This window comes from Protomyctophum parallelum (genome assembly GCF_964188405.1).
Source record: "Protomyctophum parallelum genome assembly, chromosome: 12".
Classification (NCBI taxonomy): domain Eukaryota; kingdom Metazoa; phylum Chordata; class Actinopteri; order Myctophiformes; family Myctophidae; genus Protomyctophum; species Protomyctophum parallelum.
Window position 1 is genome coordinate 5,252 of NC_139712.1, and position 72,089 is coordinate 77,340.

Consider the following 72,089-nt stretch of genomic DNA (forward strand, 5'->3'; position numbering starts at 1 on the left):
AGCTATTTGACTGAGAAAATGACTTTTTGGCCCTGTCGTCCCAAACCGCCCCAGGACTTCTCACGTGGCACAAAGTGGTCCCACTAAGAAGCAACTCAGTTTATAGGCATGTACGGGTGCTAGTTTTCAAGTTACAGCCCTCTCAAAAAAAAAGTGAAATCAAGCTATTTGACTGAGAAAATGACTTTTTGGCCCTGTCGTCCCAAACCGCCCCAGGACTTCTCACGTGGCACAAAGTGGTCCCACTAAGAAGCAACTCAGTTTATAGGCATGTACGGGTGCTAGTTTTCAAGTTACAGCCCTCTAAAAAAAAAGTGAAATCAAGCTATTTGACTGAGAAAATGACTTTTTGGCCCTGTCGTCCCAAACCGCCCCAGGACTTCTCACGTGGCACAAAGTGGTCCCACTAAGAAGCAACTCAGTTTATAGGCATGTACGGGTGCTAGTTTTCAAGTTACAGCCCTCTAAAAAAAAAAGTGAAATCAAGCTATTTGACTGAGAAAATGACTTTTTGGCCCTGTCGTCCCAAACCGCCCCAGGACTTCTCACGTGGCACAAAGTGGTCCCACTAAGAAGCAACTCAGTTTATAGGCATGTACGGGTGCTAGTTTTCAAGTTACAGCCCTCTAAAAAAAAAGTGAAATCAAGCTATTTGACTGAGAAAATGACTTTTTGGCCCTGTCGTCCCAAACCGCCCCAGGACTTCTCACGTGGCACAAAGTGGTCCCACTAAGAAGCAACTCAGTTTATAGGCATGTACGGGTGCTAGTTTTCAAGTTACAGCCCTCTAAAAAAAAAGTGAAATCAAGCTATTTGACTGAGAAAATGACTTTTTGGCCCTGTCGTCCCAAACCGCCCCAGGACTTCTCACGTGGCACAAAGTGGTCCCACTAAGAAGCAACTCAGTTTATAGGCATGTACGGGTGCTAGTTTTCAAGTTACAGCCCTCTCAAAAAAAAAGTGAAATCAAGCTATTTGACTGAGAAAATGACTTTTTGGCCCTGTCGTCCCAAACCGCCCCAGGACTTCTCACGTGGCACAAAGTGGTCCCACTAAGAAGCAACTCAGTTTATAGGCATGTACGGGTGCTAGTTTTCAAGTTACAGCCCTCTCAAAAAAAAAGTGAAATCAAGCTATTTGACTGAGAAAATGACTTTTTGGCCCTGTCGTCCCAAACCGCCCCAGGACTTCTCACGTGGCACAAAGTGGTCCCACTAAGAAGCAACTCAGTTTATAGGCATGTACGGGTGCTAGTTTTCAAGTTACAGCCCTCTAAAAAAAAAAGTGAAATCAAGCTATTTGACTGAGAAAATGACTTTTTGGCCCTGTCGTCCCAAACCGCCCCAGGACTTCTCACGTGGCACAAAGTGGTCCCACTAAGAAGCAACTCAGTTTATAGGCATGTACGGGTGCTAGTTTTCAAGTTACAGCCCTCTCAAAAAAAAAGTGAAATCAAGCTATTTGACTGAGAAAATGACTTTTTGGCCCTGTCGTCCCAAACCGCCCCAGGACTTCTCACGTGGCACAAAGTGGTCCCACTAAGAAGCAACTCAGTTTATAGGCATGTACGGGTGCTAGTTTTCAAGTTACAGCCCTCTCAAAAAAAAAGTGAAATCAAGCTATTTGACTGAGAAAATGACTTTTTGGCCCTGTCGTCCCAAACCGCCCCAGGACTTCTCACGTGGCACAAAGTGGTCCCACTAAGAAGCAACTCAGTTTATAGGCATGTACGGGTGCTAGTTTTCAAGTTACAGCCCTCTAAAAAAAAAGTGAAATCAAGCTATTTGACTGAGAAAATGACTTTTTGGCCCTGTCGTCCCAAACCGCCCCAGGACTTCTCACGTGGCACAAAGTGGTCCCACTAAGAAGCAACTCAGTTTATAGGCATGTACGGGTGCTAGTTTTCAAGTTACAGCCCTCTCAAAAAAAAAGTGAAATCAAGCTATTTGACTGAGAAAATGACTTTTTGGCCCTGTCGTCCCAAACCGCCCCAGGACTTCTCACGTGGCACAAAGTGGTCCCACTAAGAAGCAACTCAGTTTATAGGCATGTACGGGTGCTAGTTTTCAAGTTACAGCCCTCTCAAAAAAAAAGTGAAATCAAGCTATTTGACTGAGAAAATGACTTTTTGGCCCTGTCGTCCCAAACCGCCCCAGGACTTCTCACGTGGCACAAAGTGGTCCCACTAAGAAGCAACTCAGTTTATAGGCATGTACGGGTGCTAGTTTTCAAGTTACAGCCCTCTCAAAAAAAAGTGAAATCAAGCTATTTGACTGAGAAAATGACTTTTTGGCCCTGTCGTCCCAAACCGCCCCAGGACTTCTCACGTGGCACAAAGTGGTCCCACTAAGAAGCAACTCAGTTTATAGGCATGTACGGGTGCTAGTTTTCAAGTTACAGCCCTCTCAAAAAAAAAGTGAAATCAAGCTATTTGACTGAGAAAATGACTTTTTGGCCCTGTCGTCCCAAACCGCCCCAGGACTTCTCACGTGGCACAAAGTGGTCCCACTAAGAAGCAACTCAGTTTATAGGCATGTACGGGTGCTAGTTTTCAAGTTACAGCCCTCTAAAAAAAAAGTGAAATCAAGCTATTTGACTGAGAAAATGACTTTTTGGCCCTGTCGTCCCAAACCGCCCCAGGACTTCTCACGTGGCACAAAGTGGTCCCACTAAGAAGCAACTCAGTTTATAGGCATGTACGGGTGCTAGTTTTCAAGTTACAGCCCTCTAAAAAAAAAGTGAAATCAAGCTATTTGACTGAGAAAATGACTTTTTGGCCCTGTCGTCCCAAACCGCCCCAGGACTTCTCACGTGGCACAAAGTGGTCCCACTAAGAAGCAACTCAGTTTATAGGCATGTACGGGTGCTAGTTTTCAAGTTACAGCCCTCTCAAAAAAAAAGTGAAATCAAGCTATTTGACTGAGAAAATTACTTTTTGGCCCTGTCGTCCCAAACCGCCCAGGACTTCTCACGTGGCACAAAGTGGTCCCACTAAGAAGCAACTCAGTTTATAGGCATGTACGGGTGCTAGTTTTCAAGTTACAGCCCTCTCAAAAAAAAAGTGAAATCAAGCTATTTGACTGAGAAAATGACTTTTTGGCCCTGTCGTCCCAAACCGCCCCAGGACTTCTCACGTGGCACAAAGTGGTCCCACTAAGAAGCAACTCAGTTTATAGGCATGTACGGGTGCTAGTTTTCAAGTTACAGCCCTCTCAAAAAAAAAGTGAAATCAAGCTATTTGACTGAGAAAATGACTTTTTGGCCCTGTCGTCCCAAACCGCCCCAGGACTTCTCACGTGGCACAAAGTGGTCCCACTAAGAAGCAACTCAGTTTATAGGCATGTACGGGTGCTAGTTTTCAAGTTACAGCCCTCTCAAAAAAAAAGTGAAATCAAGCTATTTGACTGAGAAAATGACTTTTTGGCCCTGTCGTCCCAAACCGCCCCAGGACTTCTCACGTGGCACAAAGTGGTCCCACTAAGAAGCAACTCAGTTTATAGGCATGTACGGGTGCTAGTTTTCAAGTTACAGCCCTCTAAAAAAAAAGTGAAATCAAGCTATTTGACTGAGAAAATGACTTTTTGGCCCTGTCGTCCCAAACCGCCCCAGGACTTCTCACGTGGCACAAAGTGGTCCCACTAAGAAGCAACTCAGTTTATAGGCATGTACGGGTGCTAGTTTTCAAGTTACAGCCCTCTCAAAAAAAAGTGAAATCAAGCTATTTGACTGAGAAAATGACTTTTTGGCCCTGTCGTCCCAAACCGCCCCAGGACTTCTCACGTGGCACAAAGTGGTCCCACTAAGAAGCAACTCAGTTTATAGGCATGTACGGGTGCTAGTTTTCAAGTTACAGCCCTCTCAAAAAAAAAGTGAAATCAAGCTATTTGACTGAGAAAATGACTTTTTGGCCCTGTCGTCCCAAACCGCCCCAGGACTTCTCACGTGGCACAAAGTGGTCCCACTAAGAAGCAACTCAGTTTATAGGCATGTACGGGTGCTAGTTTTCAAGTTACAGCCCTCTAAAAAAAAAGTGAAATCAAGCTATTTGACTGAGAAAATGACTTTTTGGCCCTGTCGTCCCAAACCGCCCCAGGACTTCTCACGTGGCACAAAGTGGTCCCACTAAGAAGCAACTCAGTTTATAGGCATGTACGGGTGCTAGTTTTCAAGTTACAGCCCTCTAAAAAAAAAGTGAAATCAAGCTATTTGACTGAGAAAATGACTTTTTGGCCCTGTCGTCCCAAACCGCCCCAGGACTTCTCACGTGGCACAAAGTGGTCCCACTAAGAAGCAACTCAGTTTATAGGCATGTACGGGTGCTAGTTTTCAAGTTACAGCCCTCTCAAAAAAAAGTGAAATCAAGCTATTTGACTGAGAAAATGACTTTTTGGCCCTGTCGTCCCAAACCGCCCCAGGACTTCTCACGTGGCACAAAGTGGTCCCACTAAGAAGCAACTCAGTTTATAGGCATGTACGGGTGCTAGTTTTCAAGTTACAGCCCTCTAAAAAAAAAGTGAAATCAAGCTATTTGACTGAGAAAATGACTTTTTGGCCCTGTCGTCCCAAACCGCCCCAGGACTTCTCACGTGGCACAAAGTGGTCCCACTAAGAAGCAACTCAGTTTATAGGCATGTACGGGTGCTAGTTTTCAAGTTACAGCCCTCTCAAAAAAAAGTGAAATCAAGCTATTTGACTGAGAAAATGACTTTTTGGCCCTGTCGTCCCAAACCGCCCCAGGACTTCTCACGTGGCACAAAGTGGTCCCACTAAGAAGCAACTCAGTTTATAGGCATGTACGGGTGCTAGTTTTCAAGTTACAGCCCTCTCAAAAAAAAAGTGAAATCAAGCTATTTGACTGAGAAAATGACTTTTTGGCCCTGTCGTCCCAAACCGCCCCAGGACTTCTCACGTGGCACAAAGTGGTCCCACTAAGAAGCAACTCAGTTTATAGGCATGTACGGGTGCTAGTTTTCAAGTTACAGCCCTCTAAAAAAAAAGTGAAATCAAGCTATTTGACTGAGAAAATGACTTTTTGGCCCTGTCGTCCCAAACCGCCCCAGGACTTCTCACGTGGCACAAAGTGGTCCCACTAAGAAGCAACTCAGTTTATAGGCATGTACGGTTGCTAGTTTTCAAGTTACAGCCCTCTAAAAAAAAAGTGAAATCAAGCTATTTGACTGAGAAAGTGACTTTTGGCCCTGTCGTCCCAAACCGCCCCAGGACTTCTCACGTGGCACAAAGTGGTCCCACTAAGAAGCAACTCAGTTTATAGGCATGTACGGGTGCTAGTTTTCAAGTTACAGCCCTCTCAAAAAAAAAGTGAAATCAAGCTATTTGACTGAGAAAATTACTTTTTGGCCCTGTCGTCCCAAACCGCCCAGGACTTCTCACGTGGCACAAAGTGGTCCCACTAAGAAGCAACTCAGTTTATAGGCATGTACGGGTGCTAGTTTTCAAGTTACAGCCCTCTCAAAAAAAAAGTGAAATCAAGCTATTTGACTGAGAAAATTACTTTTTGGCCCTGTCGTCCCAAACCGCCCCAGGACTTCTCACGTGGCACAAAGTGGTCCCACTAAGAAGCAACTCAGTTTATAGGCATGTACGGGTGCTAGTTTTCAAGTTACAGCCCTCTAAAAAAAAAGTGAAATCAAGCTATTTGACTGAGAAAATGACTTTTTGGCCCTGTCGTCCCAAACCGCCCCAGGACTTCTCACGTGGCACAAAGTGGTCCCACTAAGAAGCAACTCAGTTTATAGGCATGTACGGGTGCTAGTTTTCAAGTTACAGCCCTCTCAAAAAAAAAGTGAAATCAAGCTATTTGACTGAGAAAATGACTTTTTGGCCCTGTCGTCCCAAACCGCCCCAGGACTTCTCACGTGGCACAAAGTGGTCCCACTAAGAAGCAACTCAGTTTATAGGCATGTACGGGTGCTAGTTTTCAAGTTACAGCCCTCTAAAAAAAAAAGTGAAATCAAGCTATTTGACTGAGAAAATGACTTTTTGGCCCTGTCGTCCCAAACCGGCCCAGGACTTCTCACGTGGCACAAAGTGGTCCCACTAAGAAGCAACTCAGTTTATAGGCATGTACGGGTGCTAGTTTTCAAGTTACAGCCCTCTCAAAAAAAAGTGAAATCAAGCTATTTGACTGAGAAAATGACTTTTTGGCCCTGTCGTCCCAAACCGCCCCAGGACTTCTCACGTGGCACAAAGTGGTCCCACTAAGAAGCAACTCAGTTTATAGGCATGTACGGGTGCTAGTTTTCAAGTTACAGCCCTCTCAAAAAAAAGTGAAATCAAGCTATTTGACTGAGAAAATGACTTTTTGGCCCTGTCGTCCCAAACCGCCCCAGGACTTCTCACGTGGCACAAAGTGGTCCCACTAAGAAGCAACTCAGTTTATAGGCATGTACGGTTGCTAGTTTTCAAGTTACAGCCCTCTAAAAAAAAAGTGAAATCAAGCTATTTGACTGAGAAAATGACTTTTTGGCCCTGTCGTCCCAAACCGCCCCAGGACTTCTCACGTGGCACAAAGTGGTCCCACTAAGAAGCAACTCAGTTTATAGGCATGTACGGGTGCTAGTTTTCAAGTTACAGCCCTCTAAAAAAAAAGTGAAATCAAGCTATTTGACTGAGAAAATGACTTTTTGGCCCTGTCGTCCCAAACCGCCCCAGGACTTCTCACGTGGCACAAAGTGGTCCCACTAAGAAGCAACTCAGTTTATAGGCATGTACGGGTGCTAGTTTTCAAGTTACAGCCCTCTCAAAAAAAAGTGAAATCAAGCTATTTGACTGAGAAAATGACTTTTTGGCCCTGTCGTCCCAAACCGCCCCAGGACTTCTCACGTGGCACAAAGTGGTCCCACTAAGAAGCAACTCAGTTTATAGGCATGTACGGGTGCTAGTTTTCAACTTACAGCCCTCTAAAAAAAAAAGTGAAATCAAGCTATTTGACTGAGAAAATGACTTTTTGGCCCTGTCGTCCCAAACCGCCCCAGGACTTCTCACGTGGCACAAAGTGGTCCCACTAAGAAGCAACTCAGTTTATAGGCATGTACGGGTGCTAGTTTTCAAGTTACAGCCCTCTCAAAGAAAAAGTGAAATCAAGCTATTTGACTGAGAAAGTGACTTTTTGGCTCTGTCGTCCCAAACCGCCCCAGGACTTCTCACGTGGCACAAAGTGGTCCCACTAAGAAGCAACTCAGTTTATAGGCATGTACGGGTGCTAGTTTTCAAGTTACAGCCCTCTCAAAAAAAAAGTGAAATCAAGCTATTTGACTGAGAAAATGACTTTTTGGCCCTGTCGTCCCAAACCGCCCCAGGACTTCTCACGTGGCACAAAGTGGTCCCACTAAGAAGCAACTCAGTTTATAGGCATGTACGGGTGCTAGTTTTCAAGTTACAGCCCTCTCAAAAAAAAGTGAAATCAAGCTATTTGACTGAGAAAGTGACTTTTTGGCCCTGTCGTCCCAAACCGCCCCAGGACTTCTCACGTGGCACAAAGTGGTCCCACTAAGAAGCAACTCAGTTTATAGGCATGTACGGGTGCTAGTTTTCAAGTTACAGCCCTCTAAAAAAAAAGTGAAATCAAGCTATTTGACTGAGAAAGTGACTTTTTGGCCCTGTCGTCCCAAACCGCCCCAGGACTTCTCACGTGGCACAAAGTGGTCCCACTAAGAAGCAACTCAATTTATAGGCATGTACGGGTGCTAGTTTTCAAGTTACAGCCCTCTCAAAAAAAAAGTGAAATCAAGCTATTTGACTGAGAAAATGACTTTTTGGCCCTGTCGTCCCAAACCGCCCCAGGACTTCTCACGTGGCACAAAGTGGTCCCACTAAGAAGCAACTCAGTTTATAGGCATGTACGGGTGCTAGTTTTCAAGTTACAGCCCTCTCAAAAAAAAAGTTAAATCAAGCTATTTGACTGAGAAAATGACTTTTTGGCCCTGTCGTCCCAAACCGCCCCAGGACTTCTCACGTGGCACAAAGTGGTCCCACTAAGAAGCAACTCAGTTTATAGGCATGTACGGGTGCTAGTTTTCAAGTTACAGCCCTCTAAAAAAAAAAGTGAAATCAAGCTATTTGACTGAGAAAATGACTTTTTGGCCCTGTCGTCCCAAACCGCCCCAGGACTTCTCACGTGGCACAAAGTGGTCCCACTAAGAAGCAACTCAGTTTATAGGCATGTACGGGTGCTAGTTTTCAAGTTACAGCCCTCTCAAAAAAAAAGTGAAATCAAGCTATTTGACTGAGAAAATGACTTTTTGGCCCTGTCGTCCCAAACCGCCCCAGGACTTCTCACGTGGCACAAAGTGGTCCCACTAAGAAGCAACTCAGTTTATAGGCATGTACGGGTGCTAGTTTTCAAGTTACAGCCCTCTCAAAAAAAAAGTGAAATCAAGCTATTTGACTGAGAAAATGACTTTTTGGCCCTGTCGTCCCAAACCGCCCCAGGACTTCTCACGTGGCACAAAGTGGTCCCACTAAGAAGCAACTCAGTTTATAGGCATGTACGGGTGCTAGTTTTCAAGTTACAGCCCTCTCAAAAAAAAAGTGAAATCAAGCTATTTGACTGAGAAAATGACTTTTTGGCCCTGTCGTCCCAAACCGCCCCAGGACTTCTCACGTGGCACAAAGTGGTCCCACTAAGAAGCAACTCAGTTTATAGGCATGTACGGGTGCTAGTTTTCAAGTTACAGCCCTCTCAAAAAAAAAGTGAAATCAAGCTATTTGACTGAGAAAATGACTTTTTGGCCCTGTCGTCCCAAACCGCCCCAGGACTTCTCACGTGGCACAAAGTGGTCCCACTAAGAAGCAACTCAGTTTATAGGCATGTACGGGTGCTAGTTTTCAAGTTACAGCCCTCTAAAAAAAAAGTGAAATCAAGCTATTTGACTGAGAAAATGACTTTTTGGCCCTGTCGTCCCAAACCGCCCCAGGACTTCTCACGTGGCACAAAGTGGTCCCACTAAGAAGCAACTCAGTTTATAGGCATGTACGGTTGCTAGTTTTCAAGTTACAGCCCTCTAAAAAAAAAAGTGAAATCAAGCTATTTGACTGAGAAAGTGACTTTTTGGCCCTGTCGTCCCAAACCGCCCCAGGACTTCTCACGTGGCACAAAGTGGTCCCACTAAGAAGCAACTCAGTTTATAGGCATGTACGGGTGCTAGTTTTCAAGTTACAGCCCTCTCAAAAAAAAAGTGAAATCAAGCTATTTGACTGAGAAAATTACTTTTTGGCCCTGTCGTCCCAAACCGCCCCAGGACTTCTCACGTGGCACAAAGTGGTCCCACTAAGAAGCAACTCAGTTTATAGGCATGTACGGGTGCTAGTTTTCAAGTTACAGCCCTCTCAAAAAAAAAGTGAAATCAAGCTATTTGACTGAGAAAATTACTTTTTGGCCCTGTCGTCCCAAACCGCCCCAGGACTTCTCACGTGGCACAAAGTGGTCCCACTAAGAAGCAACTCAGTTTATAGGCATGTACGGGTGCTAGTTTTCAAGTTACAGCCCTCTAAAAAAAAAAGTGAAATCAAGCTATTTGACTGAGAAAATGACTTTTTGGCCCTGTCGTCCCAAACCGCCCCAGGACTTCTCACGTGGCACAAAGTGGTCCCACTAAGAAGCAACTCAGTTTATAGGCATGTACGGGTGCTAGTTTTCAAGTTACAGCCCTCTCAAAAAAAAAGTGAAATCAAGCTATTTGACTGAGAAAATGACTTTTTGGCCCTGTCGTCCCAAACCGCCCCAGGACTTCTCACGTGGCACAAAGTGGTCCCACTAAGAAGCAACTCAGTTTATAGGCATGTACGGGTGCTAGTTTTCAAGTTACAGCCCTCTAAAAAAAAAGTGAAATCAAGCTATTTGACTGAGAAAATGACTTTTTGGCCCTGTCGTCCCAAACCGGCCCAGGACTTCTCACGTGGCACAAAGTTGTCCCACTAAGAAGCAACTCAGTTTATAGGCATGTACGGGTGCTAGTTTTCAAGTTACAGCCCTCTCAAAAAAAATGTGAAATCAAGCTATTTGACTGAGAAAATGACTTTTTGGCCCTGTCGTCCCAAACCGCCCCAGGACTTCTCACGTGGCACAAAGTGGTCCCACTAAGAAGCAACTCAGTTTATAGGCATGTACGGGTGCTAGTTTTCAAGTTACAGCCCTCTCAAAAAAAAGTGAAATCAAGCTATTTGACTGAGAAAATGACTTTTTGGCCCTGTCGTCCCAAACCGCCCCAGGACTTCTCACGTGGCACAAAGTGGTCCCACTAAGAAGCAACTCAGTTTATAGGCATGTACGGTTGCTAGTTTTCAAGTTACAGCCCTCTAAAAAAAAAAGTGAAATCAAGCTATTTGACTGAGAAAATGACTTTTTGGCCCTGTCGTCCCAAACCGCCCCAGGACTTCTCACGTGGCACAAAGTGGTCCCACTAAGAAGCAACTCAGTTTATAGGCATGTACGGTTGCTAGTTTTCAACTTACAGCCCTCTCAAAAAAAAAGTGAAATCAAGCTATTTGACTGAGAAAATGACTTTTTGGCCCTGTCGTCCCAAACCGCCCCAGGACTTCTCACGTGGCACAAAGTGGTCCCACTAAGAAGCAACTCAGTTTATAGGCATGTACGGGTGCTAGTTTTCAAGTTACAGCCCTCTCAAAGAAAAAGTGAAATCAAGCTATTTGACTGAGAAAGTGACTTTTTGGCTCTGTCGTCCCAAACCGCCCCAGGACTTCTCACGTGGCACAAAGTGGTCCCACTAAGAAGCAACTCAGTTTATAGGCATGTACGGGTGCTAGTTTTCAAGTTACAGCCCTCTCAAAAAAAAGTGAAATCAAGCTATTTGACTGAGAAAATGACTTTTTGGCCCTGTCGTCCCAAACCGCCCCAGGACTTCTCACGTGGCACAAAGTGGTCCCACTAAGAAGCAACTCAGTTTATAGGCATGTACGGGTGCTAGTTTTCAAGTTACAGCCCTCTCAAAAAAAAGTGAAATCAAGCTATTTGACTGAGAAAGTGACTTTTTGGCCCTGTCGTCCCAAACCGCCCCAGGACTTCTCACGTGGCACAAAGTGGTCCCACTAAGAAGCAACTCAGTTTATAGGCATGTACGGGTGCTAGTTTTCAAGTTACAGCCCTCTAAAAAAAAAGTGAAATCAAGCTATTTGACTGAGAAAGTGACTTTTTGGCCCTGTCGTCCCAAACCGCCCCAGGACTTCTCACGTGGCACAAAGTGGTCCCACTAAGAAGCAACTCAATTTATAGGCATGTACGGGTGCTAGTTTTCAAGTTACAGCCCTCTCAAAAAAAAACTGAAATCAAGCTATTTGACTGAGAAAGTGACTTTTTGGCCCTGTCGTCCCAAACCGCCCCAGGACTTCTCACGTGGCACAAAGTGGTCCCATTTACCAGTACTTCCACATTTACACTGTGCGCACTGAGAATTTGAAGGAGTACTGTGACTTTGTTGATTTTGAATACAGAAAGCTCCTTTCCCACAGCAAGACACGATGGCTGTCATTATTCCTTGGAATTGAGAGGCTGCTGCAGATGTTTCCAGCATTAAAGGGATACTTTCTGTCCCAGGAAAAGCCACCCGCAATGATCAAGAGGTTTTTTGAAAATTAATTTAGTGAGATTTACCTTTGGCACATGCACTCACTCATGTGTGTATTCCACTCACGCATTCAAGAAATGGAAAAGGAGAAGAATTCCATTGTGGAAGTGTGTAAAATCTTGCACAGTGTCCACACTATGCTTGAGGAACGCAAAAGAGAAACAACTTCATGTCCCTTAAAGTCCCGGATGCCACCCCATTGGCGGGAGGGTTGCCGGATGCCATCCCATTGGCGGGAGGGTTGCCGGATGCCATCCCATTGGCGGGAGGGGTGCCGGATGCCATCCCATTGGCGGGAGGGTTGCCGGATGCCATCCCATTGGCGGGAGGGGTCCCGGATGCCACCCCATTGGCGGGAGGGTTGCCGGATGCCATCCCATTGGCGGGAGGGTTGCCGGATGCCATCCCATTGGCGGGAGGGGTGCCGGATGCCATCCCATTGGCGGGAGGGGTCCCGGATGCCACCCCATTGGCGGGAGGGTTGCCGGATGCCATCCCATTGGCGGGAGGGTTGCCAGATGCCATCCCATTGGCGGGAGGGTTGCCGCATGCCATCCCATTGGTGGGAGGGTTGCCGGATGCCACCCCATTGGCGGGAGGGTTGCCGGATGCCATCCCATTGGCGGGAGGGTTGCCGGATGCCATCCCATTGGCGGGAGGGGTGCCGGATGCCACCCCATTGGCGGGAGGGTTGCCGGATGCCATCCCATTGGCGGGAGGGTTGCCGGATGCCATCCCATTGGCGGGAGGGGTGCCGGATGCCATCCCATTGGCGGGAGGGGTGCCGGATGCCATCCCATTGGCGGGAGGGTTGCCGCGTGCCATCCCATTGGCGGGAGGGGTCCCGGATGCCACCCCATTGGCGGGAGGGTTGCCGGATGCCATCCCATTGGCGGGAGGGTTGCCGGATGCCATCCCATTGGCGGGAGGGGTGCCGGATGCCATCCCATTGGCGGGAGGGGTGCCGGATGCCATCCCATTGGCGGGAGGGGTCCCGTATGCCATCCCATTGCCCGGAGGGGTCCCGGATGCCACCCCATTGGCGGGAGGGTTGCCGGATGCCATCCCATTGGCGGGAGGGGTCCCGGATGCCACCCCATTGGCGGGAGGGTTGCCGGATGCCATCCCATTGGCGGGAGGGTTGCCGGATGCCATCCCATTGGCGGGAGGGTTGCCGGATGCCATCCCATTGGCGCTCAAAGATATACAGTACTGTGGCATCGCTACAGATGGGAGTAACCATGGTGCAGTGAAAATATTCCCAATCATAATCCAGTATTTTGACTGGAAGAAAGGTGGTGTACAATCAACATTGCTTGAGGTCAAAGACACACCTAATGAGACAGCCGAAACCATTGCAAACTACTTGATTGAAACATTGAGAAAAAACAATTTGTCAGACAAATGTATTGCATTTGCTGGTGACAATTGCAACACAAATTTCGGAGGAATCAGTCGTGATGAAGGGGGGAAAAATGTGTTTGCAAATTTGAAGAAGTTGCTGCAGAACAAGACTCTGGTCGGTGTGGGTTGCCCAGCACACATATTGAACAATTGTGTCCATCATGGTGCAGACACACTTGATGTTGAAGTTGAGAATATCATGTTCAAGATTTACCAGTACTTCCACATTTACACTGTGCGCACTGAGAATTTGAAGGAGTACTGTGACTTTGTTGATATTGAATACAGAAAGCTCCTTTCCCACAGCAAGACACGATGGCTGTCATTATTCCTTGGAATTGAGAGGTTGCTGCAGATGTTTCCAGCATTAAAGGGATACTTTCTGTCCCAGGAAAAGCCACCCGCAATGATCAAGAGGTTTTTTGAAAATTAATTTAGTGAGATTTACCTTTGGCACATGCACTCACTCATGTGTGTATTCCACTCACGCATTCAAGAAATGGAAAAGGAGAAGAATTCCATTGTGGAAGTGTGTAACATCTTGCACAGTGTCCACACTATGCTTGAGGAACGCAAAAGATAAACAACTTCATGTCCCTTAAAGTCTCGGATGCCACCCCATTGGCGGGAGGGTTGCCGGATGCCATCCCATTGGCGGGAGGGTTGCCGGATGCCATCCCATTGGCGGGAGGGTTGCCGGATGCCATCCCATTGGCGGGAGGGTTGCCGCATGCCATCCCATTGGCGGGAGGGTTGCCGGATGCCATCCCATTGGCGGGAGGGTTGCCGGATGCCATCCCATTGGCGGGAGGGTTGCCGCATGCCATCCCATTGGCGGGAGGGTTGCCGCATGCCATCCCATTGGTGGGAGGGTTGCCGCATGCCATCCCATTGGCGGGAGGGGTCCCGGATGCCATCCCATTGCCGGGAGGGGTCCCGGATGCCACCCCATTGGCGGGAGGGTTGCCGGATGCCATCCCATTGGCGGGAGGGTTGCCGGATGCCATCCCATTGGCGGGAGGGGTGCCGGATGCCATCCCATTGGCGGGAGGGGTCCCGGATGCCACCCCATTGGCGGGAGGGTTGCCGGATGCCATCCCATTGGCGGGAGGGTTGCCGGATGCCATCCCATTGGCGGGAGGGGTGCCGGATGCCATCCCATTGGCGGGAGGGGTGCCGGATGCCATCCCATTGGCGGGAGGGTTGCCGCGTGCCATCCCATTGGCGGGAGGGGTCCCGGATGCCACCCCATTGGCGGGAGGGTTGCCGGATGCCATCCCATTGGCGGGAGGGTTGCCGGATGCCATCCCATTGGCGGGAGGGGTGCCGGATGCCATCCCATTGGCGGGAGGGTTGCCGGATGCCATCCCATTGGCGGGAGGGGTGCCGGATGCCATCCCATTGGCGGGAGGGGTCCCGGATGCCACCCCATTGGCGGGAGGGTTGCCGGATGCCATCCCATTGGCGGGAGGGTTGCCGGATGCCATCCCATTGGCGGGAGGGTTGCCGGATGCCATCCCATTGGCGCTCAAAGATATACAGTACTGTGGCATCGCTACAGATGGGAGTAACCATGGTGCAGTGAAAATATTCCCAATCATAATCCAGTATTTTGACTGGAAGAAAGGTGGTGTACAATCAACATTGCTTGAGGTCAAAGACACACCTAATGAGACAGCCGAAACCATTGCAAACTACTTGATTGAAACATTGAGAAAAAACAATTTGTCAGACAAATGTATTGCATTTGCTGGTGACAATTGCAACACAAATTTCGGAGGAATCAGTCGTGATGAAGGGGGGAAAAATGTGTTTGCAAATTTGAAGAAGTTGCTGCAGAACAAGACTCTGGTCGGTGTGGGTTGCCCAGCACACATATTGAACAATTGTGTCCATCATGGTGCAGACACACTTGATGTTGAAGTTGAGAATATCATGTTCAAGATTTACCAGTACTTCCACATTTACACTGTGCGCACTGAGAATTTGAAGGAGTACTGTGACTTTGTTGATATTGAATACAGAAAGCTCCTTTCCCACAGCAAGACACGATGGCTGTCATTATTCCCTGGAATTGAGAGGCTGCTGCAGATGTTTCCAGCATTAAAGGGATACTTTCTGTCCCAGGAAAAGCCACCCGCAATGATCAAGAGGTTTTTTGAAAATTAATTTAGTGAGATTTACCTTTGGCACATGCACTCACTCATGTGTGTATTCCACTCACGCATTCAAGAAATGGAAAAGGAGAAGAATTCCATTGTGGAAGTGTGTAACATCTTGCACAGTGTCCACACTATGCTTGAGGAACGCAAAAGAGAAACAACTTCATGTCCCTTAAAGTCCCGGATGCCACCCCATTGGCGGGAGGGTTGCCGGATGCCATCCCATTGGCGGGAGGGTTGCCGGATGCCATCCCATTGGCGGGAGGGGTGCCGGATGCCATCCCATTGGCGGGAGGGGTCCCGGATGCCACCCCATTGGCGGGAGGGTTGCCGGATGCCATCCCATTGGCGGGAGGGTTGCCGGATGCCATCCCATTGGCGGGAGGGGTGCCGGATGCCATCCCATTGGCGGGAGGGGTGCCGGATGCCATCCCATTGGTGGGAGGGGTCCCGGATGCCACCCCATTGGCGGGAGGGTTGCCGGATGCCATCCCATTGGCGGGAGGGTTGCCGGATGCCATACCATTGGCGGGAGGGTTGCCGGATGCCATCCCATTGGCGGGAGGGGTGCCGGATGCCATCCCATTGGCGGGAGGGTTGCCGGATGCCATCCCATTGGCGGGAGGGGTGCCGGATGCCATCCCATTGGCGGGAGGGGTCCCGGATGCCACCCCATTGGCGGGAGGGTTGCCGGATGCCATCCCATTGGCGGGAGGGTTGCCGGATGCCATCCCATTGGCGGGAGGGTTGCCGGATGCCATCCCATTGGCGCTCAAAGATATACAGTACTGTGGCATCGCTACAGATGGGAGTAACCATGGTGCAGTGAAAATATTCCCAATCATAATCCAGTATTTTGACTGGAAGAAAGGTGGTGTACAATCAACATTGCTTTGAGGTCAAAGACACACCTAATGAGACAGCCGAAACCATTGCAAACTACTTGATTGAAACATTGAGAAAAAACAATTTGTCAGACAAATGTATTGCATTTGCTGGTGACAATTGCAACACAAATTTCGGAGGAATCAGTCGTGATGAAGGGGGGAAAAATGTGTTTGCAAATTTGAAGAAGTTGCTGCAGAACAAGACTCTGGTCGGTGTGGGTTGCCCAGCACACATATTGAACAATTGTGTCCATCATGGTGCAGACACACTTGATGTTGAAGTTGAGAATATCATGTTCAAGATTTACCAGTACTTCCACATTTACACTGTGCGCACTGAGAATTTGAAGGAGTACTGTGACTTTGTTGATATTGAATACAGAAAGCTCCTTTCCCACAGCAAGACACGATGGCTGTCATTATTCCTTGGAATTGAGAGGCTGCTGCAGATGTTTCCAGCATTAAAGGGATACTTTCTGTCCCAGGAAAAGCCACCCGCAATGATCAAGAGGTTTTTTGAAAATTAATTTAGTGAGATTTACCTTTGGCACATGCACTCACTCATGTGTGTATTCCACTCACGCGTTCAAGAAATGGAAAAGGAGAAGAATTCCATTGTGGAAGTGTTAGTCCAGTACCTGCCTGTAGACCCTATCGCAATTTGGTGTTGGGGGAATTTCTCACTTGAACTAAGTCAATGGGTCCCTAGACATGAAAGATCAATGAGGTGCTTGTCCGCCATAGTGCCACGAATGGCGCAATGGCCACATCAAAAATGGCCGCCATCGGCTATGATGAAAATCCAACCTTTTTGTTTTTTAGTGTTTAAGCACATGTAATACATTCATTTTGACTAATTGTGGTGTGTGGAATTCATTTCTGATATTGTTTTGATGATTTGGGGTGATTTTGACCTTGAAAGGTCATAGTCAAGGTCATTTTGCTATTCCACAGACCTTGGCCATAACTTGTCCATTTTTAGGAGTAAGAACAGGAACAATAAGTCTATTTCAACTAAATCTGACTCTTAAAATTAATTTCTGATATTGTTTTGACCATTAGGGATCATCCTGTCATTGAATTATTGATGTTAATGTCATTTTTCAATAATTCGATTATGATTCTTTAGTCGCTTTTACTATATATTTTCATGATTTGTTTTCTTTACATAAACAAAATACATGGGCATGAGAAAAACAACAACAGCACCATATGTGCTGTGTGAATAAGCCCATTGTACAAAATACTCTGTCCATGGCCCAAATGAGCCAATTCATTGCTATGGCAACCCCATAGTGGAGGTAAGTCAATATATCATAAGAATCGTTCACTTGATGGTACAAGCACCAAATTTGGTACACAAGTGCTTCGGAACCTACTCTCTCAGAAAAGTACGTTGTCCACTTGAAAAAACTAAATGGCCACCATTTTTCAAGATGGCCGCCAAATGAAAAGGGCCTTTTGTGGCAGTTCTGGACAACCGTGGGTCCGACCAACTCGAGACCGGGCACTGCACTCCCTGTGTGTGTGTGGAACGTGTGTGTCGAATTCGGTGAAGTCGGTGGGGCAAACGGTTCTCGGGTTACGTGGATTACAGATGTACAGACACACACAGACTTGAATATATGTCAATGGGCAATGCCCATTGGGGTTTTTTTTAGATGATGGGTAAGAAGAGAGAGATGTGATGTCAGGTGGTGTGGGCTAAGAAGTGGTCAGGGCTAAGATAAAGTATATGAGATGTACAGTAAGTGCAAAGAGAGATGGTGAGGGAGGGAGAAAATGATTTGTACCAATTGACCAAACAGTAGACAGTAGTGTATCACATTAAGGTGAGTATAGAGATGGAAATGTTCTAGCAAGTGAAGCCAGTGTATTGAGAATATGGGACATATGTGTCAGGAGTTATTTGTGACAGAAGGCTACCAGTGAGAGGGAAGATGTATACGATGGTAGTGAGACCAGCCATGCCGTACGGTTGGAAACGGTGGCACTGATGAAAAGGAGGCACAGCTGGAGGTGGCAGAATTAAGGATGCTATGGTTCTCATTAGGAGTGAAAAGGAAGGACATTATCAGAAATTACTGAATTAGAGGATCAGCCCAGGTTAGAAGGTTTGGGGATAAAGCAAGAGAGGTGAGGTTGAGATGGTTTAGACATGTGAAAAGGAGGGATGAGGGTACATTGGGAGAAGGATGCTGAAGATGTAGCTGCCAGGTAAGAGGATGGCCAAAGACAAGGTTTAAGGATGCTGTGAGAGATGACATGAAGGTGGCAGGTCACAGAGGAAGATGTAGAAAACAAAACCAAAAGGGGTCCTCCCCTTTTCCCTGTGCGTGCACACACACACACACACACACACACACACACACACACACACACACACACACACACACACACACACACACACACACACACGGTACTCTACAGTACACTACAGTATGTTACAGTACAGTATGGTAAAGTACAGTAACGTGCGGTACGGCATGGTACAGTATGATACCATAAGGTATGTTACATTACAGTATGATGCCGTACAGTACATTAAGGTACAGTATGATACCATACAGTAAGGTACAGTATGGTACAGTATGGTAAAATGCAGTACGGTACAGTACAGTACAGTATTGTACAGTATGATACCATACAGTAAGGTACAGTATGGTACAGTATGGTACCATGCAGTACGGTACAGTACAGTACAGTACAGTATTGTACAGTATGATACCATACAGTAAGGTACGGTACGGTATGGTATCATACTGTACCTTACTGTACTGTACGGCATCATACTGTACTGTACCATACCTTATGGTATCATACTGTACCATGCCGTACCGCACGTTACTGTACTTTACAATACTGTACTGTAACATACTGTAGTGTACTGTACAGTACCGTGTGTGTGTGTGTGCACGCACAGGGAAAAGGGGAGGACCCCTTTTGGTTTTGTTTTCTACATCTTCCTCTGTGACCTGCCACCTTCATGTCATCTCTCACAGCATCCTTAAACCTCGTCTTTGGCCATCCTCTTACCTGGCAGCTACATCTTCAGCATCCTTCTCCCAATGTACCCTCATCCCTCCTTTTCACATGTCTAAACCATCTCAACCTCACCTCTCTTGCTTTATCCCCAAACCTTCTAACCTGGGCTGATCCTCTAATTTAGTCATTTCTGATCAAGTCCTTCCTTTTCACTCCTAATGAGAAGCATAGCATCCTTAATTCTGCCACCTCCAGCTGTGCCTCCTTTTCATCAGTGCCACCGTTTCCAACCATATGGCAAATAACTCCTGACACATATGTCCCATATTCTCAATACACTGGCTTCACTTGCTAGAACATTTCCATATCTATACTCACCTTAACCTGTTACACTACTGTCTACTGTTTGGTCAATTGGTACAAATAATTTTCTCCCTCCCTCACCATCTCTCTTTGCACTTACTGTACATCTCATATACTTTATCTTAGCCCTGACCACTTCTTAGCCCACACCACCTGACATCACATCTCTCTCTTCTTACCCATCATCTAAAAAAAACCCCAATGGGCATTGCCCATTGACATATATTCAAGTCTGTGTGTGTCTGTACATCTGTAATCCATGTAACCCGAGAACCGTTTGCCCCACTGACTTCACCGAATTCGACACACACGTTCCACACACACACAGGGAGTGCAGTGCCCGGTCTCGAGTTGGTCGGACCCACGGTTGTCCAGAACTGCCACAAAAGGCCCTTTTCATTTGGCGGCCATCTTGAAAAATGGTGGCCATTTAGTTTTTTCAAGTGGACAACGTACTTTTCTGAGAGAGTAGGTTCTGAAGCACTTGTGTACCAAATTTGGTGCTTGTACCATCAAGTGAACGATTCTTATGATATATTGACTTACCTCCACTATGGGGTTGCCATAGCAATGAATTGGCTCATTTGGGCCATGGACAGAGTCTTTTGTACAATGGGCTTATTCACACAGCACATATGGTGCTGTTGTTGTTTTTCTCATGCCCATGTATTTTGTTTATGTAAAGAAAACAAATCATGAAAATATATAGTAAAAGCGACTAAAGAATCATAATCGAATTATTGAAAAATGACATTAACATCAATAATTCAATGACAGGATGATCCCTAATGGTCAAAACAATATCAGAAATTAATTTTAAGAGTCAGATTTAGTTGAAATAGACTTATTGTTCCTGTTCTTACTCCTAAAAATGGACAAGTTATGGCCAAGGTCTGTGGAATAGCAAAATGACCTTGACTATGACCTTTTAAGGTCAAAATCACCCCAAATCATCAAAACAATATCAGAAATGAATTCCACACACCACAATTAGTCAAAATGGATGTATTACATGTGCTTAAACACTAAAAAACAAAAAGGTTGGATTTTCATCATAGCCGATGGCGGCCATTTTTGATGTGGCCATTGCGCCATTCGTGGCACTATGGCGGACAAGCACCTCATTGATCTTTCATGTCTAGGGACCCATTGACTTAGTTCAAGTGAGAAATTCCCCCAACACCAAATTGCGATAGGGTCTACAGGCAGGTACTGGACTATGTGTAACATCTTGCACAGTGTCCACACTATGCTTGAGGAACGCAAAAGATAAACAACTTCATGTCCCTTAAAGTCTCGGATGCCACCCCATTGGCGGGAGGGTTGCCGGATGCCATCCCATTGGCGGGAGGGTTGCCGGATGCCATCCCATTGGCGGGAGGGGTGCCGGATGCCATCCCATTGGCGGGAGGGTTGCCGGATGCCATCCCATTGGCGGGAGGGGTCCCGGATGCCACCCCATTGGCGGGAGGGTTGCCGGATGCCATCCCATTGGCGGGAGGGTTGCCGGATGCCATCCCATTGGCGGGAGGGGTGCCGGATGCCATCCCATTGGCGGGAGGGGTCCCGGATGCCACCCCATTGGCGGGAGGGTTGCCGGATGCCATCCCATTGGCGGGAGGGTTGCCAGATGCCATCCCATTGGCGGGAGGGTTGCCGCATGCCATCCCATTGGCGGGAGGGTTGCCGCATGCCATCCCATTGGTGGGAGGGTTGCCGCATGCCATCCCATTGGCGGGAGGGGTCCCGGATGCCATCCCATTGCCGGGAGGGGTCCCGGATGCCACCCCATTGGCGGGAGGGTTGCCGGATGCCATCCCATTGGCGGGAGGGTTGCCGGATGCCATCCCATTGGCGGGAGGGGTGCCGGATGCCATCCCATTGGCGGGAGGGGTCCCGGATGCCACCCCATTGGCGGGAGGGTTGCCGGATGCCATCCCATTGGCGGGAGGGTTGCCGGATGCCATCCCATTGGCGGGAGGGGTGCCGGATGCCATCCCATTGGCGGGAGGGGTGCCGGATGCCATCCCATTGGCGGGAGGGTTGCCGCGTGCCATCCCATTGGCGGGAGGGGTCCCGGATGCCACCCCATTGGCGGGAGGGTTGCCGGATGCCATCCCATTGGCGGGAGGGTTGCCGGATGCCATCCCATAGGCGGGAGGGGTGCCGGATGCCATCCCATTGGCGGGAGGGGTGCCGGATGCCATCCCATTGGCGGGAGGGGTCCCGTATGCCATCCCATTGCCCGGAGGGGTCCCGGATGCCACCCCATTGGCGGGAGGGTTGCCGGATGCCATCCCATTGGCGGGAGGGTTGCCGGATGCCATCCCATTGGCGGGAGGGGTGCCGGATGCCATCCCATTGGCGCGAGGAGTCCCGGATGCCACCCCATTGGCGGGAGGGTTGCCGGATGCCATCCCATTGGCGGGAGGGTTGCCGGATGCCATCCCATTGGCGGGAGGGTTGCCGGATGCCATCCCATTGGCGCTCAAAGATATACAGTACTGTGGCATCGCTACAGATGGGAGTAACCATGGTGCAGTGAAAATATTCCCAATCATAATCCAGTATTTTGACTGGAAGAAAGGTGGTGTACAATCAACATTGCTTGAGGTCAAAGACACACCTAATGAGACAGCCGAAACCATTGCAAACTACTTGATTTAAACATTGAGAAAAAACAATTTGTCAGACAAATGTATTGCATTTGCTGGTGACAATTGCAACACAAATTTCGGAGGAATCAGTCGTGATGAAGGGGGGAAAAATGTGTTTGCAAATTTGAAGAAGTTGCTGCAGAACAAGACTCTGGTCGGTGTGGGTTGCCCAGCACACATATTGAACAATTGTGTCCATCATGGTGCAGACACACTTGATGTTGAAGTTGAGAATATCATGTTCAAGATTTACCAGTACTTCCACATTTACACTGTGCGCACTGAGAATTTGAAGGAGTACTGTGACTTTGTTGATATTGAATACAGAAAGCTCCTTTCCCACAGCAAGACACGATGGCTGTCATTATTCCCTGGAATTGAGAGGCTGCTGCAGATGTTTCCAGCATTAAAGGGATACTTTCTGTCCCAGGAAAAGCCACCCGCAATGATCAAGAGGTTTTTTGAAAATTAATTTAGTGAGATTTACCTTTGGCACATGCACTCACTCATGTGTGTATTCCACTCACGCATTCAAGAAATGGAAAAGGAGAAGAATTCCATTGTGGAAGTGTGTAACATCTTGCACAGTGTCCACACTATGCTTGAGGAACGCAAAAGATAAACAACTTCATGTCCCTTAAAGTCTCGGATGCCATCCCATTGGCGGGAGGGGTGCCGGATGCCATCCCATTGGCGGGAGGGGTCCCGGATGCCACCCCATTGGCGGGAGGGTTGCCGGATGCCATCCCATTGGCGGGAGGGTTGCCAGATGCCATCCCATTGGCGGGAGGGTTGCCGCATGCCATCCCATTGGCGGGAGGGTTGCCGCATGCCATCCCATTGGTGGGAGGGTTGCCGCATGCCATCCCATTGGCGGGAGGGGTCCCGGATGCCATCCCATTGCCGGGAGGGGTCCCGGATGCCACCCCATTGGCGGGAGGGTTGCCGGATGCCATCCCATTGGCGGGAGGGTTGCCGGATGCCATCCCATTGGCGGGAGGGGTGCCGGATGCCATCCCATTGGCGGGAGGGGTCCCGGATGCCACCCCATTGGCGGGAGGGTTGCCGGATGCCATCCCATTGGCGGGAGGGTTGCCGGATGCCATCCCATTGGCGGGAGGGGTGCCGGATGCCATCCCATTGGCGGGAGGGGTGCCGGATGCCATCCCATTGGCAGGAGGGTTGCCGCGTGCCATCCCATTGGCGGGAGGGGTCCCGGATGCCACCCCATTGGCGGGAGGGTTGCCGGATGCCATCCCATTGGCGGGAGGGTTGCCGGATGCCATCCCATTGGCGGGAGGGGTGCCGGATGCCATCCCATTGGCGGGAGGGGTCCCGGATGCCACCCCATTGGCGGGAGGGTTGCCGGATGCCATCCCATTGGCGGGAGGGTTGCCAGATGCCATCCCATTGGCGGGAGGGTTGCCGCATGCCATCCCATTGGCGGGAGGGTTGCCGCATGCCATCCCATTGGTGGGAGGGTTGCCGCATGCCATCCCATTGGCGGGAGGGGTCCCGGATGCCATCCCATTGCCGGGAGGGGTCCCGGATGCCACCCCATTGGCGGGAGGGTTGCCGGATGCCATCCCATTGGCGGGAGGGTTGCCGGATGCCATCCCATTGGCGGGAGGGGTGCCGGATGCCATCCCATTGGCGGGAGGGGTCCCGGATGCCACCCCATTGGCGGGAGGGTTGCCGGATGCCATCCCATTGGCGGGAGGGTTGCCGGATGCCATCCCATTGGCGGGAGGGGTGCCGGATGCCATCCCATTGGCGGGAGGGGTGCCGGATGCCATCCCATTGGCGGGAGGGTTGCCGCGTGCCATCCCATTGGCGGGAGGGGTCCCGGATGCCACCCCATTGGCGGGAGGGTTGCCGGATGCCATCCCATTGGCGGGAGGGTTGCCGGATGCCATCCCATTGGCGGGAGGGGTGCCGGATGCCATCCCATTGGCGGGAGGGGTGCCGGATGCCATCCCATTGGCGGGAGGGGTCCCGTATGCCATCCCATTGCCCGGAGGGGTCCCGGATGCCACCCCATTGGCGGGAGGGTTGCCGGATGCCATCCCATTGGCGGGAGGGTTGCCGGATGCCATCCCATTGGCGGGAGGGGTGCCGGATGCCATCCCATTGGCGGGAGGGGTCCCGGATGCCACCCCATTGGCGGGAGGGTTGCCGGATGCCATCCCATTGGCGGGAGGGTTGCCGGATGCCATCCCATTGGCGGGAGGGTTGCCGGATGCCATCCCATTGGCGCTCAAAGATATACAGTACTGTGGCATCGCTACAGATGGGAGTAACCATGGTGCAGTGAAAATATTCCCAATCATAATCCAGTATTTTGACTGGAAGAAAGGTGGTGTACAATCAACATTGCTTGAGGTCAAAGACACACCTAATGAGACAACCGAAACCATTGCAAACTACTTGATTGAAACATTGAGAAAAAACAATTTGTCAGACAAATGTATTGCATTTGCTGGTGACAATTGCAACACAAATTTCGGAGGAATCAGTCGTGATGAAGGGGGGAAAAATGTGTTTGCAAATTTGAAGAAGTTGCTGCAGAACAAGACTCTGGTCGGTGTGGGTTGCCCAGCACACATATTGAACAATTGTGTCCATCATGGTGCATACACACTTGATGTTGAAGTTGAGAATATCATGTTCAAGATTTACCAGTACTTCCACATTTACACTGTGCGCACTGAGAATTTGAAGGAGTACTGTGACTTTGTTGATATTGAATACAGAAAGCTCCTTTCCCACAGCAAGACACGATGGCTGTCATTATTCCCTGGAATTGAGAGGCTGCTGCAGATGTTTCCAGCATTAAAGGGATACTTTCTGTCCCAGGAAAAGCCACCCGCAATGATCAAGAGGTTTTTTGAAAATTAATTTAGTGAGATTTACCTTTGGCACATGCACTCACTCATGTGTGTATTCCACTCACGCATTCAAGAAATGGAAAAGGAGAAGAATTCCATTGTGGAAGTGTGTAACATCTTGCACAGTGTCCACACTATGCTTGAGGAACGCAAAAGAGAAACAACTTCATGTCCCTTAAAGTCCCGGATGCCACCCCATTGGCGGGAGGGTTGCCGGATGCCATCCCATTGGCGGGAGGGTTGCCGGATGCCATCCCATTGGCGGGAGGGGTGCCGGATGCCATCCCATTGGCGGGAGGGTTGCCGGATGCCATCCCATTGGCGGGAGGGGTCCCGGATGCCACCCCATTGGCGGGAGTGTTGCCGGATGCCATCCCATTGGCGGGAGGGTTGCCGGATGCCATCCCATTGGCGGGAGGGGTGCCGGATGCCATTCCATTGGCGGGAGGGGTCCCGGATGCCACCCCATTGGCGGGAGGGTTGCCGGATGCCATCCCATTGGCGGGAGGGTTGCCAGATGCCATCCCATTGGCGGGAGGGTTGCCGCATGCCATCCCATTGGCGGGAGGGTTGCCGCATGCCATCCCATTGGTGGGAGGGTTGCCGCATGCCATCCCATTGCCGGGAGGGGTCCCGGATGCCATCCCATTGCCGGGAGGGGTCCCGGATGCCACCCCATTGGCGGGAGGGTTGCCGGATGCCATCCCATTGGCGGGAGGGTTGCCGGATGCCATCCCATTGGCGGGAGGGGTGCCGGATGCCATCCCATTGGCGGGAGGGGTCCCGGATGCCACCCCATTGGCGGGAGGGTTGCCGGATGCCATCCCATTGGCGGGAGGGTTGCCGGATGCCATCCCATTGGCGGGAGGGGTGCCGGATGCCATCCCATTGGCGGGAGGGGTGCCGGATGCCATCCCATTGGCGGGAGGGGTCCCGGATGCCACCCCATTGGCGGGAGGGTTGCCGGATGCCATCCCATTGGCGGGAGGGTTGCCGGATGCCATCCCATTGGCGGGAGGGTTGCCGGATGCCATACCATTGGCGGGAGGGTTGCCGGATGCCATCCCATTGGCGGGAGGGGTGCCGGATGCCATCCCATTGGCGGGAGGGTTGCCGGATGCCATCCCATTGGCGGGAGGGGTGCCGGATGCCATCCCATTGGCGGGAGGGGTCCCGGATGCCACCCCATTGGCGGGAGGGTTGCCGGATGCCATCCCATTGGCGGGAGGGTTGCCGGATGCCATCCCATTGGCGGGAGGGTTGCCGGATGCCATCCCATTGGCGCTCAAAGATATACAGTACTGTGGCATCGCTACAGATGGGAGTAACCATGGTGCAGTGAAAATATTCCCAATCATAATCCAGTATTTTGACTGGAAGAAAGGTGGTGTACAATCAACATTGCTTGAGGTCAAAGACACACCTAATGAGACAGCCGAAACCATTGCAAACTACTTGATTGAAACATTGAGAAAAAACAATTTGTCAGACAAATGTATTGCATTTGCTGGTGACAATTGCAACACAAATTTCGGAGGAATCAGTCGTGATGAAGGGGGGAAAAATGTGTTTGCAAATTTGAAGAAGTTGCTGCAGAACAAGACTCTGGTCGGTGTGGGTTGCCCAGCACACATATTGAACAATTGTGTCCATCATGGTGCAGACACACTTGATGTTGAAGTTGAGAATATCATGTTCAAGATTTACCAGTACTTCCACATTTACATTGTGCGCACTGAGAATTTGAAGGAGTACTGTGACTTTTTTTGATATTGAATACAGAAAGCTCCTTTCCCACAGCAAGACACGATGGCTGTCATTATTCCCTGGAATTGAGAGGCTGCTGCAGATGTTTCCAGCATTAAAGGGATACTTTCTGTCCCAGGAAAAGCCACCCGCAATGATCAAGAGGTTTTTTGAAAATTAATTTAGTGAGATTTACCTTTGGCACATGCACTCACTCATGTGTGTATTCCACTCACGCATTCAAGAAATGGAAAAGGAGAAGAATTCCATTGTGGAAGTGTGTAACATCTTGCACAGTGTCCACACTATGCTTGAGGAACGCAAAAGATAAACAACTTCATGTCCCTTAAAGTCTCGGATGCCACCCCATTGGCGGGAGGGTTGCCGGATGCCATCCCATTGGCGGGAGGGTTGCCGGATGCCATCCCATTGGCGGGAGGGGTGCCGGATGCCATCCCATTGGCGGGAGGGTTGCCGGATGCAATCCCATTGGCGGGAGGGGTCCCGGATGCCACCCCATTGGCGGGAGGGTTGCCGGATGCCATCCCATTGGCGGGAGGGTTGCCGGATGCCATCCCATTGGCGGGAGGGGTGCCGGATGCCATCCCATTGGCGGGAGGGGTGCCGGATGCCATCCCATTGGCGGGAGGGGTCCCGTATGCCATCCCATTGCCCGGAGGGGTCCCGGATGCCACCCCATTGGCGGGAGGGTTGCCGGATGCCATCCCATTGGCGGGAGGGTTGCCGGATGCCATCCCATTGGCGGGAGGGGTGCCGGATGCCATCCCATTGGCGGGAGGGGTCCCGGATGCCACCCCATTGGCGGGAGGGTTGCCGGATGCCATCCCATTGGCGGGAGGGTTGCCGGATGCCATCCCATTGGCGGGAGGGTTGCCGGATGCCATCCCATTGGCGCTCAAAGATATACAGTACTGTGGCATCGCTACAGATGGGAGTAACCATGGTGCAGTGAAAATATTCCCAATCATAATCCAGTATTTTGACTGGAAGAAAGGTGGTGTACAATCAACATTGCTTGAGGTCAAAGACACACCTAATGAGACAGCCGAAACCATTGCAAACTACTTGATTGAAACATTGAGAAAAAACAATTTGTCAGACAAATGTATTGCATTTGCTGGTGACAATTGCAACACAAATTTCGGAGGAATCAGTCGTGATGAAGGGGGGGAAAATGTGTTTGCAAATTTGAAGAAGTTGCTGCAGAACAAGACTCTGGTCGGTGTGGGTTGCCCAGCACACATATTGAACAATTGTGTCCATCATGGTGCAGACACACTTGATGTTGAAGTTGAGAATATCATGTTCAAGATTTACCAGTACTTCCACATTTACACTGTGCGCACTGAGAATTTGAAGGAGTACTGTGACTTTGTTGATATTGAATACAGAAAGCTCCTTTCCCACAGCAAGACACGATGGCTGTCATTATTCCCTGGAATTGAGAGGCTGCTGCAGATGTTTCCAGCATTAAAGGGATACTTTCTGTCCCAGGAAAAGCCACCCGCAATGATCAAGAGGTTTTTTGAAAATTAATTTAGTGAGATTTACCTTTGGCACATGCACTCACTCATGTGTGTATTCCACTCACGCATTCAAGAAATGGAAAAGGAGAAGAATTCCATTGTGGAAGTGTGTAACATCTTGCACAGTGTCCACACTATGCTTGAGGAACGCAAAAGACAAACAACTTCATGTCCCTTAAAGTCCCGGATGCCATCCCATTGCCGGGAGGGGTCCCGGATGCCACCCCATTGGCGGGAGGGTTGCCGGATGCCATCCCATTGGCGGGAGGGTTGCCGGATGCCATCCCATTGGCGGGAGGGGTGCCGGATGCCATCCCATTGGCGGGAGGGGTCCCGGATGCCACCCCATTGGCGGGAGGGTTGCCGGATGCCATCCCATTGGCGGGAGGGTTGCCGGATGCCATCCCATTGGCGGGAGGGGTGCCGGATGCCATCCCATTGGCGGGAGGGGTGCCGGATGCCATCCCATTGGCGGGAGGGGTCCCGGATGCCACCCCATTGGCGGGAGGGTTGCCGGATGCCATCCCATTGGCGGGAGGGTTGCCGGATGCCATACCATTGGCGGGAGGGTTGCCGGATGCCATCCCATTGGCGGGAGGGGTGCCGGATGCCATCCCATTGGCGGGAGGGTTGCCGGATGCCATCCCATTGGCGGGAGGGGTGCCGGATGCCATCCCATTGGCGGGAGGGGTCCCGGATGCCACCCCATTGGCGGGAGGGTTGCCGGATGCCATCCCATTGGCGGGAGGGTTGCCGGATGCCATCCCATTGGCGGGAGGGTTGCCGGATGCCATCCCATTGGCGCTCAAAGATATACAGTACTGTGGCATCGCTACAGATGGGAGTAACCATGGTGCAGTGAAAATATTCCCAATCATAATCCAGTATTTTGACTGGAAGAAAGGTGGTGTACAATCAACATTGCTTGAGGTCAAAGACACACCTAATGAGACAGCCGAAACCATTGCAAACTACTTGATTGAAACATTGAGAAAAAACAATTTGTCAGACAAATGTATTGCATTTGCTGGTGACAATTGCAACACACATTTCGGAGGAATCAGTCGTGATGAAGGGGGGAAAAATGTGTTTGCAAATTTGAAGAAGTTGCTGCAGAACAAGACTCTGGTCGGTGTGGGTTGCCCAGCACACATATTGAACAATTTTGTCCATCATGGTGCAGACACACTTGATGTTGAAGTTGAGAATATCATGTTCAAGATTTACCAGTACTTCCACATTTACACTGTGCGCACTGAGAATTTGAAGGAGTACTGTGACTTTGTTGATATTGAATACAGAAAGCTCCTTTCCCACAGCAAGACACGATGGCTGTCATTATTCCCTGGAATTGAGAGGCTGCTGCAGATGTTTCCAGCATTAAAGGGATACTTTCTGTCCCAGGAAAAGCCACCCGCAATGATCAAGAGGTTTTTTGAAAATTAATTTAGTGAGATTTACCTTTGGCACATGCACTCACTCATGTGTGTATTCCACTCACGCATTCAAGAAATGGAAAAGGAGAAGAATTCCATTGTGGAAGTGTGTAACATCTTGCACAGTGTCCACACTATGCTTGAGGAACGCAAAAGAGAAACAACTTCATGTCCCTTAAAGTCTCGGATGCCACCCCATTGGCGGGAGGGTTGCCGGATGCCATCCCATTGGCGGGAGGGTTGCCGGATGCCATCCCATTGGCGGGAGGGGTGCCGGATGCCATCCCATTGGCGGGAGGGTTGCCGGATGCCATCCCATTGGCGGGAGGGGTCCCGGATGCCACCCCATTGGCGGGAGGGTTGCCGGATGCAATCCCATTGGCGGGAGGGTTGCCGGATGCCATCCCATTGGCGGGAGGGGTGCCGGATGCCATCCCATTGGCGGGAGGGGTCCCGGATGCCACCCCATTGGCGGGAGGGTTGCCGGATGCCATCCCATTGGCGGGAGGGTTGCCAGATGCCATCCCATTGGCGGGAGGGTTGCCGCATGCCATCCCATTGGCGGGAGGGTTGCCGCATGCCATCCCATTGGTGGGAGGGTTGCCGCATGCCATCCCATTGGCGGGAGGGGTCCCGGATGCCATCCCATTGCCGGGAGGGGTCCCGGATGCCACCCCATTGGCGGGAGGGTTGCCGGATGCCATCCCATTGGCGGGAGGGTTGCCGGATGCCATCCCATTGGCGGGAGGGGTGCCGGATGCCATCCCATTGGCGGGAGGGTTGCCGGATGCCATCCCATTGGCGGGAGGGTTGCCGGATGCCATCCCATTGGCGGGAGGGTTGCCGGATGCCATCCCATTGGCGGGAGGGGTGCCGGATGCCATCCCATTGGCGGGAGGGGTCCCGGATGCCACCCCATTGGCGGGAGGGTTGCCGGATGCCATCCCATTGGCGGGAGGGTTGCCGGATGCCATCCCATTGGCGGGAGGGGTGCCGGATGCCATCCCATTGGCGGGAGGGGTGCCGGATGCCATCCCATTGGCGGGAGGGGTCCCGGATGCCACCCCATTGGCGGGAGGGTTGCCGGATGCCATCCCATTGGCGGGAGGGTTGCCGGATGCCATACCATTGGCGGGAGGGTTGCCGGATGCCATCCCATTGGCGGGAGGGGTGCCGGATGCCATCCCATTGGCGGGAGGGTTGCCGGATGCCATCCCATTGGCGGGAGGGGTCCCGGATGCCACCCCATTGGCGGGAGGGTTGCCGGATGCCATCCCATTGGCGGGAGGGTTGCCGGATGCCATCCCATTGGCGGGAGGGGTGCCGGATGCCATCCCATATACAGTACTGTGGCATCGCTACAGATGGGAGTAACCATGGTGCAGTGAAAATATTCCCAATCATAATCCAGTATTTTGACTGGAAGAAAGGTGGTGTACAATCAACATTGCTTGAGGTCAAAGACACACCTAATGAGACAGCCGAAACCATTGCAAACTACTTGATTGAAACATTGAGAAAAAACAATTTGTCAGACAAATGTATTGCATTTGCTGGTGACAATTGCAACACAAATTTCGGAGGAATCAGTCGTGATGAAGGGGGGAAAAATGTGTTTGCAAATTTGAAGAAGTTGCTGCAGAACAAGACTCTGGTCGGTGTGGGTTGCCCAGCACACATATTGAACAATTGTGTCCATCATGGTGCAGACACACTTGATGTTGAAGTTGAGAATATCATGTTCAAGATTTACCAGTACTTCCACATTTACACTGTGCACACTGAGAATTTGAAGGAGTACTGTGACTTTGTTGATATTGAATACAGAAAGCTCCTTTCCCACAGCAAGACACGATGGCTGTCATTATTCCCTGGAATTGAGAGGCTGCTGCAGATGTTTCCAGCATTAAAGGGATACTTTCTGTCCCAGGAAAAGCCACCCGCAATGATCAAGAGGTTTTTTGAAAATTAATTTAGTGAGATTTACCTTTGGCACATGCACTCACTCATGTGTGTATTCCACTCACGCATTCAAGAAATGGAAAAGGAGAAGAATTCCATTGTGGAAGTGTGTAACATCTTGCACAGTGTCCACACTATGCTTGAGGAACGCAAAAGAGAAACAACTTCATGTCCCTTAAAGTCCCGGATGCCACCCCATTGGCGGGAGGGTTGCCGGATGCCATCCCATTGGCGGGAGGGTTGCCGGATGCCATCCCATTGGCGGGAGGGGTGCCGGATGCCATCCCATTGGCGGGAGGGTTGCCGGATGCCATCCCATTGGCGGGAGGGGTCCCGGATGCCACCCCATTGGCGGGAGGGTTGCCGGATGCCATCCCATTGGCGGGAGGGTTGCCGGATGCCATCCCATTGGCGGGAGGGGTGCCGGATGCCATCCCATATACAGTACTGTGGCATCGCTACAGATGGGAGTAACCATGGTGCAGTGAAAATATTCCCAATCATAATCCAGTATTTTGACTGGAAGAAAGGTGGTGTACAATCAACATTGCTTGAGGTCAAAGACACACCTAATGAGACAGCCGAAACCATTGCAAACTACTTGATTGAAACATTGAGAAAAAACAATTTGTCAGACAAATGTATTGCATTTGCTGGTGACAATTGCAACACAAATTTCGGAGGAATCAGTCGTGATGAAGGGGGGAAAAATGTGTTTGCAAATTTGAAGAAGTTGCTGCAGAACAAGACTCTGGTCGGTGTGGGTTGCCCAGCACACATATTGAACAATTGTGTCCATCATGGTGCAGACACACTTGATGTTGAAGTTGAGAATATCATGTTCAAGATTTACCAGTACTTCCACATTTACACTGTGCACACTGAGAATTTGAAGGAGTACTGTGACTTTGTTGATATTGAATACAGAAAGCTCCTTTCCCACAGCAAGACACGATGGCTGTCATTATTCCCTGGAATTGAGAGGCTGCTGCAGATGTTTCCAGCATTAAAGGGATACTTTCTGTCCCAGGAAAAGCCACCCGCAATGATCAAGAGGTTTTTTGAAAATTAATTTAGTGAGATTTACCTTTGGCACATGCACTCACTCATGTGTGTATTCCACTCACGCATTCAAGAAATGGAAAAGGAGAAGAATTCCATTGTGGAACTGTGTAACATCTTGCACAGTGTCCACACTATGCTTGAGGAACGCAAAAGAGAAACAACTTCATGTCCCTTAAAGTCCCGGATGCCACCCCATTGGCGGGAGGGTTGCCGGATGCCATCCCATTGGCGGGAGGGTTGCCGGATGCCATCCCATTGGCGGGAGGGGTGCCGGATGCCATCCCATTGGCGGGAGGGTTGCCGGATGCCATCCCATTGGCGGGAGGGGTCCCGGATGCCACCCCATTGGCGGGAGGGTTGCCGGATGCCATCCCATTGGCGGGAGGGTTGCCGGATGCCATCCCATTGGCGGGAGGGGTGCCGGATGCCATCCCATTGGCGGGAGGGGTCCCGGATGCCACCCCATTGGCGGGAGGGTTGCCGGATGCCATCCCATTGGCGGGAGGGTTGCCGGATGCCATCCCATTGGCGGGAGGGTTGCCGCATGCCATCCCATTGGCGGGAGGGTTGCCGCATGCCATCCCATTGGCGGGAGGGGTCCCGGATGCCATCCCATTGCCGGGAGGGGTCCCGGATGCCACCCCATTGGCGGGAGGGTTGCCGGATGCCATCCCATTGGCGGGAGGGTTGCCGGATGCCATCCCATTGGCGGGAGGGGTGCCGGATGCCATCCCATTGGCGGGAGGGGTCCCGGATGCCACCCCATTGGCGGGAGGGTTGCCGGATGCCATCCCATTGGCGGGAGGGTTGCCGGATGCCATCCCATTGGCGGGAGGGGTGCCGGATGCCATCCCATTGGCGGGAGGGGTGCCGGATGCCATCCCATTGGCGGGAGGGGTCCCGGATGCCACCCCATTGGCGGGAGGGTTGCCGGATGCCATCCCATTGGCGGGAGGGTTGCCGGATGCCATCCCATTGGCGGGAGGGTTGCCGGATGCCATCCCATTGGCGGGAGGGGTGCCGGATGCCATCCCATTGGCGGGAGGGTTGCCGGATGCCATCCCATTGGCGGGAGGGGTCCCGGATGCCACCCCATTGGCGGGAGGGTTGCCGGATGCCATCCCATTGGCGGGAGGGTTGCCGGATGCCATCCCATTGGCGGGAGGGGTGCCGGATGCCATCCCATATACAGTACTGTGGCATCGCTACAGATGGGAGTAACCATGGTGCAGTGAAAATATTCCCAATCATAATCCAGTATTTTGACTGGAAGAAAGGTGGTGTACAATCAACATTGCTTGAGGTCAAAGACACACCTAATGAGACAGCCGAAACCATTGCAAACTACTTGATTGAAACATTGAGAAAAAACAATTTGTCAGACAAATGTATTGCATTTGCTGGTGACAATTGCAACACAAATTTCGGAGGAATCAGTCGTGATGAAGGGGGGAAAAATGTGTTTGCAAATTTGAAGAAGTTGCTGCAGAACAAGACTCTGGTCGGTGTGGGTTGCCCAGCACACATATTGAACAATTGTGTCCATCATGGTGCAGACACACTTGATGTTGAAGTTGAGAATATCATGTTCAAGATTTACCAGTACTTCCACATTTACACTGTGCGCACTGAGAATTTGAAGGAGTACTGTGACTTTGTTGATATTGAATACAGAAAGCTCCTTTCCCACACCAAGACACGATGGCTGTCATTATTCCCTGGAATTGAGAGGCTGCTGCAGATGTTTCCAGCATTAAAGGGATACTTTCTGTCCCAGGAAAAGCCACCCGCAATGATCAAGAGGTTTTTTGAAAATTAATTTAGTGAGATTTACCTTTGGCACATGCACTCACTCATGTGTGTATTCCACTCACGCATTCAAGAAATGGAAAAGGAGAAGAATTCCATTGTGGAAGTGTGTAACATCTTGCACAGTGTCCACATTATGCTTGAGTAACGCAAAAGAGAAACAACTTCATGTCCCTTAAAGTCCCGGATGCCACCCCATTGGCGGGAGGGTTGCCGGATGCCATCCCATTGGCGGGAGGGTTGCCGGATGCCATCCCATTGGCGGGAGGGGTGCCGGATGCCATCCCATTGGCGGGAGGGTTGCCGGATGCCATCCCATTGGCGGGAGGGGTCCCGGATGCCACCCCATTGGCGGGAGGGTTGCCGGATGCCATCCCATTGGCGGGAGGGTTGCCGGATGCCATCCCATTGGCGGGAGGGGTGCCGGATGCCATCCCATTGGCGGGAGGGTTGCCGGATGCCATCCCATTGGCGGGAGGGTTGCCGGATGCCATCCCATTGGCGGGAGGGGTGCCGGATGCCATCCCATTGGCAGGAGGGGTCCCGGATGCCACCCCATTGGCGGGAGGGTTGCCGGATGCCATCCCATTGGCGGGAGGGTTGCCGGATGCCATCCCATTGGCGGGAGGGGTGCCGGATGCCATCCCATTGGCGGGAGGGTTGCCGGATGCCATCCCATTGGCGGGAGGGGTCCCGGATGCCACCCCATTGGCGGGAGGGTTGCCGGATGCCACCCCATTGGCGGGAGGGTTGCCGGATGCCATCCCATTGGCGGGAGGGGTGCCGGATGCCATCCCATATACAGTACTGTGGCATCGCTACAGATGGGAGTAACCATGGTGCAGTGAAAATATTCCCAATCATAATCCAGTATTTTGACTGGAAGAAAGGTGGTGTACAATCAACATTGCTTGAGGTCAAAGACACACCTAATGAGACAGCCGAAACCATTGCAAACTACTTGATTGAAACATTGAGAAAAAACAATTTGTCAGACAAATGTATTGCATTTGCTGGTGACAATTGCAACACAAATTTCGGAGGAATCAGTCGTGATGAAGGGGGGAAAAATGTGTTTGCAAATTTGAAGAAGTTGCTGCAGAACAAGACTCTGGTCGGTGTGGGTTGCCCAGCACACATATTGAACAATTGTGTCCATCATGGTGCAGACACACTTGATGTTGAAGTTGAGAATATCATGTTCAAGATTTACCAGTACTTCCACATTTACACTGTGCGCACTGAGAATTTGAAGGAGTACTGTGACTTTGTTGATATTGAATACAGAAAGCTCCTTTCCCACAGCAAGACACGATGGCTGTCATTATTCCCTGGAATTGAGAGGCTGCTGCAGATGTTTCCAGCATTAAAGGGATACTTTCTGTCCCAGGAAAAGCCACCCGCAATGATCAAGAGGTTTTTTGAAAATTAATTTAGTGAGATTTACCTTTGGCACATGCACTCACTCATGTGTGTATTCCACTCACGCATTCAAGAAATGGAAAAGGAGAAGAATTCCATTGTGGAAGTGTGTAACATCTTGCACAGTGTCCACACTATGCTTGAGGAACGCAAAAGAGAAACAACTTCATGTCCCTTAAAGTCCCGGATGCCACCCCATTGGCGGGAGGGTTGCCGGATGCCATCCCATTGGCGGGAGGGTTGCCGGATGCCATCCCATTGGCGGGAGGGGTGCCGGATGCCATCCCATTGGCGGGAGGGGTGCCGGATGCCATCCCATTGGTGGGAGGGGTCCCGGATGCCACCCCATTGGCGGGAGGGTTGCCGGATGCCATCCCATTGGCGGGAGGGTTGCCGGATGCCATACCATTGGCGGGAGGGTTGCCGGATGCCATCCCATTGGCGGGAGGGGTGCCGGATGCCATCCCATTGGCGGGAGGGTTGCCGGATGCCATCCCATTGGCGGGAGGGGTGCCGGATGCCATCCCATTGGCGGGAGGGGTCCCGGATGCCACCCCATTGACGGGAGGGTTGCCGGATGCCATCCCATTGGCGGGAGGGTTGCCGGATGCCATCCCATTGGCGGGAGGGTTGCCGGATGCCATCCCATTGGCGCTCAAAGATATACAGTACTGCGGCATCGCTACAGATGGGAGTAACCATGGTGCAGTGAAAATATTCCCAATCATAATCCAGTATTTTGACTGGAAGAAAGGTGGTGTACAATCAACATTGCTTGAGGTCAAAGACACACCTAATGAGACAGCCGAAACCATTGCAAACTACTTGATTGAAACATTGAGAAAAAACAATTTGTCAGACAAATGTATTGCATTTGCTGGTGACAATTGCAACACAAATTTCGGAGGAATCAGTCGTGATGAAGGGGGGAAAAATGTGTTTGCAAATTTGAAGAAGTTGCTGCAGAACAAGACTCTGGTCGGTGTGGGTTGCCCAGCACACATATTGAACAATTGTGTCCATCATGGTGCAGACACACTTGATGTTGAAGTTGAGAATATCATGTTCAAGATTTACCAGTACTTCCACATTTACACTGTGCGCACTGAGAATTTGAAGGAGTACTGTGACTTTGTTGATATTGAATACAGAAAGCTCCTTTCCCACAGCAAGACACGATGGCTGTCATTATTCCCTGGAATTGAGAGGCTGCTGCAGATGTTTCCAGCATTAAAGGGATACTTTCTGTCCCAGGAAAAGCCACCCGCAATGATCAAGAGGTTTTTTGAAAATTAATTTAGTGAGATTTACCTTTGGCACATGCACTCACTCATGTGTGTATTCCACTCACGCATTCAAGAAATGGAAAAGCAGAAGAATTCCATTGTGGAAGTGTGTAACATCTTGCACAGTGTCCACACTATGCTTGAGGAACGCAAAAGAGAAACAACTTCATGTCCCTTAAAGTCCCGGATGCCACCCCATTGGCGGGAGGGTTGCCGGATGCCATCCCATTGGCGGGAGGGTTGCCGGATGCCATCCCATTGGCGGGAGGGGTGCCGGATGCCATCCCATTGGCGGGAGGGTTGCCGGATGCCATCCCATTGGCGGGAGGGGTCCCGGATGCCACCCCATTGGCGGGAGGGTTGCCGGATGCCATCCCATTGGCGGGAGGGTTGCCGGATGCCATCCCATTGGCGGGAGGGGTGCCGGATGCCATCCCATTGGCGGGAGGGGTCCCGGATGCCACCCCATTGGCGGGAGGGTTGCCGGATGCCATCCCATTGGCGGGAGGGTTGCCAGATGCCATCCCATTGGCGGGAGGGTTGCCGCATGCCATCCCATTGGCGGGAGGGTTGCCGCATGCCATCCCATTGGTGGGAGGGTTGCCGCATGCCATCCCATTGGCGGGAGGGGTCCCGGATGCCATCCCATTGCCGGGAGGGGTCCCGGATGCCACCCCATTGGCGGGAGGGTTGCCGGATGCCATCCCATTGGCGGGAGGGTTGCCGGATGCCATCCCATTGGCGGGAGGGGTGCCGGATGCCATCCCATTGGCGGGAGGGGTCCCGGATGCCACCCCATTGGCGGGAGGGTTGCCGGATGCCATCCCATTGGCGGGAGGGTTGCCGGATGCCATCCCATTGGCGGGAGGGGTGCCGGATGCCATCCCATTGGCGGGAGGGGTCCCGGATGCCACCCCATTGGCGGGAGGGTTGCCGGATGCCATCCCATTGGCGGGAGGGTTGCCGGATGCCATACCATTGGCGGGAGGGTTGCCGGATGCCATCCTATTGGCGGGAGGGGTGCCGGATGCCATCCCATTGGCGGGAGGGTTGCCGGATGCCATCCCATTGGCGGGAGGGGTCCCGGATGCCACCCCATTGGCGGGAGGGTTGCCGGATGCCACCCCATTGGCGGGAGGGTTGCCGGATGCCATCCCATTGGCGGGAGGGGTGCCGGATGCCATCCCATATACAGTACTGTGGCATCGCTACAGATGGGAGTAACCATGGTGCAGTGAAAATATTCCCAATCATAATCCAGTATTTTGACTGGAAGAAAGGTGGTGTACAATCAACATTGCTTGAGGTCAAAGACACACCTAATGAGACAGCCGAAACCATTGCAAACTACTTGATTGAAACATTGAGAAAAAACAATTTGTCAGACAAATGTATTGCATTTGCTGGTGACAATTGCAACACAAATTTCGGAGGAATCAGTCGTGATTAAGGGGGGAAAAATGTGTTTGCAAATTTGAAGAAGTTGCTGCAGAACAAGACTCTGGTCGGTGTGGGTTGCCCAGCACACATATTGAACAATTGTGTCCATCATGGTGCAGACACACTTGATGTTGAAGTTGAGAATATCATGTTCAAGATTTACCAGTACTTCCACATTTACACTGTGCGCACTGAGAATTTGAAGGAGTACTGTGACTTTGTTGATATTGAATACAGAAAGCTCCTTTCCCACAGCAAGACACGATGGCTGTCATTATTCCCTGGAATTGAGAGGCTGCTGCAGATGTTTCCAGCATTAAAGGGATACTTTCTGTCCCAGGAAAAGCCACCCGCAATGATCAAGAGGTTTTTTGAAAATTAATTTAGTGAGATTTACCTTTGGCACATGCACTCACTCATGTGTGTATTCCACTCACGCATTCAAGAAATGGAAAAGGAGAAGAATTCCATTGTGGAAGTGTGTAACATCTTGCACAGTGTCCACACTATGCTTGAGGAACGCAAAAGAGAAACAACTTCATGTCCCTTAAAGTCCCGGATGCCACCCCATTGGCGGGAGGGTTGCCGGATGCCATCCCATTGGCGGGAGGGTTGCCGGATGCCATCCCATTGGCGGGAGGGTTGCCGGATGCCATCCCATTGGCGGGAGGGGTGCCGGATGCCATCCCATTGGCGGGAGGGGTCCCGGATGCCACCCCATTGGCGGGAGGGTTGCCGGATGCCATCCCATTGGCGGGAGGGTTGCCGGATGCCATCCCATTGGCGGGAGGGGTGCCGGATGCCATCCCATTGGCGGGAGGGGTGCCGGATGCCATCCCATTGGTGGGAGGGGTCCCGGATGCCACCCCATTGGCGGGAGGGTTGCCGGATGCCATCCCATTGGCGGGAGGGTTGCCGGATGCCATACCATTGGCGGGAGGGTTGCCGGATGCCATCCCATTGGCGGGAGGGGTGCCGGATGCCATCCCATTGGCGGGAGGGTTGCCGGATGCCATCCCATTGGCGGGAGGGGTGCCGGATGCCATCCCATTGGCGGGAGGGGTCCCGGATGCCACCCCATTGGCGGGAGGGTTGCCGGATGCCATCCCATTGGCGGGAGGGTTGCCGGATGCCATCCCATTGGCGGGAGGGTTGCCGGATGCCATCCCATTGGCGCTCAAAGATATACAGTACTGTGGCATCGCTACAGATGGGAGTAACCATGGTGCAGTGAAAATATTCCCAATCATAATCCAGTATTTTGACTGGAAGAAAGGTGGTGTACAATCAACATTGCTTGAGGTCAAAGACACACCTAATGAGACAGCCGAAACCATTGCAAACTACTTGATTGAAACATTGAGAAAAAACAATTTGTCAGACAAATGTATTGCATTTGCTGGTGACAATTGCAACACAAATTTCGGAGGAATCAGTCGTGATGAAGGGGGGAAAAATGTGTTTGCAAATTTGAAGAAGTTGCTGCAGAACAAGACTCTGGTCGGTGTGGGTTGCCCAGCACACATATTGAACAATTGTGTCCATCATGGTGCAGACACACTTGATGTTGAAGTTGAGAATATCATGTTCAAGATTTACCAGTACTTCCACATTTACACTGTGCGCACTGAGAATTTGAAGGAGTACTGTGACTTTGTTGATATTGAATACAGAAAGCTCCTTTCCCACAGCAAGACACGATGGCTGTCATTATTCCCTGGAATTGAGAGGCTGCTGCAGATGTTTCCAGCATTAAAGGGATACTTTCTGTCCCAGGAAAAGCCACCCGCAATGATCAAGAGGTTTTTTGAAAATTAATTTAGTGAGATTTACCTTTGGCACATGCACTCACTCATGTGTGTATTCCACTCACGCATTCAAGAAATGGAAAAGGAGAAGAATTCCATTGTGGAAGTGTGTAACATCTTGCACAGTGTCCACACTATGCTTGAGGAACGCAAAAGAGAAACAACTTCATGTCCCTTAAAGTCCCGGATGCCACCCCATTGGCGGGAGGGTTGCCGGATGCCATCCCATTGGCGGGAGGGTTGCCGGATGCCATCCCATTGGCGGGAGGGGTGCCGGATGCCATCCCATTGGCGGGAGGGTTGCCGGATGCCATCCCATTGGCGGGAGGGGTCCCGGATGCCACCCCATTGGCGGGAGGGTTGCCGGATGCCATCCCATTGGCGGGAGGGTTGCCGGATGCCATCCCATTGGCGGGAGGGGTGCCGGATGCCATCCCATTGGCGGGAGGGGTCCCGGATGCCACCCCATTGGCGGGAGGGTTGCCGGATGCCATCCCATTGGCGGGAGGGTTGCCAGATGCCATCCCATTGGCGGGAGGGTTGCCGCATGCCATCCCATTGGTGGGAGGGTTGCCGCATGCCATCCCATTGGCGGGAGGGGTCCCGGATGCCATCCCATTGCCGGGAGGGGTCCCGGATGCCACCCCATTGGCGGGAGGGTTGCCGGATGCCATCCCATTGGCGGGAGGGGTGCCGGATGCCATCCCATTGGCGGGAGGGGTCCCGGATGCCACCCCATTGGCGGGAGGGTTGCCGGATGCCATCCCATTGGCGGGAGGGGTCCCGGATGCCACCCCATTGGCGGGAGGGTTGCCGGATGCCATCCCTTTGGCGGGAGGGGTGCCGGATGCCATCCCATTGGCGGGAGGGGTCCCGGATGCCACCCCATTGGCGGGAGGGTTGCCGGATGCCATCCCATTGGCGGGAGGGTTGCCGGATGCCATCCCATTGGCGGGAGGGGTCCCGTATGCCATCCCATTGGCGGGAGGGGTGCCGGATGCCATCCCATTGGCGGGAGGGTTGCCGGATTCCATCCCATTGGCGGAAGGGTTGCCGGATGCCATCCCATTGGCGGGAGGGTTGCCGGATGCCATACCATTGGCGGGAGGGTTGCCGGATGCCATCCCATTGGCGGGAGGGGTGCCGGATGCCATCCCATTGGCGGGAGGGTTGCCGGATGCCATCCCATTGGCGGGAGGGGTCCCGGATGCCACCCCATTGGCGGGAGGGTTGCCGGATGCCATCCCATTGGCGGGAGGGTTGCCGGATGCCATCCCATTGGCGGGAGGGGTGCCGGATGCCATCCCATTGGCGGGAGGGGTGCCGGATGCCATCCCATTGGCGGGAGGGGTCCTGGATGCCACCCCATTGGCGGGAGGGTTGCCGGATGCCATCCCATTGGCGGGAGGGGTGCCGGATGCCATCCCATTGGCGGGAGGGGTCCCGGATGCCACCCCATTGGCGGGAGGGTTGCCGGATGCCATCCCATTGGCGGGAGGGTTGCCGGATGCCATCCCATTGGCGGAAGGGGTGCCGGATGCCATCCCATTGGCGGGAGGGGTGCCGGATGCCATCCCATTGGCGGGAGGGGTCCCGGATGCCACCCCATTGGCGGGAGGGTTGCCGGATGCCATCCCATTGGCGGGAGGGTTGCCGGATGCCATACCATTGGCGGGAGGGTTGCCGGATGCCATCCCATTGGCGGGAGGGGTCCCGGATGCCATCCCATTGGCGGGAGGGTTGCCGGATGCCATCCCATTGGCGGGAGGGGTCCCGGATGCCACCCCATTGGCGGGAGGGTTGCCGGATGCCACCCCATTGGCGGGAGGGTTGCCGGATGCCATCCCATTGGCGGGAGGGGTGCCGGATGCCATCCCATATACAGTACTGTGGCATCGCTACAGATGGGAGTAACCATGGTGCAGTGAAAATATTCCCAATCATAATCCAGTATTTTGACTGGAAGAAAGGTGGTGTACAATCAACATTGCTTGAGGTCAAAGACACACCTAATGAGACAGCCGAAACCATTGCAAACTACTTGATTGAAACATTGAGAAAAAACAATTTGTCAGACAAATGTATTGCATTTGCTGGTGACAATTGCAACACAAATTTCGGAGGAATCAGTCGTGATGAAGGGGGGAAAAATGTGTTTGCAAATTTGAAGAAGTTGCTGCAGAACAAGACTCTGGTCGGTGTGGGTTGCCCAGCACACATATTGAACAATTGTGTCCATCATGGTGCAGACACACTTGATGTTGAAGTTGAGAATATCATGTTCAAGATTTACCAGTACTTCCACATTTACACTGTGCGCACTGAGAATTTGAAGGAGTACTGTGACTTTGTTGATATTGAATACAGAAAGCTCCTTTCCCACAGCAAGACACGATGGCTGTCATTATTCCCTGGAATTGAGAGGCTGCTGCAGATGTTTCCAGCATTAAAGGGATACTTTCTGTCCCAGGAAAAGCCACCCGCAATGATCAAGAGGTTTTTTGAAAATTAATTTAGTGAGATTTACCTTTGGCACATGCACTCACTCATGTGTGTATTCCACTCACGCATTCAAGAAATGGAAAAGCAGAAGAATTCCATTGTGGAAGTGTGTAACATCTTGCACAGTGTCCACACTATGCTTGAGGAACGCAAAAGAGAAACAACTTCATGTCCCTTAAAGTCCCGGATGCCACCCCATTGGCGGGAGGGTTGCCGGATGCCATCCCATTGGCGGGAGGGTTGCCGGATGCCATCCCATTGGCGGGAGGGGTGCCGGATGCCATCCCATTGGCGGGAGGGTTGCCGGATGCCATCCCATTGGCGGGAGGGGTCCCGGATGCCACCCCATTGGCGGGAGGGTTGCCATCCCATTGGCGGGAGGGTTGCCGGATGCCATCCCATTGGCGGGAGGGGTGCCGGATGCCATCCCATTGGCGGGAGGGGTCCCGGATGCCACCCCATTGGCGGGAGGGTTGCCGGATGCCATCCCATTGGCGGGAGGGTTGCCAGATGCCATCCCATTGGCGGGAGGGTTGCCGCATGCCATCCCATTGGCGGGAGGGTTGCCGCATGCCATCCCATTGGTGGGAGGGTTGCCGCATGCCATCCCATTGGCGGGAGGGGTCCCGGATGCCATCCCATTGCCGGGAGGGGTCCCGGATGCCACCCCATTGGCGGGAGGGTTGCCGGATGCCATCCCATTGGCGGGAGGGTTGCCGGATGCCATCCCATTGGCGGGAGGGGTGCCGGATGCCATCCCATTGGCGGGAGGGGTCCCGGATGCCACCCCATTGGCGGGAGGGTTGCCGGATGCCATCCCATTGGCGGGAGGGTTGCCGGATGCCATCCCATTGGCGGGAGGGGTGCCGGATGCCATCCCATTGGCGGGAGGGGTCCCGGATGCCACCCCATTGGCGGGAGGGTTGCCGGATGCCATCCCATTGGCGGGAGGGTTGCCGGATGCCATACCATTGGCGGGAGGGTTGCCGGATGCCATCCCATTGGCGGGAGGGGTGCCGGATGCCATCCCATTGGCGGGAGGGTTGCCGGATGCCATCCCATTGGCGGGAGGGGTCCCGGATGCCACCCCATTGGCGGGAGGGTTGCCGGATGCCACCCCATTGGCGGGAGGGTTGCCGGATGCCATCCCATTGGCGGGAGGGGTGCCGGATGCCATCCCATATACAGTACTGTGGCATCGCTACAGATGGGAGTAACCATGGTGCAGTGAAAATATTCCCAATCATAATCCAGTATTTTGACTGGAAGAAAGGTGGTGTACAATCAACATTGCTTGAGGTCAAAGACACACCTAATGAGACAGCCGAAACCATTGCAAACTACTTGATTGAAACATTGAGAAAAAACAATTTGTCAGACAAATGTATTGCATTTGCTGGTGACAATTGCAACACAAATTTCGGAGGAATCAGTCGTGATTAAGGGGGGGAAAATGTGTTTGCAAATTTGAAGAAGTTGCTGCAGAACAAGACTCTGGTCGGTGTGGGTTGCCCAGCACACATATTGAACAATTGTGTCCATCATGGTGCAGACACACTTGATGTTGAAGTTGAGAATATCATGTTCAAGATTTACCAGTACTTCCACATTTACACTGTGCGCACTGAGAATTTGAAGGAGTACTGTGACTTTGTTGATATTGAATACAGAAAGCTCCTTTCCCACAGCAAGACACGATGGCTGTCATTATTCCCTGGAATTGAGAGGCTGCTGCAGATGTTTCCAGCATTAAAGGGATACTTTCTGTCCCAGGAAAAGCCACCCGCAATGATCAAGAGGTTTTTTGAAAATTAATTTAGTGAGATTTACCTTTGGCACATGCACTCACTCATGTGTGTATTCCACTCACGCATTCAAGAAATGGAAAAGGAGAAGAATTCCATTGTGGAAGTGTGTAACATCTTGCACAGTGTCCACACTATGCTTGAGGAACGCAAAAGAGAAACAACTTCATGTCCCTTAAAGTCCCGGATGCCACCCCATTGGCGGGAGGGTTGCCGGATGCCATCCCATTGGCGGGAGGGTTGCCGGATGCCATCCCATTGGCGGGAGGGGTGCCGGATGCCATCCCATTGGCGGGAGGGTTGCCGGATGCCATCCCATTGGCGGGAGGGGTCCCGGATGCCACCCCATTGGCGGGAGGGTTGCCGGATGCCATCCCATTGGCGGGAGGGTTGCCGGATGCCATCCCATTGGCGGGAGGGGTGCCGGATGCCATCCCATTGGCGGGAGGGGTCCCGGATGCCACCCCATTGGCGGGAGGGTTGCCGGATGCCATCCCATTGGCGGGAGGGTTGCCAGATGCCATCCCATTGGCGGGAGGGTTGCCGCATGCCATCCCATTGGTGGGAGGGTTGCCGCATGCCATCCCATTGGCGGGAGGGGTCCCGGATGCCATCCCATTGCCGGGAGGGGTCCCGGATGCCACCCCATTGGCGGGAGGGTTGCCGGATGCCATCCCATTGGCGGGAGGGTTGCCGGATGCCATCCCTTTGGCGGGAGGGGTGCCGGATGCCATCCCATTGGCGGGAGGGGTCCCGGATGCCACCCCATTGGCGGGAGGGTTGCCGGATGCCATCCCATTGGCGGGAGGGTTGCCGGATGCCATCCCATTGGCGGGAGGGGTCCCGTATGCCATCCCATTGGCGGGAGGGGTGCCGGATGCCATCCCATTGGCGGGAGGGTTGCCGGATTCCATCCCATTGGCGGAAGGGTTGCCGGATGCCATCCCATTGGCGGGAGGGTTGCCGGATGCCATACCATTGGCGGGAGGGTTGCCGGATGCCATCCCATTGGCGGGAGGGGTGCCGGATGCCATCCCATTGGCGGGAGGGTTGCCGGATGCCATCCCATTGGCGGGAGGGGTCCCGGATGCCACCCCATTGGCGGGAGGGTTGCCGGATGCCATCCCATTGGCGGGAGGGTTGCCGGATGCCATCCCATTGGCGGGAGGGGTGCCGGATGCCATCCCATTGGCGGGAGGGGTGCCGGATGCCATCCCATTGGCGGGAGGGGTCCTGGATGCCACCCCATTGGCGGGAGGGTTGCCGGATGCCATCCCATTGGCGGGAGGGGTGCCGGATGCCATCCCATTGGCGGGAGGGGTCCCGGATGCCACCCCATTGGCGGGAGGGTTGCCGGATGCCATCCCATTGGCGGGAGGGTTGCCGGATGCCATCCCATTGGCGGAAGGGGTGCCGGATGCCATCCCATTGGCGGGAGGGGTGCCGGATGCCATCCCATTGGCGGGAGGGGTCCCGGATGCCACCCCATTGGCGGGAGGGTTGCCGGATGCCATCCCATTGGCGGGAGGGTTGCCGGATGCCATACCATTGGCGGGAGGGTTGCCGGATGCCATCCCATTGGCGGGAGGGGTCCCGGATGCCATCCCATTGGCGGGAGGGTTGCCGGATGCCATCCCATTGGCGGGAGGGGTCCCGGATGCCACCCCATTGGCGGGAGGGTTGCCGGATGCCACCCCATTGGCGGGAGGGTTGCCGGATGCCATCCCATTGGCGGGAGGGGTGCCGGATGCCATCCCATATACAGTACTGTGGCATCGCTACAGATGGGAGTAACCATGGTGCAGTGAAAATATTCCCAATCATAATCCAGTATTTTGACTGGAAGAAAGGTGGTGTACAATCAACATTGCTTGAGGTCAAAGACACACCTAATGAGACAGCCGAAACCATTGCAAACTACTTGATTGAAACATTGAGAAAAAACAATTTGTCAGATAAATGTATTGCATTTGCTGGTGACAATTGCAACACAAATTTCGGAGGAATCAGTCGTGATTGAGGGGGGAAAAATGTGTTTGCAAATTTGAAGAAGTTGCTGCAGAACAAGACTCTGGTCGGTGTGGGTTGCCCAGCACACATATTGAACAATTGTGTCCATCATGGTGCAGACACACTTGATGTTGAAGTTGAGAATATCATGTTCAAGATTTACCAGTACTTCCACATTTACACTGTGCGCACTGAGAATTTGAAGGAGTACTGTGACTTTGTTGATATTGAATACAGAAAGCTCCTTTCCCACAGCAAGACACGATGGCTGTCATTATTCCCTGGAATTGAGAGGCTGCTGCAGATGTTTCCAGCATTAAAGGGATACTTTCTGTCCCAGGAAAAGCCACCCGCAATGATCAAGAGGTTTTTTGAAAATTAATTTAGTGAGATTTACCTTTGGCACATGCACTCACTCATGTGTGTATTCCACTCACGCATTCAAGAAATGGAAAAGGAGAAGAATTCCATTGTGGAAGTGTGTAACATCTTGCACAGTGTCCACACTATGCTTGAGGAACGCAAAAGAGAAACAACTTCATGTCCCTTAAAGTCCCGGATGCCACCCCATTGGCGGGAGGGTTGCCGGATGCCATCCCATTGGCGGGAGGGTTGCCGGATGCCATCCCATTGGCGGGAGGGGTGCCGGATGCCATCCCATTGGCGGGAGGGGTCCCGGATGCCACCCCATTGGCGGGAGGGTTGCCGGATGCCATCCCATTGGCGGGAGGGTTGCCGGATGCCATCCCATTGGCGGGAGGGGTGCCGGATGCCATCCCATTGGTGGGAGGGGTCCCGGATGCCACCCCATTGGCGGGAGGGTTGCCGGATGCCATCCGATTGGCGGGAGGGTTGCCGGATGCCATACCATTGGCGGGAGGGTTGCCGGATGCCATCCCATTGGCGGGAGGGGTGCCGGATGCCATCCCATTGGCGGGAGGGTTGCCGGATGCCATCCCATTGGCGGGAGGGGTGCCGGATGCCATCCCATTGGCGGGAGGGGTCCCGGATGCCACCCCATTGGCGGGAGGGTTGCCGGATGCCATCCCATTGGCGGGAGGGTTGCCGGATGCCATCCCATTGGCGGGAGGGTTGCCGGATGCCATCCCATTGGCGCTCAAAGATATACAGTACTGTGGCATCGCTACAGATGGGAGTAACCATGGTGCAGTGAAAATATTCCCAATCATAATCCAGTATTTTGACTGGAAGAAAGGTGGTGTACAATCAACATTGCTTGAGGTCAAAGACACACCTAATGAGACAGCCGAAACCATTGCAAACTACTTGATTGAAACATTGAGAAAAAACAATTTGTCAGACAAATGTATTGCATTTGCTGGTGACAATTGCAACACAAATTTCGGAGGAATCAGTCGTGATGAAGGGGGGAAAAATGTGTTTGCAAATTTGAAGAAGTTGCTGCAGAACAAGACTCTGGTCGGTGTGGGTTGCCCAGCACACATAATTGAACAATTGTGTCCATCATGGTGCAGACACACTTGATGTTGAAGTTGAGAATATCATGTTCAAGATTTACCAGTACTTCCACATTTACACTGTGCGCACTGAGAATTTGAAGGAGTACTGTGACTTTGTTGATATTGAATACAGAAAGCTCCTTTCCCACAGCAAGACACGATGGCTGTCATTATTCCCTGGAATTGAGAGGCTGCTGCAGATGTTTCCAGCATTAAAGGGATACTTTCTGTCCCAGGAAAAGCCACCCGCAATGATCAAGAGGTTTTTTGAAAATTAATTTAGTGAGATTTACCTTTGGCACATGCACTCACTCATGTGTGTATTCCACTCACGCATTCAAGAAATGGAAAAGCAGAAGAATTCCATTGTGGAAGTGTGTAACATCTTGCACAGTGTCCACACTATGCTTGAGGAACGCAAAAGAGAAACAACTTCATGTCCCTTAAAGTCCCGGATGCCACCCCATTGGCGGGAGGGTTGCCGGATGCCATCCCATTGGCGGGAGGGTTGCCGGATGCCATCCCATTGGCGGGAGGGGTGCCGGATGCCATCCCATTGGCGGGAGGGTTGCCGGATGCCATCCCATTGGCGGGAGGGGTCCCGGATGCCACCCCATTGGCGGGAGGGTTGCCGGATGCCATCCCATTGGCGGGAGGGTTGCCGGATGCCATACCATTGGCGGGAGGGTTGCCGGATGCCATCCCATTGGCGGGAGGGGTGCCGGATGCCATCCCATTGGCGGGAAGGTTGCCGGATGCCATCCCATTGGCGGGAGGGGTCCCGGATGCCACCCCATTGGCGGGAGGGTTGCCGGATGCCACCCCATTGGCGGGAGGGTTGCCGGATGCCATCCCATTGGCGGGAGGGGTGCCGGATGCCATCCCATATACAGTACTGTGGCATCGCTACAGATGGGAGTAACCATGGTGCAGTGAAAATATTCCCAATCATAATCCAGTATTTTGACTGGAAGAAAGGTGGTGTACAATCAACATTGCTTGAGGTCAAAGACACACCTAATGAGACAGCCGAAACCATTGCAAACTACTTGATTGAAACATTGAGAAAAAACAATTTGTCAGACAAATGTATTGCATTTGCTGGTGACAATTGCAACACAAATTTCGGAGGAATCAGTCGTGATTAAGGGGGGAAAAATGTGTTTGCAAATTTGAAGAAGTTGCTGCAGAACAAGACTCTGGTCGGTGTGGGTTGCCCAGCACACATATTGAACAATTGTGTCCATCATGGTGCAGACACACTTGATGTTGAAGTTGAGAATATCATGTTCAAGATTTACCAGTACTTCCACATTTACACTGTGCGCACTGAGAATTTGAAGGAGTACTGTGACTTTGTTGATATTGAATACAGAAAGCTCCTTTCCCACAGCAAGACACGATGGCTGTCATTATTCCCTGGAATTGAGAGGCTGCTGCAGATGTTTCCAGCATTAAAGGGATACTTTCTGTCCCAGGAAAAGCCACCCGCAATGATCAAGAGGTTTTTTGAAAATTAATTTAGTGAGATTTACCTTTGGCACATGCACTCACTCATGTGTGTATTCCACTCACGCATTCAAGAAATGGAAAAGGAGAAGAATTCCATTGTGGAAGTGTGTAACATCTTGCACAGTGTCCACACTATGCTTGAGGAACGCAAAAGAGAAACAACTTCATGTCCCTTAAAGTCCCGGATGCCACCCCATTGGCGGGAGGGTTGCCGGATGCCATCCCATTGGCGGGAGGGTTGCCGGATGCCATCCCATTGGCGGGAGGGGTGCCGGATGCCATCCCATTGGCGGGAGGGTTGCCGGATGCCATCCCATTGGCGGGAGGGGTCCCGGATGCCACCCCATTGGCGGGAGGGTTGCCATCCCATTGGCGGGAGGGTTGCCGGATGCCATCCCATTGGCGGGAGGGGTGCCGGATGCCATCCCATTGGCGGGAGGGGTCCCGGATGCCACCCCATTGGCGGGAGGGTTGCCGGATGCCATCCCATTGGCGGGAGGGTTGCCAGATGCCATCCCATTGGCGGGAGGGTTGCCGCATGCCATCCCATTGGCGGGAGGGTTGCCGCATGCCATCCCATTGGTGGGAGGGTTGCCGCATGCCATCCCATTGGCGGGAGGGGTCCCGGATGCCATCCCATTGCCGGGAGGGGTCCCGGATGCCACCCCATTGGCGGGAGGGTTGCCGGATGCCATCCCATTGGCGGGAGGGTTGCCGGATGCCATCCCATTGGCGGGAGGGGTGCCGGATGCCATCCCATTGGCGGGAGGGGTCCCGGATGCCACCCCATTGGCGGGAGGGTTGCCGGATGCCATCCCATTGGCGGGAGGGTTGCCGGATGCCATCCCATTGGCGGGAGGGGTGCCGGATGCCATCCCATTGGCGGGAGGGGTCCCGGATGCCACCCCATTGGCGGGAGGGTTGCCGGATGCCATCCCATTGGCGGGAGGGTTGCCGGATGCCATACCATTGGCGGGAGGGTTGCCGGATGCCATCCCATTGGCGGGAGGGGTGCCGGATGCCATCCCATTGGCGGGAGGGTTGCCGGATGCCATCCCATTGGCGGGAGGGGTCCCGGATGCCACCCCATTGGCGGGAGGGTTGCCGGATGCCACCCCATTGGCGGGAGGGTTGCCGGATGCCATCCCATTGGCGGGAGGGGTGCCGGATGCCATCCCATATACAGTACTGTGGCATCGCTACAGATGGGAGTAACCATGGTGCAGTGAAAATATTCCCAATCATAATCCAGTATTTTGACTGGAAGAAAGGTGGTGTACAATCAACATTGCTTGAGGTCAAAGACACACCTAATGAGACAGCCGAAACCATTGCAAACTACTTGATTGAAACATTGAGAAAAAACAATTTGTCAGACAAATGTATTGCATTTGCTGGTGACAATTGCAACACAAATTTCGGAGGAATCAGTCGTGATTAAGGGGGGGAAAATGTGTTTGCAAATTTGAAGAAGTTGCTGCAGAACAAGACTCTGGTCGGTGTGGGTTGCCCAGCACACATATTGAACAATTGTGTCCATCATGGTGCAGACACACTTGATGTTGAAGTTGAGAATATCATGTTCAAGATTTACCAGTACTTCCACATTTACACTGTGCGCACTGAGAATTTGAAGGAGTACTGTGACTTTGTTGATATTGAATACAGAAAGCTCCTTTCCCACAGCAAGACACGATGGCTGTCATTATTCCCTGGAATTGAGAGGCTGCTGCAGATGTTTCCAGCATTAAAGGGATACTTTCTGTCCCAGGAAAAGCCACCCGCAATGATCAAGAGGTTTTTTGAAAATTAATTTAGTGAGATTTACCTTTGGCACATGCACTCACTCATGTGTGTATTCCACTCACGCATTCAAGAAATGGAAAAGGAGAAGAATTCCATTGTGGAAGTGTGTAACATCTTGCACAGTGTCCACACTATGCTTGAGGAACGCAAAAGAGAAACAACTTCATGTCCCTTAAAGTCCCGGATGCCACCCCATTGGCGGGAGGGTTGCCGGATGCCATCCCATTGGCGGGAGGGTTGCCGGATGCCATCCCATTGGCGGGAGGGGTGCCGGATGCCATCCCATTGGCGGGAGGGTTGCCGGATGCCATCCCATTGGCGGGAGGGGTCCCGGATGCCACCCCATTGGCGGGAGGGTTGCCGGATGCCATCCCATTGGCGGGAGGGTTGCCGGATGCCATCCCATTGGCGGGAGGGGTGCCGGATGCCATCCCATTGGCGGGAGGGGTCCCGGATGCCACCCCATTGGCGGGAGGGTTGCCGGATGCCATCCCATTGGCGGGAGGGTTGCCAGATGCCATCCCATTGGCGGGAGGGTTGCCGCATGCCATCCCATTGGTGGGAGGGTTGCCGCATGCCATCCCATTGGCGGGAGGGGTCCCGGATGCCATCCCATTGCCGGGAGGGGTCCCGGATGCCACCCCATTGGCGGGAGGGTTGCCGGATGCCATCCCATTGGCGGGAGGGTTGCCGGATGCCATCCCTTTGGCGGGAGGGGTGCCGGATGCCATCCCATTGGCGGGAGGGGTCCCGGATGCCACCCCATTGGCGGGAGGGTTGCCGGATGCCATCCCATTGGCGGGAGGGTTGCCGGATGCCATCCCATTGGCGGGAGGGGTCCCGTATGCCATCCCATTGGCGGGAGGGGTGCCGGATGCCATCCCATTGGCGGGAGGGTTGCCGGATTCCATCCCATTGGCGGAAGGGTTGCCGGATGCCATCCCATTGGCGGGAGGGTTGCCGGATGCCATACCATTGGCGGGAGGGTTGCCGGATGCCATCCCATTGGCGGGAGGGGTGCCGGATGCCATCCCATTGGCGGGAGGGTTGCCGGATGCCATCCCATTGGCGGGAGGGGTCCCGGATGCCACCCCATTGGCGGGAGGGTTGCCGGATGCCATCCCATTGGCGGGAGGGTTGCCGGATGCCATCCCATTGGCGGGAGGGGTGCCGGATGCCATCCCATTGGCGGGAGGGGTGCCGGATGCCATCCCATTGGCGGGAGGGGTCCTGGATGCCACCCCATTGGCGGGAGGGTTGCCGGATGCCATCCCATTGGCGGGAGGGGTGCCGGATGCCATCCCATTGGCGGGAGGGGTCCCGGATGCCACCCCATTGGCGGGAGGGTTGCCGGATGCCATCCCATTGGCGGGAGGGTTGCCGGATGCCATCCCATTGGCGGAAGGGGTGCCGGATGCCATCCCATTGGCGGGAGGGGTGCCGGATGCCATCCCATTGGCGGGAGGGGTCCCGGATGCCACCCCATTGGCGGGAGGGTTGCCGGATGCCATCCCATTGGCGGGAGGGTTGCCGGATGCCATACCATTGGCGGGAGGGTTGCCGGATGCCATCCCATTGGCGGGAGGGGTCCCGGATGCCATCCCATTGGCGGGAGGGTTGCCGGATGCCATCCCATTGGCGGGAGGGGTCCCGGATGCCACCCCATTGGCGGGAGGGTTGCCGGATGCCACCCCATTGGCGGGAGGGTTGCCGGATGCCATCCCATTGGCGGGAGGGGTGCCGGATGCCATCCCATATACAGTACTGTGGCATCGCTACAGATGGGAGTAACCATGGTGCAGTGAAAATATTCCCAATCATAATCCAGTATTTTGACTGGAAGAAAGGTGGTGTACAATCAACATTGCTTGAGGTCAAAGACACACCTAATGAGACAGCCGAAACCATTGCAAACTACTTGATTGAAACATTGAGAAAAAACAATTTGTCAGACAAATGTATTGCATTTGCTGGTGACAATTGCAACACAAATTTCGGAGGAATCAGTCGTGATTAAGGGGGGAAAAATGTGTTTGCAAATTTGAAGAAGTTGCTGCAGAACAAGACTCTGGTCGGTGTGGGTTGCCCAGCACACATATTGAACAATTGTGTCCATCATGGTGCAGACACACTTGATGTTGAAGTTGAGAATATCATGTTCAAGATTTACCAGTACTTCCACATTTACACTGTGCGCACTGAGAATTTGAAGGAGTACTGTGACTTTGTTGATATTGAATACAGAAAGCTCCTTTCCCACAGCAAGACACGATGGCTGTCATTATTCCCTGGAATTGAGAGGCTGCTGCAGATGTTTCCAGCATTAAAGGGATACTTTCTGTCCCAGGAAAAGCCACCCGCAATGATCAAGAGGTTTTTTGAAAATTAATTTAGTGAGATTTACCTTTGGCACATGCACTCACTCATGTGTGTATTCCACTCACGCATTCAAGAAATGGAAAAGGAGAAGAATTCCATTGTGGAAGTGTGTAACATCTTGCACAGTGTCCACACTATGCTTGAGGAACGCAAAAGAGAAACAACTTCATGTCCCTTAAAGTCCCGGATGCCACCCCATTGGCGGGAGGGTTGCCGGATGCCATCCCATTGGCGGGAGGGTTGCCGGATGCCATCCCATTGGCGGGAGGGGTGCCGGATGCCATCCCATTGGCGGGAGGGGTCCCGGATGCCACCCCATTGGCGGGAGGGTTGCCGGATGCCATCCCATTGGCGGGAGGGTTGCCGGATGCCATCCCATTGGCGGGAGGGGTGCCGGATGCCATCCCATTGGTGGGAGGGGTCCCGGATGCCACCCCATTGGCGGGAGGGTTGCCGGATGCCATCCGATTGGCGGGAGGGTTGCCGGATGCCATACCATTGGCGGGAGGGTTGCCGGATGCCATCCCATTGGCGGGAGGGGTGCCGGATGCCATCCCATTGGCGGGAGGGTTGCCGGATGCCATCCCATTGGCGGGAGGGGTGCCGGATGCCATCCCATTGGCGGGAGGGGTCCCGGATGCCACCCCATTGGCGGGAGGGTTGCCGGATGCCATCCCATTGGCGGGAGGGTTGCCGGATGCCATCCCATTGGCGGGAGGGTTGCCGGATGCCATCCCATTGGCGCTCAAAGATATACAGTACTGTGGCATCGCTACAGATGGGAGTAACCATGGTGCAGTGAAAATATTCCCAATCATAATCCAGTATTTTGACTGGAAGAAAGGTGGTGTACAATCAACATTGCTTGAGGTCAAAGACACACCTAATGAGACAGCCGAAACCATTGCAAACTACTTGATTGAAACATTGAGAAAAAACAATTTGTCAGACAAATGTATTGCATTTGCTGGTGACAATTGCAACACAAATTTCGGAGGAATCAGTCGTGATGAAGGGGGGAAAAATGTGTTTGCAAATTTGAAGAAGTTGCTGCAGAACAAGACTCTGGTCGGTGTGGGTTGCCCAGCACACATAATTGAACAATTGTGTCCATCATGGTGCAGACACACTTGATGTTGAAGTTGAGAATATCATGTTCAAGATTTACCAGTACTTCCACATTTACACTGTGCGCACTGAGAATTTGAAGGAGTACTGTGACTTTGTTGATATTGAATACAGAAAGCTCCTTTCCCACAGCAAGACACGATGGCTGTCATTATTCCCTGGAATTGAGAGGCTGCTGCAGATGTTTCCAGCATTAAAGGGATACTTTCTGTCCCAGGAAAAGCCACCCGCAATGATCAAGAGGTTTTTTGAAAATTAATTTAGTGAGATTTACCTTTGGCACATGCACTCACTCATGTGTGTATTCCACTCACGCATTCAAGAAATGGAAAAGCAGAAGAATTCCATTGTGGAAGTGTGTAACATCTTGCACAGTGTCCACACTATGCTTGAGGAACGCAAAAGAGAAACAACTTCATGTCCCTTAAAGTCCCGGATGCCACCCCATTGGCGGGAGGGTTGCCGGATGCCATCCCATTGGCGGGAGGGTTGCCGGATGCCATCCCATTGGCGGGAGGGGTGCCGGATGCCATCCCATTGGCGGGAGGGTTGCCGGATGCCATCCCATTGGCGGGAGGGGTCCCGGATGCCACCCCATTGGCGGGAGGGTTGCCGGATGCCATCCCATTGGCGGGAGGGTTGCCGGATGCCATACCATTGGCGGGAGGGTTGCCGGATGCCATCCCATTGGCGGGAGGGGTGCCGGATGCCATCCCATTGGCGGGAAGGTTGCCGGATGCCATCCCATTGGCGGGAGGGGTCCCGGATGCCACCCCATTGGCGGGAGGGTTGCCGGATGCCACCCCATTGGCGGGAGGGTTGCCGGATGCCATCCCATTGGCGGGAGGGGTGCCGGATGCCATCCCATATACAGTACTGTGGCATCGCTACAGATGGGAGTAACCATGGTGCAGTGAAAATATTCCCAATCATAATCCAGTATTTTGACTGGAAGAAAGGTGGTGTACAATCAACATTGCTTGAGGTCAAAGACACACCTAATGAGACAGCCGAAACCATTGCAAACTACTTGATTGAAACATTGAGAAAAAACAATTTGTCAGACAAATGTATTGCATTTGCTGGTGACAATTGCAACACAAATTTCGGAGGAATCAGTCGTGATTAAGGGGGGAAAAATGTGTTTGCAAATTTGAAGAAGTTGCTGCAGAACAAGACTCTGGTCGGTGTGGGTTGCCCAGCACACATATTGAACAATTGTGTCCATCATGGTGCAGACACACTTGATGTTGAAGTTGAGAATATCATGTTCAAGATTTACCAGTACTTCCACATTTACACTGTGCGCACTGAGAATTTGAAGGAGTACTGTGACTTTGTTGATATTGAATACAGAAAGCTCCTTTCCCACAGCAAGACACGATGGCTGTCATTATTCCCTGGAATTGAGAGGCTGCTGCAGATGTTTCCAGCATTAAAGGGATACTTTCTGTCCCAGGAAAAGCCACCCGCAATGATCAAGAGGTTTTTTGAAAATTAATTTAGTGAGATTTACCTTTGGCACATGCACTCACTCATGTGTGTATTCCACTCACGCATTCAAGAAATGGAAAAGGAGAAGAATTCCATTGTGGAAGTGTGTAACATCTTGCACAGTGTCCACACTATGCTTGAGGAACGCAAAAGAGAAACAACTTCATGTCCCTTAAAGTCCCGGATGCCACCCCATTGGCGGGAGGGTTGCCGGATGCCATCCCATTGGCGGGAGGGTTGCCGGATGCCATCCCATTGGCGGGAGGGGTGCCGGATGCCATCCCATTGGCGGGAGGGTTGCCGGATGCCATCCCATTGGCGGGAGGGGTCCCGGATGCCACCCCATTGGCGGGAGGGTTGCCGGATGCCATCCCATTGGCGGGAGGGTTGCCGGATGCCATCCCATTGGCGGGAGGGGTGCCGGATGCCATCCCATTGGCGGGAGGGGTCCCGGATGCCACCCCATTGGCGGGAGGGTTGCCGGATGCCATCCCATTGGCGGGAGGGTTGCCAGATGCCATCCCATTGGCGGGAGGGTTGCCGCATGCCATCCCATTGGCGGGAGGGTTGCCGCATGCCATCCCATTGGCGGGAGGGGTCCCGGATGCCATCCCATTGCCGGGAGGGGTCCCGGATGCCACCCCATTGGCGGGAGGGTTGCCGGATGCCACCCCATTGGCGGGAGGGTTGCCGGATGCCATCCCATTGGCGGGAGGGTTGCCGGATGCCATCCCATTGGCGGGAGAGGTGCCGGATGCCATCCCATTGGCGGGAGGGTTGCCGGATGCCATCCCATTGGCGGGAGGGGTCCCGGATGCCACCCCATTGGCGGGAGGGTTGCCGGATGCCATCCCATTGGCGGGAGGGTTGCCGGATGCCATCCCATTGGCGGGAGGGGTGCCGGATGCCATCCCATTGGCGGGAGGGGTCCCGGATGCCACCCCATTGGCGGGAGGGTTGCCGGATGCCATCCCATTGGCGGGAGGGTTGCCAGATGCCATCCCATTGGCGGGAGGGTTGCCGCATGCCATCCCATTGGCGGGAGGGTTGCCGCATGCCATCCCATTGGTGGGAGGGTTGCCGCATGCCATCCCATTGGCGGGAGGGGTCCCGGATGCCATCCCATTGCTGGGAGGGGTCCCGGATGCCACCCCATTGGCGGGAGGGTTGCCGGATGCCATCCCATTGGCGGGAGGGTTGCCGGATGCCATCCCATTGGCGGGAGGGGTGCCGGATGCCATCCCATTGGCGGGAGGGGTCCCGGATGCCACCCCATTGGCGGGAGGGTTGCCGGATGCCATCCCATTGGCGGGAGGGTTGCCGGATGCCATCCCATTGGCGGGAGGGGTGCCGGATGCCATCCCATTGGCGGGAGGGGTCCCGGATGCCACCCCATTGGCGGGAGGGTTGCCGGATGCCATCCCATTGGCGGGAGGGTTGCCGGATGCCATACCATTGGCGGGAGGGTTGCCGGATGCCATCCCATTGGCGGGAGGGGTGCCGGATGCCATCCCATTGGCGGGAGGGTTGCCGGATGCCATCCCATTGGCGGGAGGGGTCCCGGATGCCACCCCATTGGCGGGAGGGTTGCCGGATGCCACCCCATTGGCGGGAGGGTTGCCGGATGCCATCCCATTGGCGGGAGGGGTGCCGGATGCCATCCCATATACAGTACTGTGGCATCGCTACAGATGGGAGTAACCATGGTGCAGTGAAAATATTCCCAATCATAATCCAGTATTTTGACTGGAAGAAAGGTGGTGTACAATCAACATTGCTTGAGGTCAAAGACACACCTAATGAGACAGCCGAAACCATTGCAAACTACTTGATTGAAACATTGAGAAAAAACAATTTGTCAGACAAATGTATTGCATTTGCTGGTGACAATTGCAACACAAATTTCGGAGGAATCAGTCGTGATTAAGGGGGGAAAAATGTGTTTGCAAATTTGAAGAAGTTGCTGCTGAACAAGACTCTGGTCGGTGTGGGTTGCCCAGCACACATATTGAACAATTGTGTCCATCATGGTGCAGACACACTTGATGTTGAAGTTGAGAATATCATGTTCAAGATTTACCAGTACTTCCACATTTACACTGTGCGCACTGAGAATTTGAAGGAGTACTGTGACTTTGTTGATATTGAATACAGAAAGCTCCTTTCCCACAGCAAGACACGATGGCTGTCATTATTCCCTGGAATTGAGAGGCTGCTGCAGATGTTTCCAGCATTAAAGGGATACTTTCTGTCCCAGGAAAAGCCACCCGCAATGATCAAGAGGTTTTTTGAAAATTAATTTAGTGAGATTTACCTTTGGCACATGCACTCACTCATGTGTGTATTCCACTCACGCATTCAAGAAATGGAAAAGGAGAAGAATTCCATTGTGGAAGTGTGTAACATCTTGCACAGTGTCCACACTATGCTTGAGGAACGCAAAAGAGAAACAACTTCATGTCCCTTAAAGTCCCGGATGCCACCCCATTGGCGGGAGGGTTGCCGGATGCCATCCCATTGGCGGGAGGGTTGCCGGATGCCATCCCATTGGCGGGAGGGGTGCCGGATGCCATCCCATTGGCGGGAGGGGTCCCGGATGCCACCCCATTGGCGGGAGGGTTGCCGGATGCCATCCCATTGGCGGGAGGGTTGCCGGATGCCATCCCATTGGCGGGAGGGTTGCCGCATGCCATCCCATTGGCGGGAGGGGTCCCGTATGCCATCCCATTGCCGGGAGGGGTCCCGGATGCCACCCCATTGGCGGGAGGGTTGCCGGATTCCATCCCATTGGCGGAAGGGGTGCCGGATGCCATCCCATTGGCGGGAGGGTTGCCGGATGCCATCCCATTGGCGGGAGTTGTCCCGGATGCCATCCCATTGGCGGGAGGGGTGCCGGATGCCATCCCATTGGCGGGAGGGTTGCCGCGTGCCATCCCATTGGCGGGAGGGGTCCCGGATGCCACCCCATTGGCGGGAGGGTTGCCGGATGCCATCCCATTGGCGGGAGGGTTGCCGGATGCCATCCCATTGGCGGGAGGGGTGCCGGATGCCATCCCATTGGCGGGAGGGGTGCCGGATGCCATCCCATTGGCGGGAGGGGTGCCGGATGCCATCCCATTGGCGGGAGGGGTCCCGGATGCCACCCCATTGGCGGGAGGGTTGCCGGATGCCATCCCATTGGCGGGAGGGTTGCCGGATGCCATCCCATTGGCGGGAGGGTTGCCGGATGCCATCCCATTGGCGGGAGGGTTGCCGGATGCCATCCCATTGGCGCTCAAAGATATACAGTACTGTGGCATCGCTACAGATGGGAGTAACCATGGTGCAGTGTGGGTTGCCCAGCACACATATTGAACAATTGTGTCCATCATGGTGCAGACACACTTGATGTTGAAGTTGAGAATATCATGTTCAAGATTTACCAGTACTTCCACATTTACACTGTGCGCACTGAGAATTTGAAGGAGTACTGTGACTTTGTTGATATTGAATACAGAAAGCTCCTTTCCCACAGCAAGACACGATGGCTGTCATTATTCCCTGGAATTGAGAGGCTGCTGCAGATGTTTCCAGCATTAAAGGGATACTTTCTGTCCCAGGAAAAGCCACCCGCAATGATCAAGAGGTTTTTTGAAAATTAATTTAGTGAGATTTACCTTTGGCACATGCACTCACTCATGTGTGTATTCCACTCACGCATTCAAGAAATGGAAAAGGAGAAGAATTCCATTGTGGAAGTGTGTAACATCTTGCACAGTGTCCACACTATGCTTGAGGAACGCAAAAGAGAAACAACTTCATGTCCCTTAAAGTCCCGGATGCCACCCCATTGGCGGGAGGGTTGCCGGATGCCATCCCATTGGCGGGAGGGTTGCCGGATGCCATCCCATTGGCGGGAGGTCTTGGATGCCACCCCATTGGCGGGAGGGTTGCCGGATGCCATCCCATTGGCGGGAGGGTTGCCGGATGCCATCCCATTGGCGGGAGGGTTGCCGGATGCCATCCCATTGGCGGGAGGGGTCCCGGATGCCACCCCATTGGCGGGAGGGGTCCCGGATACCACCCCATTGGCGGGAGGGTTGCCGGATGCCATCCCATTGGCGGGAGGGTTGCCGGATGCCATCCCGTTGGCGGGAGGGTTGCCGGATGCAATCCCATTGGCGGGAGGGGTCCCGGATGCCATCCCATTGGCGGGAGGGTTGCCGCATGCCATCCCATTGGCGGGAGGGGTCCCGTATGCCATCCCATTGCCGGGAGGGGTCCCGGATGCCACCCCATTGGCGGGAGGGTTGCCGGATTCCATCCCATTGGCGGGAGGGGTGCCGGATGCCATCCCATTGGCGGGAGGGTTGCCGGATGCCATCCCATTGGCGGGAGGGGTCCCGGATGCCATCCCATTGGCGGGAGGGGTGCCGGATGCCATCCCATTGGCGGGAGGGTTGCCGCGTGCCATCCCATTGGCGGGAGGGGTCCCGGATGCCACCCCATTGGCGGGAGGGTTGCCGGATGCCATCCCATTGGCGGGAGGGTTGCCGGATGCCATCCCATTGGCGGGAGGGGTGCCGGATGCCATCCCATTGGCGGGAGGGGTGCCGGATGCCATCCCATTGGCGGGAGGGGTCCCGGATGCCACCCCATTGGCGGGAGGGTTGCCGGATGCCATCCCATTGGCGGGAGGGTTGCCGGATGCCATCCCATTGGCGGGAGGGTTGCCGGATGCCATCCCATTGGCGCTCAAAGATATACAGTACTGTGGCATCGCTACAGATGGGAGTAACCATGGTGCAGTGAAAATATTCCCAATCATAATCCAGTATTTTGACTGGAAGAAAGGTGGTGTACAATCAACATTGCTTGAGGTAAAAGACACACCTAATGAGACAGCCGAAACCATTGCAAACTACTTGATTGAAACATTGAGAAAAAACAATTTGTCAGACAAATGTATTGCATTTGCTGGTGACAATTGCAACACAAATTTCGGAGGAATCAGTCGTGATGAAGGGGGGGAAAATGTGAACACCCCATTGGCGGGAGGGTTGCCGGATGCCATCCCATTGGCGGGAGGGTTGCCGGATGCCATCCCATTGGCGGGAGGGGTGCCGGATGCCATCCCATTGGCGGGAGGGGTCCCGGATGCCACCCCATTGGCGGGAGGGTTGCCGCATTCCATCCCATTGGCGGGAGGGTTGCCGCATGCCATCCCATTGGCGGGAGGGGTGCCGGATGCCACCCCATTGGCGGGAGGGTTGCCGGATGCCATCCCATTGGCGGGAGGGTTGCCGGATGCCATCCCATTGGCGGGAGGGTTGCCGGATGCCATCCCATTGGCGGGAGGGTTGCCGGATGCCATCCCATTGGCGGGAGGGTTGCCGGATGCCATCCCATTGGCGGGAGGGTTGCCGGATGCCATCCCATTGGCGGGAGGGGTCCCGGATGCCACCCCATTGGCGGGAGGGTTGCCGGATTCCATCCCATTGGCGGGAGGGTTGCCGGATGCCATCCCATTGGCGGGAGGGGTGCCGGATGCCATCCCATTCGCGGGAGGGTTGCCGGATGCCATCCCATTGGCGGGAGGGGTCCCGGATGCCATCCCATTGGCGGGAGGGGTGCCGGATGCCATCCCATTGGCGGGAGGGTTGCCGGATGCCATCCCATTGGCGGGAGGGGTGCCGGATGCCATCCCATTGGCGGGAGGGGTGCCGGATGCCATCCCATTGGCGGGAGGGGTCCCGGATGCCACCCCATTGGCGGGAGGGTTGCCGGATGCCATCCCATTGGCGCTCAAAGATATACAGTACTGTGGCATCGCTACAGATGGGAGTAACCATGGTGCAGTGAAAATATTCCCAATCATAATCCAGTATTTTGACTGGAAGAAAGGTGGTGTACAATCAACATTGCTTGAGGTCAAAGACACACCTAATGAGACAGCCGAAACCATTGCAAACTACTTGATTGAAACATTGAGAAAAAACAATTTGTCAGACAAATGTATTGCATTTGCTGGTGACAATTGCAACACAAATTTCGGAGGAATCAGTCGTGATGAAGGGGGGAAAAATGTGAACACCCCATTGGCGGGAGGGTTGCCGGATGCCATCCCATTGCCGGGAGGGGTCCCGGATGCCACCCCATTGGCGGGAGGGGTGCCGGATGCCATCCCATTGGCGGGAGGGGTCCCGGATGCCACCCCATTGGCGGGAGGGTTGCCGCATTCCATCCCATTGGCGGGAGGGTTGCCGCATGCCATCCCATTGGCGGGAGGGGTGCCGGATGCCATCCCATTGGCGGGAGGGTTGCCGGATGCCATCCCATTGGCGGGAGGGGTCCCGGATGCCACCCCATTGGCGGGAGGGTTGCCGGATGCCATCCCATTGGCGGGAGGGTTGCCGCATGCCATCCCATTGGCGGGAGGGGTCCCGTATGCCATCCCATTGCCGGGAGGGGTCCCGGATGCCACCCCATTGGCGGGAGGGTTGCCGGATTCCATCCCATTGGCGGGAGGGGTGCCGGATGCCATCCCATTGGCGGGAGGGGTCCCGGATGCCACCCCATTGGCGGGAGGGTTGCCGGATGCCACCCCATTGGCGGGAGGGTTGCCGCATGCCATCCCATTGGCGGGAGGGGTCCCGTATGCCATCCCATTGCCGGGAGGGGTCCCGGATGCCACCCCATTGGCGGGAGGGTTGCCGGATTCCATCCCATTGGCGGGAGGGGTGCCGGATGCCATCCCATTGGCGGGAGGGTTGCCGGATGCCATCCCATTGGCGGGAGGGTTGCCGGATGCCATCCCATTGGCGGGAGGGTTGCCGGATGCCATCCCATTGGCGGGAGGGTTGCCGGATGCCATCCCATTGGCGCTCAAAGATATACAGTACTGTGGCATCGCTACAGATGGGAGTAACCATGGTGCAGTGAAAATATTCCCAATCATAATCCAGTATTTTTACTGGAAGAAAGGTGGTGTACAATCAACATTGCTTGAGGTCAAAGACACACCTAATGAGACAGCCGAAACCATTGCAAACTACTTGATTGAAACATTGAGAAAAAACAATTTGTCAGACAAATGTATTGCATTTGCTGGTGACAATTGCAACACAAATTTCGGAGGAATCAGTCGTGATGAAGGGGGGAAAAATGTGAACACCCCATTGGCGGGAGGGTTGCCGGATGCCATCCCATTGCCGGGAGGGGTCCCGGATGCCACCCCATTGGCGGGAGGGGTCCCGGATGCCACCCCATTGGCGGGAGGGTTGCCGGATGCCATCCCATTGGCGGGAGGGTTGCCGGATGCCATCCCATTGGCGGGAGGGGTGCCGGATGCCATCCCATTGGCGGGAGGGGTCCCGGATGCCACCCCATTGGCGGGAGGGTTGCCGGATGCCATCCCATTGGCGGGAGGGTTGCCGCATGCCATCCCATTGGCGGGAGGGTTGCCGCATGCCATCCCATTGGCGGGAGGGGTCCCGGATGCCACCCCATTGGCGGGAGGGTTGCCGGATGCCATCCCATTGGCGGGAGGGTTGCCGGATGCCATCCCATTGGCGGGAGGGTTGCCGGATGCCATCCCATTGGCGGGAGGGGTGCCGGATGCCATCCCATTGGCGGGAGGGGTCCCGGATGCCACCCCATTGGCGGGAGGGTTGCCGGATGCCATCCCATTGGCGGGAGGGTTGCCGCATGCCATCCCATTGGCGGGAGGGTTGCCGCATGCCATCCCATTGGCGGGAGGGGTTCCGGATGCCACCCCATTGGCGGGAGGGGTGCCGGATGCCATCCCATTGGCGGGAGGGGTCCCGGATGCCACCCCATTGGCGGGAGGGTTGCCGGATGCCATCCCATTGGCGGGAGGGTTGCCGGATGCCATCCCATTGGCGGGAGGGTTGCCGGATGCCATCCCATTGGCGGGAGGGGTCCCGGATGCCATCCCATTGGCGGGAGGGTTGCCGGATGCCATCCCATTGGCGGGAGGGGTTCCGGATGCCACCCCATTGGCGGGAGGGGTGCCGGATGCCATCCCATTGGCGGGAGGGGTCCCGGATGCCACCCCATTGGCGGGAGGGTTGCCGGATGCCATCCCATTGGCGGGAGGGTTGCCGGATGCCATCCCATTGGCGGGAGGGTTGCCGGATGCCATCCCATTGGCGGGAGGGGTCCCGGATGCCACCCCATTGGCGGGAGGGTTGCCGGATGCCATCCCATTGGCGGGAGGGTTGCCGGATGCCATCCCATTGGCGGGAGGGTTGCCGGATGCCATCCCATTGGCGGGAGGGGTGCCGGATGCCATCCCATTGGCGGGAGGGTTGCCGGATGCCATCCCATTGGCGGGAGGGTTGCCGGATGCCATCCCATTGGCGGGAGGGTTGCCGGATGCCATCCCATTGGCGGGAGGGTTGCCGGATGCCATCCCATTGGCGGGAGGGTTGCCGGATGCCATCCCATTGGCGGGAGAGTTGCCGGATGCCATCCCATTGGCGGGAGGGTTGCCGGATGCCATCCCATTGGCGGGAGGGGTGCCGGATGCCATCCCATTGGCGGGAGGGTTGCCGGATGCCATCCCATTGGCGGGAGGGGTCCCGGATGCCACCCCATTGGCGGGAGGGGTCCCGGATGCCACCCCATTGGCGGGAGGGTTGCCGGATGCCATCCCATTGGCGGGAGGGTTGCCGGATGCCATCCCATTGGCGGGAGGGGTGCCGGATGCCATCCCATTGGCGGGAGGGGTCCCGGATGCCACCCCATTGGCGGGAGGGTTGCCGGATGCCATCCCATTGGCGGGAGGGTTGCCGCATGCCATCCCATTGGCGGGAGGGTTGCCGCATGCCATCCCATTGGCGGGAGGGTTGCCGCATTGCCATCCCAATTTCGGAGGAATCAGTCGTGATGAAGGGGGGAAAAATGTGTTTGCAAATTTGAAGAAGTTGCTGCAGAACAAGACTCTGGTCGGTGTGGGTTGCCCAGCACACATATTGAACAATTGTGTCCATCATGGTGCAGACACACTTGATGTTGAAGTTGAGAATATCATGTTCAAGATTTACCAGTACTTCCACATTTACACTGTGCGCACTGATAATTTGAAGGAGTACTGTGACTTTGTTGATATTGAATACAGAAAGCTCCTTTCCCACAGCAAGACACGATGGCTGTCATTATTCCCTGGAATTGAGAGGCTGCTGCAGATGTTTCCAGCATTAAAGGGATACTTTCTGTCCCAGGAAAAGCCACCCGCAATGATCAAGAGGTTTTTTGAAAATTAATTTAGTGAGATTTACCTTTGGCACATGCACTCACTCATGTGTGTATTCCACTCACGCATTCAAGAAATGGAAAAGGAGAAGAATTCCATTGTGGAAGTGTGTAACATCTTGCACAGTGTCCACACTATGCTTGAGGAACGCAAAAGAGAAACAACTTCATGTCCCTTAAAGTCCCGGATGCCACCCCATTGGCGGGAGGGTTGCCGGATGCCATCCCATTGGCGGGAGGGTTGCCGGATGCCATCCCATTGGCGGGAGGGGTGCCGGATGCCATCCCATTGGCGGGAGGGTTGCCGGATGCCATCCCATTGGCGGGAGGGGTCCCGGATGCCACCCCATTGGCGGGAGGGTTGCCGGATGCCATCCCATTGGCGGGAGGGTTGCCGCATGCCATCCCATTGGCAGGAGGGTTGCCGCATGCCATCCCATTGGCGGGAGGGTTGCCGCATGCCATCCCATTGGCGGGAGGGGTCCCGGATGCCATCCCATTGCCGGGAGGGGTCCCGGATGCCACCCCATTGGCGGGAGGGTTGCCGGATGCCATCCCATTGGCGGGAGGGTTGCCGGATGCCATCCCATTGGCGGGAGGGGTGCCGGATGCCATCCCATTGGCGGGAGGGGTCCCGGATGCCACCCCATTGGCGGGAGGGTTGCCGGATGCCATCCCATTGGCGGGAGGGTTGCCGGATGCCATCCCATTGGCGGGAGGGTTGCCGCATGCCATCCCATTGGCGGGAGGGTTGCCGCATGCCATCCCATTGGCGGGAGGGTTGCCGCATGCCATCCCATTGGCGGGAGGGGTCCCGTATGCCATCCCATTGCCCGGAGGGGTCCCGGATGCCACCCCATTGGCGGGAGGGTTGCCGGATGCCATCCCATTGGCGGGAGGGTTGCCGGATGCCATCCCATTGGCGGGAGGGGTGCCGGATGCCATCCCATTGGCGGGAGGGGTGCCGGATGCCATCCCATTGGCGGGAGGGTTGCCGGATGCCATCCCATTGGCGGGAGGGTTGCCGGATGCCATCCCATTGGCGGGAGGGGTCCCGGATGCCACCCCATTGGCGGGAGGGTTGCCGGATGCCATCCCATTGGCGGGAGGGTTGCCGCATGCCATCCCATTGGCGGGAGGGTTGCCGCATGCCATCCCATTGGCGGGAGGGTTGCCGGATGCCATCCCATTGGCGGGAGGGGTCCCGTATGCCATCCCATTGCCGGGAGGGGTCCCGGATGCCACCCCATTGGCGGGAGGGTTGCCGGATGCCATCCCATTGGCGGGAGGGTTGCCGGATGCCATCCCATTGGCAGGAGGGGTGCCGGATGCCATCCCATTGGCGGGAGGGTTGCCGGATGCCATCCCATTGGCGGGAGGGGTGCCGGATGCCATCCCATTGGCGGGAGGGGTCCCGGATGCCACCCCATTGGCGGGAGGGTTGCCGGATGCCATCCCATTGGCGGGAGGGTTGCCGTAAATGCCATCCCATTGGCGGGAGGGTTGCCGGATGCCATCCCATTGGCGCTCAAAGATATACAGTACTGTGGCATCGCTACAGATGGGAGTAACCATGGTGCAGTGAAAATATTCCCAATCATAATCCAGTATTTTGACTGGAAGAAAGGTGGTGTACAATCAACATTGCTTGAGGTCAAAGACACACCTAATGAGACAGCCGAAACCATTGCAAACTACTTGATTGAAACATTGAGAAAAAACAATTTGTCAGACAAATGTATTGCATTTGCTGGTGACAATTGCAACACAAATTTCGGAGGAATCAGTCGTGATGAAGGGGGGAAAAATGTGAACACCCCATTGGCGGGAGGGTTGCCGGATGCCATCCCATTGGCGGGAGGGGTGCCGGATGCCATCCCATTGGCGGGAGGGGTGCCGGATGCCATCCCATTGGCGGGAGGGTTGCCGGATGCCATCCCATTGGCGGGAGGGTTGCCGGATGCCATCCCATTGGCGGGAGGGGTCCCGGATGCCACCCCATTGGCGGGAGGGTTGCCGGATGCCATCCCATTGGCGGGAGGGTTGCCGCATGCCATCCCATTGGCGGGAGGGTTGCCGCATGCCATCCCATTGGCGGGAGGGGTCCCGTATGCCATCCCATTGCCGGGAGGGGTCCCGGATGCCACCCCATTGGCGGGAGGGTTGCCGGATAACATCCCATTGGCGGGAGGGTTGCCGGATGCCATCCCATTGGCAGGAGGGGTGCCGGATGCCATCCCATTGGCGGGAGGGTTGCCGGATGCCATCCCATTGGCGGGAGGGGTGCCGGATGCCATCCCATTGGCGGGAGGGGTCCCGGATGCCACCCCATTGGCGGGAGGGTTGCCGGATGCCATCCCATTGGCGGGAGGGTTGCCGGATGCCATCCCATTGGCGGGAGGGTTGCCGGATGCCATCCCATTGGCGGGAGGGTTGCCGGATGCCATCCTATTGGCGGGAGGGTTGCCGGATGCCATCCCATTGGCGGGATGGGTGCCGGATGCCATCCCATTGGCGGGAGGGGTCCCGGATGCCACCCCATTGGCGGGAGGGTTGCCGGATGCCATCCCATTGGCGGGAGGGTTGCCGGATGCCATCCCATTGGCGGGAGGGGTCCCGGATGCCACCCCATTGGCGGGAGGGTTGCCGGATGCCATCCCATTGGCGGGAGGGTTGCCGGATGCCATCCCATTGGCGGGAGGGTTGCCGGATGCCATCCCATTGGCCGGAGGGTTGCCGGATGCCATCCCATTGGCGGGAGGGTTGCCGGATGCCATCCCATTGGCGGGAGGGGTGCCGGATGCCATCCCATTGGCGGGAGGGGTCCCGGATGCCACCCCATTGGCGGGAGGGTCGCCGGATGCCATCTCATTGGCGGGAGGGTTGCCGGATGCCATCCCATTGGCGGGAGGGGTCCCGGATGCCACCCCATTGGCGGGAGGGTTGCCGGATGCCATCCCATTGGCGGGAGGGTTGCCGCGTGCCATCCCATTGGCGGGAGGGTTGCCGGATGCCATCCCATTGGCGGGAGGGGTGCCGGATGCCATCCCATTGGCGGGAGGGGTGCCGGATGCCATCCCATTGGCGGGAGGGGTCCCGTATGCCATCCCATTGCCCGGAGGGGTCCCAGATGCCACCCCATTGGCGGGAGGGTTGCCGGATGCCACCCCATTGGCGGGAGGGGTGCCGGATGCCATCCCATTGGCGGGAGGGGTCCCGGATGCCACCCCATTGGCGGGAGGGGTGCCGGATGCCATCCCATTGGCGGGAGGGGTCCCGGATGCCACCCCATTGGCGGGAGGGGTCCCGGATGCCACCCCATTGGCGGGAGGGTTGCCGGATGCCATCCCATTGGCGGGAGGGTTGCCGCATGCCATCCCATTGGCGGGAGGGTTGCCGGATGCCATCCCAATGGCGGGAGGGTTGCCGGATGCCATCCCATTGGCGGGAGGGTTGCCGCATGCCATCCCATTGGCGGGAGGGGTCCCGGATGCCACCCCATTGGCGGGAGGGTTGCCGGATGCCATCCCATTGGCGGGAGGGTTGCCGGATGCCATCCCATTGGCGGGAGGGGTGCCGGATGCCATCCCATTGAGGTCAAAGACACACCTAATGAGACAGCCGAAAACATTGCAAACTACTTGATTGAAACATTGAGAAAAAACAATTTGTCAGACAAATGTATTGCATTTGCTGGTGACAATTGCAACACAAATTTCGGAGGAATCAGTCGTGATGAAGGGGGGAAAAATGTGTTTGCAAATTTGAAGAAGTTGCTGCAGAACAAGACTCTGGTCGGTGTGGGTTGCCCAGCACACATATTGAACAATTGTGTCCATCATGGTGCAGACACACTTGATGTTGAAGTTGAGAATATCATGTTCAAGATTTACCAGTACTTCCACATTTACACTGTGCGCACTGAGAATTTGAAGGAGTACTGTGACTTTGTTGATATTGAATACAGAAAGCTCCTTTCCCACAGCAAGACACGATGGCTGTCATTATTCCCTGGAATTGAGAGGCTGCTGCAGATGTTTCCAGCATTAAAGGGATACTTTCTGTCCCAGGAAAAGCCACCCGCAATGATCAAGAGGTTTTTTTAAAATTAATTTAGTGAGATTTACCTTTGGCACATGCACTCACTCATGTGTGTATTCCACTCACGCATTCAAGAAATGGAAAAGGAGAAGAATTCCATTGTGGAACTGTGTAACATCTTGCACAGTGTCCACACTATGCTTGAGGAACGCAAAAGAGAAACAACTTCATGTCCCTTAAAGTCCCGGATGCCACCCCATTGGCGGGAGGGTTGCCGGATGCCATCCCATTGGCGGGAGGGTTGCCGGATGCCATCCCATTGGCGGGAGGGGTGCCGGATGCCATCCCATTGGCGGGAGGGTTGCCGGATGCCATCCCATTGGCGGGAGGGTTGCCGGATGCCATCCCATTGGCGGGAGGGGTCCCGGATGCCACCCCATTGGCGGGAGGGTTGCCGGATGCCATCCCATTGGCGGGAGGGTTGCCGGATGCCATCCCATTGGCGGGAGGGTTGCCGGATGCCATCCCATTGGCGCTCAAAGATATACAGTACTGTGGCATCGCTACAGATGGGAGTAACCATGGTGCAGTGAAAATATTCCCAATCATAATCCAGTATTTTGACTGGAAGAAAGGTGGTGTACAATCAAAATTGCTTGAGGTCAAAGACACACCTAATGAGACAGCCGAAGCCATTGCAAACTACTTGATTGAAACATTGAGAAAAAACAATTTGTCAGACAAATGTATTGCATTTGCTGGTGACAATTGCAACACAAATTTCGGAGGAATCAGTCGTGATGAAGGGGGGAAAAATGTGTTTGCAAATTTGAAGAAGTTGCTGCAGAACAAGACTCTGGTCGGTGTGGGTTGCCCAGCACACATATTGAACAATTGTGTCCATCATGGTGCAGACACACTTGATGTTGAAGTTGAGAATATCATGTTCAAGATTTACCAGTACTTCCACATTTACACTGTGCGCACTGAGAATTTGAAGGAGTACTGTGACTTTGTTGATATTGAATACAGAAAGCTCCTTTCCCACAGCAAGACACGATGGCTGTCATTATTCCCTGGAATTGAGAGGCTGCTGCAGATGTTTCCAGCATTAAAGGGATACTTTCTGTCCCAGGAAAAGCCACCCGCAATGATCAAGAGGTTTTTTGAAAATTCATTTAGTGAGATTTACCTTTGGCACATGCACTCACTCATGTGTGTATTCCACTCACGCATTCAAGAAATGGAAAAGGAGAAGAATTCCATTGTGGAAGTGTGTAACATCTTGCACAGTGTCCACACTATGCTTGAGGAACGCAAAAGAGAAACAACTTCATGTCCCTTAAAGTCCCGGATGCCACCCCATTGGCGGGAGGGTTGCCGGATGCCATCCCATTGGCGGGAGGGTTGCCGCATGCCATCCCATTGGCGGGAGGGTTGCCGCATGCCATCCCATTGGCGGGAGGGTTGCCGCATGCCATCCCATTGGCGGGAGGGGTCCCGGATGCCAGCCCATTGCCGGGAGGGGTCCCGGATGCCACCCCATTGGCGGGAGGGTTGCCGGATGCCATCCCATTGGCGGGAGGGTTGCCGGATGCCATCCCATTGGCGGGAGGGGTGCCGGATGCCATCCCATTGGCGGGAGGGGTCCCGGATGCCACCCCATTGGCGGGAGGGTTGCCGGATGCCATCCCATTGGCGGGAGGGTTGCCGGATGCCATCCCATTGGCGGGAGGGTTGCCGGATGCCATCCCATTGGCGGGAGGGGTCCCGGATGCCACCCCATTGGCGGGAGGGTTGCCGGATGCCATCCCATTGGCGGGAGGGTTGCCGGATGCCATCCCATTGGCGGGAGGGGTGCCGGATGCCATCCCATTGGCGGGAGGGGTGCCGGATGCCATCCCATTGGCGGGAGGGGTCCCGGATGCCACCCCATTGGCGGGAGGGTTGCCGGATGCCATCCCATTGGCGGGAGGGATGCCGGATGCCATCCCATTGGTGGGAGGGGTGCCGGATGCCATCCCATTGGCGGGAGGGGTCCCGGATGCCACCCCTTTGGCGGGAGGGTTGCCGGATGCCATCCCATTGGCGGGAGGGTTGCCGGATGCCATCCCATTGGCGGGAGGGGTGCCGGATGCCATCCCATTGGCGGGAGGGTTGCCGGATGCCATCCCATTGGCGGGAGGGGTCCCGGATGCCATCCCAT